Below are 72089 nucleotides of genomic sequence, written 5' to 3'. Positions count from 1 at the left end.
TCAATCTCAGGCTGCCCTCACAGGCATAAGTCAAGCAATAGGTCTCACTGAACCACTAAATTTTCTCTCTTTGGAACGCTGGTTTTCTCCTATGTTTTATCCAAGTCCCACATGTATGATTAATAACAACTAATAACATGCTCCCAATTCAGTTTATATGTCTAAAACATACCTACTCATGAATTTGAGCTAAACAATAACAACTTGTAATATTAACGATACATATCGATGAACAATATTATAGAAGTAGGATTCCGATGATAAACCCACCTCGTATGCTAAATCCAACGCGTGCGACGTCGAGAACGGCGAAACCACGCCCTCGCCCGGACTCCTCGCGATGCTACGACTGCAACCGTATCCTCGAACGGCTCCGCGGCGCGATGTCGACGTTGAATCCGAGCTCCACGGCTACTCCCCCAAGAGCTCCACCTCGTGTGGTTCTCTACTTCACACGAAAGAGAGAAAGCAAAAACTAACTTAATTAGAGCCACCCTCAACCAGATAAGCATGCATGGGGGAGTGCACGTGGCATCCATAGCCATGCACACTTAGTCTAGGTACTAATATATATACATATATATATATATAAAGAAAGGATACTACAATAATACTCTCATATAAATATATAAGTAGAAACATTATAAGTATGTTGAAGAGAATAAATAACGAAACCTTTGAAAGATTTTATACATTTGATAAATCTTTTTTTTTTCTTTTCTGACAATTCAGTGGCATCACGATGAACACAACTAAATGATTCACGAACTTGCTTCCTAATTTCAGTACATATATATTTCATTCGTACTTTATAAACATGATTAATAGAAAAAAAGAGCTGTACACAGATAACATAAAGGAAAAAAGGAAAATTTTCAATTTGAAACAAATTATTTATCCACAACATGCACTAAAAATAAGAATGGCAGATTAAACGCCTACTTACTTTTTCAAAGATAAGTTTTTTGTAACCCAACTTTTCAACAACAAATACACAAAGAGGAAAGGATGGTAGAGTGAGATTGCAAATACATAACAAATTTTATTTAGCGCTATATCTTGGATTGAAAAAACTACTGCAAAGTGGGACTGCAAATTTTACATAATAGATTTTATTTAGTACTACATCTAGAATTGAAAAAACAACTGCAAGTCAAAATAACTACCAACATATTAGAAGGAATTGGCCTTTTAATGATCTCTCATTGAACCAAAAGCCGACTCTTATTAATAAGCTTTACTGATAAAATATAAGAAAACCATCAAAAAGATGAGAAAGAATATTAGTTGATTATAAAATAAGAAAGAAGGAAATATGCAAAATCTTGCGTAAGTTTTCACAAACAAACCTGTTATTCACAACGATCGGCACTACTACAAAATGATTAAAAAGATCCACACGGCTTGTTTGTGAGATCCCTGGTGTCTGGCTGTGGGGGCTTGTCGACAGCTCTGGAGAGTGTCGGGACAAGTCCGAGTCGCGTTGGCGTCAAATAGACGCAAAACGGACTCCGTGCGACGCGAGGGCAGCATTCAGCGAAGGAATCTGCAAACAGCAGATTTTCCTGCTTGTTGTACCGGTACAAGAGCATGCTGTACCGGTACAACCAGCGCGGGGAATGCTTGCTGTACCGGTACAAGGGTTTTCTGTACCGGTACAAGCTACGCGCACCGATTTAGCTGCTCTCGGGTTGGCTCTTGTACCGGTACAGGAGCCCGTGTACCGGTACAAGGGAGTAGGTAGAGGGCTAAAACAGTAAAATCTCACCTCGTTTGTATCTCCCTCACCTCCCCTCTCCTTTTAGGTGTCCGAGCAGAGAGAGAGAGAGTATTTCTCTGCTCTGCTCCATCTTCTTCTCCTCTCTCTCTCTAGGTGTTGGTGGAAAATCCGGTTGGGGATTCCGTCGCCGACGTCGCGCCGCGAGCCGTTCGTGCGCGCTTATTGCCGGAGCTTTGCGAGGAGGCCGGGCGAGGGAGCGTCTTCACTGTTCTTGACGTCGCACCGAGGTTCGACGCTGTCGAGGTGGGTAATTCAGCACTTCCCTGGATTTTGAGCATGTATTTCTTTTTCTTCTCGGTAAATTGTTGTTTGCTGAAATCCACCGTCGACTGTTAGTATTTCAGCTCGTTCTCGACGTAGGAGCATCGGATTGCGACGAGACTTGGTTCGTTGGATTCGGGACTGCGAGAGGAATCCACGAAGCCCTTACTTGTGAATTTTGGTGAAGGTTAGCTCGGTCGAATCCCGTTNTCGGCGTGCCCGGGGAACGTGTAATCCGGGGCGTGACATTGTTAATACAAACATATAATAATAATCAATACATTAGTATAGTTACAGAAGGTAAAGAGAAATCTTTCATAAAAGTTTCTCACATCAGTCTAATTTGGCAAATATAAAAAACAAACTTAAAGAATCAAAATTATGGATCACAAATAATCTCCCTACAATTGTAGGCTTGTACTATTATGCTTATGCTACGTCTACATGGAATCATAGCAAATATTAAGATTGGGGCAACATGATTTTCTTTTTCACTTGGTAAGGGGGTGGCATATAAGAATCGCATTTTTGTACACTATGACACTCTTGTTTAGCATCTTATATTTTGCTGTAAATAACTTCATAGTGTTGGAGTCGATTGTCTTTCCTGCATCAAGAAGCAAATTGGCGTGTACATCAAATTAATATTCATTTGAGAAAAGTTCCTTCCAAAATTTGCCCAGCTATCAAAAAAAAAAAAAAAAAATCAAAGAGGATTTAGGATAAACTAAAAATTGAAATCCTAAGCCTGAATTCTAGAATCAAAATTGTAAAAGTTATGCATCCTCAATTATAGAAAAGGTCCCTATTACAGAAAGGGCCTAAAAACTTAGCAACATGCAAAATGAAAAATCCATTATTGAAACTTTTAGGAGCAAAGGAAAAAAGAAATTAGGAAAGTAGGGATCACAAACCATTTATCTCTCAATTGCTTTGTGGATCCATAGGAAAAAGAGTTGAAAAAGTTATTTCTGTTTCCAGAGTAGGAGTCCAACATGCAGAGAAAATAAGCTTAAAATATAAAATTAACTTATTTTCAACTGTTTTTGAGATTGCCATAAGTAATTGACCTTGTATTCAGATAATGACAAAAAAAAGATAAAAAAATTCATAATAACTTGAGAGCAAATTTTAACTGATAGAATCAGAAGAATGTATATATAAAGAGATTTTATTATATAACCGTATAGAATTATCTACCTATACTTAAGTATGATGTGCAAAGCTTTTCCAACCTCAGATTAGAAAATGTCTTATATATATGAAAATACACTTTCGTAGGGCTAAATACAAATATATTATGATGTGTGGTTTAGGCTTTGTTTGGCTTAGCGATGCATCCCACTTGTTGATCTGTGCGCGCTGCAAAAGCTGGGCACAACAAAAAATTTAACACATACTAACACATACAAAAAATTTAACACATACTAACAAAAAAATTTAACACAAAAAATTTAACACATACTAAAATTTACTTTCGATGATGAGCAGTAAAATACATCCACTATCACATAGATAGTGGAATCATCTCCTCTGAAGGAAACTTCTATAGATAATGCGTGCTCACAATTAATTGGGTCTTGTTGCTTGCATACTATGAGTAAAATATAAATGACTCAAAAAAAAAAAAAAAAAAGAATCACACAGAGGACATTCTCAAAATTTCTCTACATTCACAAACTTTTATTAGGACATTCAACTATAGTTCAAAGACATTATAATAATAAATCTTTATAAAATATTGTTAGTGTAATCATTAGTGACAAAAATGCTTAGCTTAAAATCATATGATAGTAAATTACCAAACACTTCATGGCCTTTCAGTATAACCCAACAATACAAAATCAAATGACCTGTGATTTTAAGGAAAATGCTATATGCACAACTTTTTTAGGACGATGTAAATCTTACACCCTCGGAATCCAAACATTTGCGTTTGGAGAGGCCTCGATAGGAAAATTTAGGACTCTGGCAAGGGAGGATGCCGATGTGGGCTCACATCGCACGAGCATCCGTCTATGGTGAGCCCTCTACAAAGGCGAATCTGTGTCTATGCAAACCTCTCTCAAACATCTCCACAACCCCCTAAAATCAAATTTAGTAAATCCACACATAAGAAAAAAAAAGTAAAAGAAACAAAAACTCCACAACCACGACCAGAACAACCACATGAAATCAAATTAACCTCAAAATTAATCCAAATAATGCAAATAGATCAAATCCTAGATGGATACGTAACAATAATTCAGGATTAAAAAAATAAAAGAAAAATTAGGGTTAGTGTTCCCAATCTTACCCCCTCCATCCGCACACAAATCCGAAGAGATTGACACAAAGAAAAACCTTAGATGCGAAGAGCGGAAAGGGAATGACCTATCAATCGAAACGGCGATACCACAGAGAGGGAAGAGAAAACACTGCAATGAAGGGGGAAGAAGGAACGGCGCGGAGGAGAGGGGAGCGGAAACGGTCCGTCGTGCAATAACTGAAAGGGAGAGAGAAAGAGAGGCGGTCGGTGTGATTCGGCGGTTCATAGATAGGGAGCGGTTCGGTTCATATGTTAGGAGGACGGCTTAGAAAGATGGTTCGGTTCAGAGAACAGTTTGGTTCGAATCAAAGGAGAGGAACGGTTTAAAAGAGAGGCTAGTGAGGGTGAAGGAACAATTGCCACGTGGCAAAAATATTAAGGATTCATATATGTTTATAGATATCTAATAGATTGCATTAATTAACCCATTGTAGATTATCAAGCAACTAATTAAAGCATAATAAAGTAAGAAAAAAATTTTAAAAACGAAGTGGAGATCATCCTATTAGTGATTTTTTTCACCCAAACAAATTAATTCTAATACAAGCATAATAAAGTAAGAAAAAAATTTTAAAAACAAAGTGGAGATCATCCTATTAGTGATTTTTGTCACCCAAACAAATTAATTCTAATACTTATTTTCATCTGCATATGTATGAACCCCAGAATTTTCCTTTTTCTTTTTTTCCCTATTTCTAGTTTCAAATTGAATAGGGGAGATCCCTAGATCAAGGACCAAAATCCAAACCCTAAAACTATGGGCATAAGATAATGAAGCAACGAATCATGCATACAATTAAACAATGCAAACTACACAAATTAAAATGAATCAGAGACAAATTAAAAAAAAAAAAAAATCGAAGAAGAGGGCAACTAACCTAATGAGGATAAGAAGAGGAAAGATTGCATAGGCGTGTGTTAGTTAATTCGCGAATTATTCGCGAATTTTTGAGAAAACAAATTAAACGGCCGAATTCATATTTTTCCGAAAAATTCGGAAAAAAACGCATTTTTTTGGGAAAAAATACTTATTCGCAAATAATTCGCGATTCGCGAATTATTCGCCCAAAAAAACGGCCCGCGCCCGGGCCTGCGCTCGCGCCTGCGACCGGCCCGCGCTTGAGCCTACGCCCTGGCCTGCACCCGCGCNGAAAAAAATGCCTTTTTTTGGGAAAAAATACTTATTCGCAAATAATTCGCTGGCCCCCGCTCGCGACCTGGCCCGCGCTCGCGCTCGCGCTGCTTCCGCGCCCCTTGCGGCTCACCCAAAACCTTTTCAAAATCCAAAATCCAAAATCCTTTCCAAAATCCAAAGTTCGCACCGAAAAAAAAATAAATAAATAAAATCATTTCGAAACGTTCGCTCTCCTCCCCCTCCCCAAAAAAAATCACTCGATCAAAAAAATTTAATCTCTTATGTATTATTTTAATCTCTTATTTACTTAATTTATTATTTATTTTGAGATATAATATAGTTTGCTATTTGTTTTACTTACTTAGCTTAATTTTATAGTTCTTTTTTTTTATATTTTTAAGAAATATGAGTATTTATGCTAATAGCATAAATTTTGAGAAAAGAAAAACTTAATTTAATAGCCGAATTTTTCATCCCGAATTTTTAATTGATGAACGTATAATATCCGTATAAATCACGTATCCGAATAATTGGCAAACCCGTTTTTTAGTCGTATTTTTCAACAAATTTAAAAACTTGAAGACGAATTTTATCTGAATTATACCCGTACCGAATTTTTGCCGAATCCGAATTAACTAACTATGGCATAGGCAGCAAGCTTAATTATTTTTATTCTTAGAGAAAGAAATAAAAGCATGCTTAAGTAAAGATATCATAAACTATCACATTCAAATTTCAATGACCAAAAAATTTTATTTTCAAGCTCATGAGGAGCACAACTGATTAGGGTTCTTCAAGTGAGAGCGCCTTCGTTCCTCATCACTCTTCTCCATCATTCAAGTCTCCTTCTTCTTCCATTCAAAGAGAATGATGGGGGATTGGAAAATAGGATGGAAAATCCTAGAGAGAATAGTAGAGATTAGAGAGCATGGAGCAGCAAGATTCGTGGATGCTAGTAGGGATCCTCCAGTATTGCGAGATTGGTGAGATTTGATGGGAGCGGCGCAGGATCTATAGCGGATTTCATGGGATTTGAAGGACAGGCAGTAGCGCGGATCGTGACGGATCGATGGAGAAGCCCACGGGATCCCCGAATTTTTGGGATCCTATCGCGCATGCGAGAAAGAGGGGGAGCGGCGGAAGGGGTGATTTCCCTGAAGATAGAGGGAAGAGAGAGAAAGAGCTGTGTATAGGGGGTGAGGAAAATAGTAGAGAAAAAACTAGTTGATGCGGGGCCCACATGTGAAATCAAGGAGAATAATGTAAAACTAGTGTAGTTACCCGCATGATGCGGCGGGCAGGTATTATTGAAATATTAGATTTTTAATCCAATCCAACCCACCTTAAACATAAACTATCAAATAATCCCAAAAAATACTGTAAAATAGATTAAAAATAGATAACAAATAGAAAATAAGAGAGAGAGAAAATAAAAGATAGAGGAACTCTCACTTAGTATTGGTCTCTAAGAGGGTGAGACTTGCTATTGCTTTCGCCGCCACCTCGATCTCCACTGTCATTGCCCATGCTTTCTTTCCCAGCCGCAGCCGCAGTCGCCGCTTTGGTCTCTACTGCCATCACATTCACCGCCTCCACCACCACTATGACCTGAAGCATCTAAAGAACTCTACAAAAAAAAAAAAGAGGAGGTAGGGTTGTAGGAGTTAGGAAAAACAGATGGTAGAGAAGGAGAAAGAACGCGTGGGCTGGGGTGGAGAAGAAAAAAAAGGGGGTTGGGAGAAGGTGACGCAGCGAACGTTGAGAAGATGAGAAGATACTAAAGTTAGGAGTTGAAAAAAAAAAGAAAAAAATGGATCCCACGCCTCATGCTAAATGAGAATAAGAGAAGACACCAAAATTAGGAGTTAACAAAAAAAATAGAAAAAAAGTAAATGGATGCCACACCTTTTGCCAAATGAAGGAGGCCATAATTTATTATAGAAAAATAGTAGGTTTTTATTTTCATGACATGCATAGGAGAGAAGGGGGCTTTTGTGTGAGTTTGTATAGTTTACTATTATATTAGGGTTAGGGTGGGTGGATGCATTAATTAAACGTTATATGTGAAGGGAAGACGAAGGGTTAGGCTTTTTGTGTGGGTTTATAAGTTTACAGTTTAGATAGGGTTAAGTTGGGTGGACGCTTTAATTAGACGTTATGTACGTAGGGAAGGTGAAGGGTTGGTTTCATAAGGTGAAAACCAACACTGAAGGAAATACAGCCACGTGGCATTTTTTTGGGGGATTAATGTATAGGTATAGAAGATATAGATGGTTAAGGGTTCGCCCATTGATGTTACTGTACAAATTTGGGCATCTATTTAGCAGTGCTTGGTTACTTTCTACTTTCTATATCATATTGGTCTAATTGAGATAAATGAATCTCTTACTAGATTTGGATATGTTGAGATTACTTGCACATAATCCCTAAGGGTGCGTTTGGTTCGCATTATGAAAGATTACTAGGAATAAAAGATATCCGAGAATCTTATTCCTATTCATCCTATTACTAAGAATGTGGAATTCCTGTGTTTGGTTCGCACGGTAATATTAATTAGCCATGTTATTTAATATTACAAAAAATATACAATTAATTAATTTATTTATTTAATTAATTTTAGATAATGTTACCAAAAGTTTCAACNATCTTTTTAGAAAAAAGGGAGAGAGAGTATAAGTTAGAGAGAGAGAGCATAATTAAAAAAATAGAAAGAAAAATATAGTCGAAATTAGAGGGAGTGAGAGAGTTGAAATTTTAGAAAGAGAGAGAGAGAGAAAGCTTAGTTTAGAGAGAGAAAAAAAAGTTGAATTTTAGAGAGAAAAATAAGTTTAGAGAGAGATATAAGGTTAGAGTGTAAAGAAAAATAATATCAATTAACCGGCGGGTAAGAAGAAAGAACGAGATTAGACATATTATGATTACCCTAATCCATTAATATAAGAATACCCACCCTCCCTCAAGGGAATGAGATTAGTATTTTGGGATGAATCTTATTCCCAAGTGAATCCGATATTACCAACTAGATTACTTAGTGCGTTTAACCAAACACCGTCATATTTTTTTTATTCCCATTGGATTACTAGGAATCTTTAAAAAATAGCGCGAACCAAATGCACCCTAAATGATATGTTGCGATGTAGTATTAGAGTGGAGAACTCTTATGTGACCATAGGTCAAGTGCTTGGGATTGGTGGCCTTTGAGTAGCGCATGAGATTAAAGCTTACAAGAGCCAAATTGAGCTAAACTAGTACATTTTGCTTGTGAGGGACGCTCCCTACAAGCCAAGACACTTCGAAAATTAGCCATTGTGGGGAGACTCGCCTTTACTTTTTGAGCGCCGAGGCACAGGTAGCCTTTATGGGGTGTTGAACAGGTCCATAAGGCATGGCGCAAGTTAGGAATGTACTCTATGTAGGTCCTCAAGAGATTAGGTAAATAGTTATATTTGGTAACTAAATTGATACATAGTTGCAAATTGAGACAAACTAAATTGATAAATAGTTGAAAGTTAAGGCATGATTCCTTCTACTTCATGTAGCATAGAGGAATGGTAATATTACACCATTCTTATGATGCATACTTTTTTTAGTGGTAAGAAGATTTTTTTAATAGCCAAAAAGAAATTGACAGAGGGTCATCCCTAAGTCGTAAAACAACAGTTATAGTTATTTCATGCTTCCGTTATTACAGCTATTATCTCCAGTATTCTTACTACTGATGGCTCAGTTGGCCTAGTGGTATAGCGTGCCTTTTTTGGCGGTGGTACCTACAGGGAACTATATTTTATAGTTCTTATGCCCATGATTTGGTGTTTTTCTTTTAGAGCCTTCAGGTATGTGAAGGCGCTAAATCGTGCAAAGGGAGTCTCGTAACAGCTAAAGCCCTTTCACCCATTTGGACCTAGTAGAGATTGACCCTTATATTTTGAAGAGCTATGATGATTTGACAATATACTAATTATGGTTTTAACTATGTATTAACTTGAGAGTTGAGGAGAAAAATTATATATCCCTTTCTGGAAGTGATGTATGGCTGTAATTTATTTCTAGTTTAGTAGTAGTTGATGTTCATACTCTAGATACCTATCAATATGGATATCATCTTTGGTATAAAAGTTGTTGAAATTGGATGGTTACACTTCATATGCATAAGGGTGTCCTTGTGCACACGGCGGTCCTAAGCACATGCCCGGTTAAGGCTTCCATTGTGGACCGGGCCATGACAAAACGCATGTGGAAATAGAGTTCATTTCAAGTGGTTGTTACTTTTAGAGGATTTTGACACTTATAGTGAGTTGACAAGGGGTGTTGCAACGCTAGCTTACGTCTATCGAGCATTAAGGAATGCTTGCATAAGGAAAAAGTTGGAGTGCTGTTTTGGAACATTACTTCTGGTACAATCTTTTATTACTAATTTCATTCACAATTTTTCTTATAGTTTCTAAGTAGCTTATTATGTAGATCTAGGCACAAGTCCAACTGCACATTGGTTGACCTGAGATAGTCGGACCACAGCCTAAGCTTGTTGATGTGTCACTAGGCTGCAAGCAGGTTTTTTTTCCTTGTTAAGCTTTCGATGTTTAATTTTATCAATACTGATATATTATAAATGAGCCAGCTAGAATGCTAGATTGGTTTTTTGAGACAATGTAAGGGTTGTTGATATTGAGTTTTATCGTGATCAGTTTGATCAGCAACTAGAGTCCCAGGTGAATAAAAATAATTCGGTCTTTTCAAAACTATCCTTACATTTGTAATCGAGTGGATAAGCATAGGTATTTTACACAATAAATTATATGGAGGCCTTACACATATGCATTACTAGAGGCACTTCTAGTTTTTTGTGTAGTGGGATCCTAAGTTTTATGAGCTAGGACCACCTTAGTGGTAGTTTGCTTCCACGTTATTGGGCTTCATCTTCCAAATTAGGAGCTTCGGCAATTTGACTTTTTACAACATATATCAAGCGAAGTAAAAGTTGTACCTTGAGGGGTGAGAATTGGGTGGCGTATCATACTCCATATATTCAACGTTGGAATGATCAATATATTCAGCATTGGAATGATCGACTTACGAGTATGTAGAGGTCGGCCCCTATGTAAATTTCGATTCTATATGAGCTACTATTGTCAACATGCAGTGACATCGGAGGATCACAAGAAGGTGGACATCTAGGCTAGTGCGGCGTCCACCCTTCGATATCAGCCAAAATGGAAATGTCGAGAGAGCACTAGTATGATTTTCATTTATATGATATATTATATTTATTTTCATATACAATAAAGCATTTGTAATTGTCATAATCCTGCTTTTATTTCAGGTTAATGTCATGCAGAGATCGTACTATACGATTAGACGTGTCTTACTCGATATTTCACATAGTGGAGTTTTGGAAGCCCTTACACAAGTTGCCGATCAAATGAAGGCAGTTTTGGAGACTCTTCCTACTTTTCCATATGTTGTACCTTCACGGCCATCAAATTATGTTGGACCATCAACTTCGGGCCATATACCACTACCTAGTTTGTCGGGGCCATCTCCACCGACATCAACACCATTAGCAGACTTAAAGGATGCACTTTTTTCTCTACAGCCAGAGACTCTACCTACTAATCAAGACATTGTACCTTCACGGCCATCAGATCATGCTGGACCATCGACCTCGGTCTATATACCGTTACATGGTCTATCGAGGCCATCTCCACCGACATCGACACCATTAGCAGAGGATGCCCTTCTTCTCTACGGCCAAAGACTCTACCAACTCATCAAGACATTATACCTTCACGGCCATCAGATCATGTTGGATCGTCTACCTCGGGCCATGTATGATCGCATTGTCCATCAGAGCCATCTTCATCGACATCGACACGATTAACGAATGATGCACCTTCTTCCATGCAGCCAGAGCCACCTCCAACTCGACAACCACATGTTGCTTATAGTAGGCACCGACAGCTGCAGTCCCAGCACGCAGATCAACCCCTATCTTCAACTCCTTCATAGCCAGACATAGTACCAACACCTGCCGTGATTGAGCTGAAGCTCAGAATGGTGATCGAGATGCACGACACAACCAATTATTTAGGGCACTACTATCAAACATCTTGATCAACCGGAATTCATAGAGCCTTTCGATGAGTATGATGGTGTTGATCGTCGTTGGGGACGATTTCCCATTAAGCTTTCAATGTTTGATTTTATCAATACTAATATATTATAAATAAGCCAGGTGGAAAACTAGGTTGGCTTTTCGAGACAATGTAAGAGCTGTTGACATTGAGTTTTATCATGATCAACTTGATCAACAACTAGAGTCCCAGATGAATGAAAATAATTTGATCTTCTCGTAACTGTCCCTAGCATTGTTAATCGAGTGAATGACCATAGGTATTTTTCACAATAGATTACGTAGAAGCCTTACACAGATGCATTACTAGAAGCACTTCTAGCTATTTGTGTAGCGGGATCCCAAGTCTGGTGAGCTAGGATCTCCTTAGTTTGCTTCTACGTCCTCGAGCTCATCTTTTAGATTAGGTGCTTCAATAATTTGACCTTCTACAGCATATACCAAGCACAGTAGAAGCTCTACCTCATATTACTTCACGAGGTAAAGCGGATGAGAATTGAGCAGCATATCATGCTCAACATATTCAGGATTGCAATGATCGACTTATGAGTATGTAGAAGTGGACCCTCATGTAGATTCCGACCCTATACGAGCTACTACTATCTATATGAAGTGATATTGGAGGATCACAAGGAGATAGATATCTAGGCCAGCATCCACCCCTCGCATATTAGCCACGTAGAAATGTCGAGAGAACACTAGTATGATTTTCATATACATGATTGATTATATTTATTTTCATATACAATGGAGTATTACTATAATTGTCATAACGCTGTTTTTATTTCGAGTCAATGTCATGCAGAGATTGCACTATACAATTAGACGTGTCCTACCTGATATTTCACATAGTGGAGTTTTGGGTGCCCTTACAGGAGTTGCTGATCAAATGGAGACAGTTTTAGAGATTCTACCTAGTTTTTCATATATTGTACCTTCACGGCCATCAAATTATGTTGGATCATCAACCTCGGGCTATATACTGCTACATAGTCCATTAGCGCCATCTCTACCGACATCGACACCATTAGCAAAGGATGCACCTTTTTATCTGCGGCCAGATACTCTACCTACTCATTAAGGCATTGTATCTTCACGGCCATCAGACCATGTTGGACCATCGACCTCGGGCCATGTACAACCGCATTGTCCATCGGAGCCATCTTCATCGATATCAACACTATTAACAGAGGATGCATCTTCTCCTGTGCGGCCAGAGCCACCTCCAACTCAAAGACCAGATATTGCTCATCGTAGGCGCCGATAGTTGCATTCCCTGCACACAGATCATCCCTCATCTTCAACTCCTCCACAATCGCATATAGTATCAACACCTGCTGCAGTTGAGCACAAGCTCAGAATGGTGATCAAGATGTAGGATGCTCAACTAGTTGCTAAGGGCACTACTATCAAACATTTTGATCAGATGGAAGTCATAGTGCCCTTCGATGAGTATGATGGTATTGATCATGGTGGGGGATGTAAGATGAACTACCTCCAACAACCCTCCCCCAGCAAGCGCGCGCGCGCGCACAGCCTTAGCGCAAAAGATCAATCACTAAGCCTTTTCACTTGGTTCAACTCCAACATGACAAGGTATAAAGAAATCAAGCATCCCTAGCGCAAGTGGCAAAGGACTTGGTGGTTCATACCTGAGGTCCCAAATTCGAAGCCTAGTTGATTCACATTTTCAGCTAAGTTTATTTCTAAATGAAATAAACGAAACGGATATCATGCTACCTATCTCTCTCTCAAAAAAAAAAAAGAAAAAAAAGACAAGGTATAAAGGAGTTAAAGTGTCCCAATTAAACATGACAAGCTATAAAGGAGTTAAAGTGTCACAATTAACATGGTGATCAAGTCACTGTATTTAAACACCATCTTCAACTTAAATTGCTCGCCTGACCCTCTTCCATCCAGCGTGGCGCTCGCGTGGCAGGAAGAGAATCATTTTTGCTAATATAAATTTTGAGATGCTATTTATTAAAAAAATAATTTTGATGGAACTTATTGCAAACAAAAGCCCTCTGATCTCCGATCTGATTAAAACTCATGCCATAGGACACTTTATTCCATCTTTACAAGTTACAGTTTACTTCATTTTGTCATTAGAAATTACAGTTTATTAGTCCATTACAAGGTCTCGACAATCACAATTTCCTAATATAATGTATATGAATTGATTTATTTTATTTCAAGAAAATAAAATAAAGGCCATGTATAATATTACATTGTAGACACCTAGTCATACATCTCATCTACCAAATATTAGACCACACAGTTAGATAAGATAGGTGCTAAACAAGATATTCATGCTTGTTGGCCTTGTTGGATGACAGAAGAAGTTATTTAGTAATGACTTTTTGTGCTTCGAAAATTTTCTATTTTTATTACAAGCTACAAGTTCTGACTCATAGCGGGATCTCTACGGCCGTGATTTGTTAGTGTAATGCATTTCACCTATAAAATAAAATTATTTTACCAAATATAGTTGTACCTTTCTAAACATTTGATCACATACTATATCCACTACTACAAGCTTTTTGAGTGAGTTCTAGAGATGTACCGAACAAAATATTCATGCATAAAACCAGGCCCTATAAGATAGAATAAAACAACACCTTCGGACACTCAAGTGCGCACAATTTCACTGAACCCGTGATGGATAAAGACCACTAATTGGAAAATGCCACAATATAACGATATACATCATGATTCGGGCTTTTTTATAAAATGATCCCGTAGAAATTTGAAATTGGCAAAATGACCCTGCCAAAATTTTATTTGTAAAACTAATCCTCCTTTCGCCACGTGGGCGCCACATCAGCTATTTCTCACAAAGACGCTGAATCGTTCACCGTCTTTGTAATATCTGTTCTGAAGGCGGTGAATGGTTCACCGCCTTCAGAGACCTCTGAAGGCGGTGAACCATTCACCGCCTTCAGTGCAAACAGCAGCAGCTCCTTTTTTTCAGTTCAATTTTAAAAATAATTTGAACAAGTTTGAGGCAAGAATTTTCACGAGAACAAATATTCCAACAAGAAACACAACAAGATAAGTGGAATAACAAGATACAATCAACCAAATAAAAATATCAACAAAAACACAGACAAATATACAAATATGAACTAAATACAGTTATATATAATATTATACAAAGTTTGCGATCTAAAGCAACAAAATACAATCAGTCTCTCGATCTTCCTCTCTCTTGACGTCCTTGTGTACGGCCACGTCCACATCTACGGCCACGATCCACATCGAGCTAAGCAATAGGTACGTCATCAAGTGGCTCGATACTGGCCATCTGATCGAGATCCGCAATGATGATGCCCTCGGAATGCTTCGGAATCGCCTGAGTCTCCTCTGACTCAGGTCGATCACTCTCGATAGTGGCCGATATAGATGCTGGGCGGAGCTGTGATGATGACGCGCCATGACGTCGAGAATAAACTGATCTAAAGTACGCTAGAGTGACTGGCGGCGGAAGCGAGTCCAATGTCAAGAAAGGAAATCTCGAAGAAGCGGCGAGCATATCTGCAACATCAGTAGGAGATGGAGATCGTGACACTCGCAAGCTCGATGTCGAGTATGATCCAGTAGGAGTCGGTGACTGTCTCCTGTGATGACCCGATATCGAGGCATGACCAAAATCTCGACCTTCGATATCAGCGACAACAGGTATGGTAGGAACGTGCTCCAGTACTGACTCAATATCAGCATAGATGCCCGTCAATGTCTCTAGCATCGTATGGAACACAGGTAAATCATGAACTAGCTCTCCGATACTATACTGAGTCTGTCGTAATACGTCCACCTGCATTATAGAAAAAAAACTCATTTTTTTCAATCTATATTAAATATAACATTAAAAAAATAATTAACATATGCGTGATTGTACCAAAACTCTCTCAGTTTGGCCGCGAGGCTGGTAAGTCAATGGTGGACGCTATACTGGACGAGAAATTCATTTTCTCGTGATCTGCCAATACCACTGCATATAAATGGAGGTCGCCTGTATCGGGTCGTCACCAACAATCGGCAGCTGGTCAAAAATGGCCTGTAATCTCTGTCCCGATCTCTCGATGTGTGCAGCATGAAAGATTGCCCAATCCTTATCTGACCGCCCCTAAGAAGTGACACGACGGATGGTCTCCACGTTAATGGGTATATGCTGGAGGAGACCAAACTGTCGTAGGACTCGATCCGGTACATGAAGTTCACCAATATGAAAAGAAATCAGCGTCGTCCTCGATCGCCAGACCTCACTGCCTTGTACACAGAATGCCGATAGTGCAGCTATAATAGTATCTGTGTACGGCCGCCATATAATCTGTGAAAAAGCAAATAATAGTCAGTTGAATGCATTAATACGTTTATATATTGAAAAAGATGATTGCATTAATACGTACCTGGGACTCTCTCTGCTGATCTAACTGATCTCAATAGAACTCAATATCTGTTGTCCTAATATTTGCTCCAAAACGTAACCCGCCGGCGTTCAACCATCTAATATTTGAAAAGTATACGTGTTAGTTGCGAATGTATATATAGAAATGTAATATGTATCAAATTTATATGTCATACCGGCAACCCAAAGGGCAATAAGCTATATCGGCAATAGCTCCAACGTTAGTAGGTCGCCCGACATGAAGATGGTCCCACGTCCAAATCTATAAGTAAATTATAATAAATTAAACAGGTGAACTTAAATAGGAAAAGCTTTATATAACAATTATTATATATTACTTATTATACCTGTCGTGAAGCAACAGCATTCGACCTTTCCTTTTAATAAAGCTGATCCCAATGCTCGATAAAGGTAGGCCAATGCTGCTGCACCCCGGGCTAACTCGCCGTATGCATCATAATCCTCCAAAAATGGCAACCACTTAAGGTGAACTCTATATCCGGTGGGGTTTGGAAACAGGCTACAACCAATCTGATATAACATATATGCACGTGCTGTGGCTGCAACTAATCCAGCAAGGGGAATCCAAATGTATATAATGGAAGTGCTGGTATAACCAATCTAATCTAATCTGACCAGCTCTGATGTCATTCGGCACAGCCCCTAAAAGCATCTGACAAATCTCTGGCCACGGATGCACTGTAGTTCCAGTGACAGGCTCTCCATCGACACGAAAACCAAAAATAACCGCCACATCTTGAAGTGTAATCATCATCTCAACGTGACGGAAGTAAAAAGTCCGGGTCTCCCGTCTCCATCTCTCGACCAAAGCTCCTAATAAAGCCTGATCCAGCTACACACGTCTAAGTCGAGAAATATAATAGAATTCAGACTGTCGTAGCAGATCGAGCACCGCTGGATGATCAAGATCCCACTGGTTTAATTTGCGGCCATACTCTGTGAACTGAACCCCGCGATATCCCTACAGTGACAATTGGATACATCAGTATGTTGCTACTGATGTATCCAATTGTTATCTGTAGGGACTTGATTTTATTGACCATCCGGAACAATTTCCTACAGATAAACCAGTGGGATCTCGCGGGGTTCAGTTCACAGAGCATGGCCGCAAATTAAACCAGTAGGATCTTGATCATCAAGTGGTGCTCGATCTGCTACGACAGTCTGGATTCTATTATATTTCTCGACTTAGGCGTGTGGAGCTGGATCAGGCTTTATTAGAAGCTCTGGTCGAGAGACGGAGACGGGAAACCCAGACTTTTCACTTCCGTCACGATGAGATGACGATTACACTTCAAGATGTGGCGGTTATTTCTGATCTTCGTGTCGATGGAGAGCCTGTCACCGGGACTACAGTGTATCCGTAGCCAGAGATTTGTCAGACGCTTTTAGGGGCTATGCCGGATGACATCAGAGCTGGTCAGATTAGATTAGATTGGTTATACCAGCACTTCCACCATATACATTTGAATGCTCCTACTGGATTAGTTGCAGCCACAGCACGTGCATATATATTATATCAGATTGGCTGTAGCTTGTTTCCAAACCCCACCGAATATAGAGTTCACCTTAAGTGGCTGTCACTTTTAGAGGATTTTGATGCATGTGGCGGGTTAGCCTGGGATGCAGCAGCATTGGCCTACCTTTATCGAGCATTGGGATCAGCTCTTTTAAAAGGAAAGGCCGAATGTTGTTGCTTCGCGACATTATTACAGATACAATAAGTAATATATAATAATTGTTATATAAAGCTTTTTCTATTTAAGTTCACATGTTTAATTTATTGTAATTTATTTATAGATTTGGGCGTAGGACCATCTTCATGTCAGGCGACCTACTAGAGTTGGAGCTATTGCCGATATAGCTTATTGCCCTTTGGGTTGCCGGTATGACATATAAATTTGATACATATAACATATATATATATATATATATATANTGTGCACCTTCGGCCTCATATCATGTGGGTGATTAGGGAGTGTTGTGGGCTCCATTGTTGAGTACAAATTAAGCTGTCCAACTTAGTATGTATATATATGTATATGGTATTCTAATGCATATTCTCCTTGTAGTGTGCTCTCTCTCTCTCTCTCTCTCTCTCTCTCTCTCTCTCTCTCTATATATATATATATATATATATTTGCAACTATACTATATACTTTTCAAATATTAGATGGTCAAACGCCGGTGGGTTACGTTTTGGAGCAAATGTTAGGACAACGGATATTGAGTTCTATCGAGATAAGTTAGATCAGCAGAGAGAGTCCCAGGTACGTATTAATGCAATCATCTTTTTCAATATACAAACGTATTAATACATTCAGCTGACTATTATTAGTTTTTTCACAGATTATATGGCGGCCGTACACAGATGCTATTATAGCTGCGCTACCGGCATTCTGTGTATAGGGCAGTGAGGTCTGGCGATCGAGGACGACACTGATTTTTTTTCATATTGTTGAGCTTCATGCACCGGATTGAGTCCTACAACAGTTTGGTCTCCTCCAGCATATACCCATTAACGTGGAGATCATCCGTCATATCACTTCTCGGGAGCGGTCAGATGAGGATTGGGCAATCTTTCATGCTGCACACATCGAGAGATAGGGATAGAGATTACAGACCATTTTGGACCAGCTGCCGATTGTCGGTGATGACCCGACACAAGAGACCTCTATTTATATGCAGTGGTATTGGCAGATCACGAGAAGATGGATTTCTCGTCCAGTACAGCGTCCACTATTGACTTACCAACCTCGCGGCCAAACCGAGAGAGCTTTGGTACGACCACTCATATGTTAATTATTTTTTTTAATGTTATATTTAATATAGATTGAAAAAAATGAGTTTTTTTCTATAATACAGGTGGACGCATTACGACAAACTCAGTATAGCATCGAAGAGCTAGTTAATCATCCACGTGCGGTCCATACGATGATGGAGACATTGACGGGCATCTATGCCCATATTGAGTCAGTACTGGAGCACGTTCCTGCCATACCTGCTGTCGCTGATATCGGAGGTCGAAATTTTGGTCATGCCTCGATATCGGGTCATCAAAGTAGACAGTCACCGACTCCTACTGGATCATACTCGACATCGAGCTTGCGAGTGTCACGATCTCCATCTCCTACTAATGTTGCAGATATGCCCGCCGCCCCTTCGAGATTTCCTTTCTTGACATTAGACTCGCTTCCGCCGCCAGTCTCTCGAGCGTACTTTAGATCAGTCTATTCTCGACGTCATGGCGCGTCATCATCACAACCCCGCCTAGCATCTACACCAGCCACTATCGAGAGTGATCGACCTGAGCCAGAAAAGACTCAGGCGATTCCGAAGCATTTCGAGGGCATCATCATTGCGAATCTCGATCAAATGGCCAGTATCGAGCCACTTGATGACGTACCTATTGCTCAGCTCGATGTGGATCGTGGCCGTAGACGTGGACGTGGTCATGCACGAGGACGTGGCCGTGCACGAGGACGTGGCCGTGCACGTCGAAGGAGAGGAAGATCGAGAGACTGATTGTATCTTGTTGATTTAGATTGCATACTTTGTATAATATTATATATGACTGTATTTAGTTCATATTTGTAAATTTGTCTGTGTTTTTGTTGATATTTTTATCCGGTTGATTGTATCTTGTTATTCCACTTATCTTGTTGTGTTTCTTGTTGGAATATTTGTTCTCGTGAAAATTCTTGCCTCAAACTTGTTCAAATTGTTTTTAAGATCGAACTGAAAAAAAGGAGCTACTACTGTTTGCACTAAAGGCGGTGAATGGTTCACCGTCTTTAGTGCAAAATCCCCAAAAACCAGAAAAAATTGGCTGAGTCCTGAACTGAGGGTTGTTTACACTTAAGGCGGTGAACCATTCACCGCCTTTAGTGCAGCACTGATAATACGGTGAACCATTCACCGTCTTATCTGTGTTTTAACCCCGACTCCAGAACTTAGCCAAATTTTGCTGGGTGGGGATTTTACACTAAAGACGGTGAATGATTCACCATCTTAGTTAAGACGGTGAACCATTCATCGCCTTCTCAAGGGCACGGGAAAGGCGAATTGTAAACAGTTGGAAAAGCGGCCTTGTAAGGGGAAGCGGGGGAGTTTTGCACTAAAGGCGGTGAACCATTCACCGCCTTCTCAAGGGCACAGGAAAGACGAATTGTAAGCAGTTGAAAAGGCGGTGCACGATTCACCGCCTTCACAACAGATATTACAAAGACGGTGCACGATTCACTGGCTTTGTGAGAAATAACTGATGTAACACCCACGTGGCGAAAGAAGGGTTAGTTTTACAAATAAAATTTTGGCAAGATCATTTTGCCAATTTCAAATTTCGACAGGATCAGTTTATAAAAAAGCCCTCCTGATTCCATATGATCTACCTCTTCATACAACAATCAGTCTAGTGACAATTTACAACAGAAGCCAACAGGAAGATTTTGGAGACACTAAACATCATTGCAGGTCAGGCGATTAAATAGCCTCTCGTGAATCTGCAAAAATACATAAGTTTTAGATAATCTTCACACGCATAATGTAAAGACTGTATGAAGTTACTTTATTAGGCACTGTTTTGGAGATACTTTTCATTATACTTGGCATTGAAGACTTTATAGAAAGCAATTCACTACATATAAATGCCAACTCATGAACTCTCTTGTGACTATAACACATTGCTGGATTTTGGATGCTGATCAGAAAGGATTTACTATCTCCTTTGACACAAAATGCATCTTCTTGTCAATGATATTATCACTATTGTATTAAAGTATCCTTAGGTACAGCCTAGCAGAAGATCTTTCTGGGGCATCACTTTCAAGCGTAGTCTAATTCATCTTAAATTTGATACTGCATAATTATGTGCTCTCAATTGATAGTAGTGCTCAATAACTTACAGTGAGTTTTCATTAAAACATCTTTTTGTTAAACACCTTTAAGCTAATACATTAAGGCTCCGTCTGGCATCACTAGGAAGTTGCGTTACGTGTCATGAAAAAATACAATATGAAAATACCTTATTTGTTTTCAGATATAATATCGCGTTCCGCATATTGCAATGAGTCGGTTGCGATATATTTTCTGCAGCTTCACTGGCAAATGCAGAAGCATATCCCTGTAAACTTTAGCCCCAACTCTGTAATCTATTACCATTAAATGGACCTCAATACCAAACGGGCCCTAACAATGATTAAAATTGGTGGATCTCGAACATTCTCCTATCATTATGGCTAACTCTACTGAACTTGATTTTACAAAAATAAGCAGCATTGATGATTTTAAATCAAGTAAAACCATCTCGAATTTAATCGCAATTTTCATCAAATTACCGTCAGGGCACGTTTTGTTTGAGTTATGTAGCATTACGAATTATTTCGACATAACTAAGTATCAGAGATTTCTGAATAAGATTAATACTATTGCTGCATTACCGTGTTTGGGTTAATGCAAAATGTAATGCTGGATTATAGTGTATATTGAATTACTATGTTTGATTCAGTTTATGAAATTTAGTAACCCTGACAGTAAAGTATAATTTATTTCCAAATTGCCATTGTAGTCAAATTTAATATTTTTTTTACTAAGTTATAACTTAATATAATTTTCATTTGAATTAATTCTATTAATAAGCAAAATAAATAAAAGAACACGCATAAAAAAAAATTATGAAGCAAAAAAACTATTTTGAACCTATATAAAAATAAATAAGAAAAAAACCATATTACATAATCATACGATCATTTAGGAACAAATAAATTTCAATTTAGAAACTTATTTATAAGAATTCGTGCCAATTGGAATAGAGGGAGAGAGGGACAGAAAGAGAGATAAGAATGATGTATTGAAAGGGTGTAAAAAGGTTGGAGTAAAAATATAATTTTACGTAATATAGAGAGATAAAAATGACGTACTGAAAAGGTTGGGGAGAATTGGAGGGGCAAAATGGTAATTTTACGTAACATGCAAGATTACTTGCAATCAGTAATACGAAATACCCACCCTCCACTCGGCAATATTTTCGGAGTAATATTACACCATTTGTAATATTACATTATCGACCGGATTACAGACCGGATGAACCAAACGCAGTAATCCTAACAAGATTGCCTGTAATCCTGGCAGGATAATCCAAACCAAACGCGCTCTTACAAGCAAGGATTTAAATGCCGTGGCACGGGGTCGTGCCGGAAACTTGCCGGCACAGTACGGAACGGTGCGTGCTGAGCCGTGTCGATGCGTGCCAGTCAAAAAAATTCTTGTGTGCCGACACATAATAGCATGAAATATTTATTTTCTTTAGCAACAAAATATTCTAACTATTTATTATGTCTTTTTATCACATCTTTTGAACTTTATTGAGGAAATTACTTACTAATTTAAAAAATAGAGAGTTTTGAGCTGTACCATCGGCACAGGGCCTGTATCGTATCGGTATCTTGTTGGCACGGTACGGCACGATAAATACAGCCCGTGCCGACGGGCACTTAAAACCTTGCTTACAAGTACCTAAATGAATCTTACATTAAGTATATTTAAGTGATAAATATATTATTTATCAATATTCCACAAATTCTATTTAAAAATTTTGAGACACTGAATTTTCAGGGTAATAATTTAGGAAAAGCCATCTATTGAGTACAGAGTGCTTAGAACTGCTTAGATCTAAAAAAAATCCATTCAAACTATAACCAATAAAACTTCGAAATTAAAAACTCGTCCGCAGTGGTTAGTCAAGATACTTTCAGTTTAGTATAGTAGAGACAAAGGGGATACGGTCAGATGACCACAAGGAGGATATTGTGACCACCCTATTGCAACCAATTTGTCAAAATCATTTGATCTAGCCAGTTGAATTGGTGGAATGATGAACAGATGCCTAGGGCCATCTAAGTTAACCCATTAAACTGTTATGTTCGAAAGACAATTTGAGCGAGCAATCCATTTGTTGAACCATTCTAATTACGATCAAACCAGCCAGATTTTTGATCTTCAATCAGAAATTCAAATAACTTCTACGAATGATAGAATAAGATTCAAACTTAATAATTGGTTTCAAAGTCAATAGTTACTGTTTCATCGAATATTTTGTTCTCTAGCATCTCGTTATTGTATGACCAAATAATATTCTATTATCCAAAATCCAATTGTATAATTAATTACGTCATTCTGACATCAATGCTAAAACCACTAGTCGAAAACTGTGAACCTTAAAACAGTAACTTTTGCGAATTATCGCAATATGGTTGCTTGTATTTTGTAGAGAAAAAAAACTGACTTGGATAGTCTTTTGTACCTAAGCATCCCCCAAGTTAGGAAGCCTTTTGATTAGTGATCTACTTAAATAACTGGTCGATCAACTCAAAAATATTATACAAGGATACAAAGTCATCGCATTATATTCAACTACTAGTTGGACCCCCTCTTTTTCTTTTTCTTTTTTCCTTCCTTCCATTTCCATCCAAACAGCATTTCACGAAGTAGTCACATAAAAAGTTTTTTAAAAAAAGACAAATTAAGAGATAAAATGCAACTTCAGACTATTTTGAAATAGACCTAACTTTATTCTTTTTGTCGTTGACAAACCCTCAACTTTCGACATTTTTTTTAATTTGAATGGTTCCAATCAAATAAAGGATTATGTTAAATTTAACAGTTTTCCATTAAAATTTACTAGCTTTTACTCGTTTTCAGCGAATGAAGCTGAAGGTTCCATTAACAACTAATGGCTAATAGCTAACAGTGTAACAAAATTTAACTAAATTCTAAATTTAACTAAATTCTAAATTTAACTGACAAGTATCATCCAAACCCAAAAAAAATGAAAAATTTATGTCAGTGGTAAAAATTATAAAAATAATAATGATAATAATGATGATGATGATGATGATGATGATGATAATGATGAAGTTCAGGGTACTCTTTATAATAATGAAGTTTAGGGGCCTATTTTAAAGTAACCCATAATAGGGGAGGGAATGGGGCGGGCAGTTGTGGTTTTACCAAAACAAAATTACAAGAGTCTATCAGGGACTGATATAGCGGTTCTAGAAGGACAAGAGTTTTTCTTCTTCTTCTTTTTCAAATAACAAGAAAGGACAAGATTTTGAGAAAAAAATTCCAGCATAAAACAGCAAGTCTATGATAACCATCACTCTTTATTTTCCATCAAATTGATCTAAGGGTTTATGGAAAAAATTTCCCATAATAACTTAGTCTATGATTGCCATTAGTCTTGTACTCATCAAATTAACGGAGAATAGAAGAGGAGAATAAAATAGACAGGTCAACCTCTTATGACACATTGACACAAAGTTCAGTTTCACAACTCTCTACGTACTATGCAAAACAGAAAGGAAAAACCATCTGGTTAACCCAAAACGTGGCGAGGGCCCAGCATAACCAGGTTAAATAGGTTGGCAGGTTTTGCCTAGTTTGTTTGGTCTTTTTAACCACGCCAAACTATAGGACTTATGGACCATTTGACAGTCTCACTTGTCTGACTAAACTGGTTTAATCAACTTTTATAATATCATATTAAGGTTACGGTAGAAAAGCTAGAATACCAAGTAATGTTGCATTTGGAGAAGTAGAACATGTTCAATAACTACTAGCCCAATGGCATAGACTCTCCGCTCAGACATAGTTTTGAACTTATTTCCCTAGAATGAAATAAGGATAGAAAAATAGCAATAATGAGATTTTACTAAGAATGTTCAAAATAGACACTAATTAAAAAATAAAAGAAGCTCATAATTCTGATGAAAGATAGTCACCTCGAAGATCAATCCTCTTTTCAGAAAGCAAACCTGGAGTAAGACCTTGCTTGATTCCACAATAGTTTATATTGTACTGGATCCAAGGCACAAAGGGAAAGAACAGCATAAACCTCCTCACTGCTGGCCTTTAAAACATTTACTGAAAATAAAAACAATAAGATGTGACAAAAAGAAAAAAGAACTTTTTAGTACACTAGAAATTAGATAATTAGTCAACAAGCTACAACAGCTTGAAGGCCGAAGCAACAGGTAACAAAGGCAAAGAACAAATATTCATTGAATAATATGCCAGCACATATACCTTTAAATACAACTGTCACAAAAAGTCATTAGTTATAAACAGAGGCAACATACTCACAAGTAATTATTGAGATGCTGGTTATTTACTTTCTATTTCTTTAGATAATACAATCCATCCTTCATTTCTAGCTTCTCATCAGATATGAGACCAGACAGGAAGGCCTGAAGCTGCTGGAGTGACTTGTCGTATGATGGCTCAGCTACACAAAACATCTGAGATAAAAAAATTGTTCAATCTAGAAAAATTAGATTCCGCAGAAAAAGTTTGCCATAAAGTTTAATAATTAAGCCATTTAAGTACTTACTTTCAAAGTATTGTGTATTCTATCAAGTGGCATACTGCCGAAATTGGTGAGCATCCCCAAAATGAACTTCTGCAATCAAAGAAAGTAAAACAAAAAAAGAAACGATGGTCAGAAGCATGCAATAAATTAGTCAATCAACTTGCACCACTATTGGCTACAATTAACGGCTACACAGACCAGTCACTTTCAATTTAAATAAAAAATATTCAAATGACTTGGGCGGCATCTTTTGTTATTATTAAATATAAAAATATAAAAACATTATTATCTATCGGCTTATACTTTTGGAGAATAATGGTTGTTTCATATTCTTTAACATGATATAAGAGCAGGAAGTCATAAGTTTATGTCACACCAGAGTCATAGCATAATTAGTTTCCTCCCATTAAATTCAAGTCCACGTCATTGGCCTATCAAAAAAGTCTCAAGCCCAGATGTGAGGAGGAATGTTAAATATAAAAATATAAAAACATCGTTCTCTATTAGCTTAAGCTTTTTGAGAATAACAGTTGTTTCATATAATTTAACAATTCTGTCTACTGCTTGAAGTGAATAAATACATTCTTGCGCCACAAGGATGAGCAAGTTGCAACAAGCAAAGGAGAGGATCACAAGGTAATCAGTGTTTGAAAAGGCGCAAGGCGCAAAAATACAGAAAGGCCTTACGGAGCCTAGGCGCGAGGCGCACCACGAGGCGCGCGCCTCAAGAAGGTGAGGCGCATATCTAATAAAAAGAAACACTCTTAACAAGCCTATTTTAAATGACTGTTTTATATTAAAAAATTCTAAAATAGCTATACAAAAATAAAATAACCATAAAAAAGTAGAGAAATCACATGCATAAATGTTCTCAGCTTAAAAATAAAAAAAAAAATTATGCTTCAACTTTCAACTTAAAAGTGTTTACTGCTGTTTCTTTCTTCTTGCCGTTGCTATTTATTGCCATTGGGGGGTGGAAGAGAGAACGACAAAGAGAAAAGGAAAAGCAAGCGTTCAATTAGAAATTTTTCAAAAAAAAATTCTTAACAATGAAGAAACTCAAAACCCAAAAACTCAAACCGTAGACACATTAAACGTAAATATCACGAGGCGCGTCTGAAGCGCGCGCCTCACCCTCACTCCTTGAGGCGCTGATACTTGGGCCTTGCGCCTGGGCGTTGAGGCGCACGCATGAGGCGCGCCTTTTCAAACACTCTTGGTAAGTGCCGGATGGAAAGAAGTAATAAAATATACATATAGATTTAGGCTAGAGTGCTATTAACACTACCAAGGCGTTGTTGCTATACAGCTTTCAATTCCCCACTTGACTATCAAGTATCAACACCGTTGAACATGATCTAGAGTATTTGAAATTCTAAAAAACCCAAGTTTCATGCATTTTTTATACAATTTACCTAGTGATCCAGCTACCTCAAATTTGACTATTTTGATGAACTATATGAGGTGTTTTCTTAAAAGAAAACAGAAGAAGAATCCAAATTAGTTAAATTTTTTGATAGAAAATTCTTATAACTATCTAGATGAAGATATCCAACCCTGATGTGTCATGGAAAATGATTCTATAGCACAAAGACGTTGGTGCTACTAATAGCACCCTAGCTCAACTCTGCACGTAAATTAGTTTACAATCTTTGGGTTATAGATTTATGCAAATTAACATTTACGCGACTCAGGAACTTATGCATTTTCATCACATGACACAACATTCTTCAGTATCAAAACTTTGGGACACCTAAAAATTCATTGCCAGGAACTAACATGGAAAGTTTCTAAAAAATGTACAAATATGCTCAAAGCTTTGATGACTACATATTGCAAATTTCCTAATAACTGTTTCCAAAAAAACATGGCTTTGGCTTATAAGACTACATGAAAAAGAGAAAAAAAAAGTGAGAGAGAGAGTGTAGCCTCTCTTTTTTTGGAACTGCTAAATATACTACACTACAAACAGGAAATATAAAAAGAGCCTGACTTTTGCCCAATAAGAAATTCATTGTAAGTTTAATGAAGTTCAAACCTCATATACAGTCATTTCTTTCCGTAGCTGTTCCTCGACAGAAGCTACCGAACTCTCAGCTTCCTCCTCTGTCATTAAAAATCCTTCCGAATTCTCATTGGTTGAGCTGTTTTTATTAGTATCACTGACGTTATCAACAATGGAAAAGATATGATCATCAACTTCAGCTCCTCCTGATTCAGTTACAATTCCCTAAGAAAACCATGTGAAAGAAGTATAGCATACGTTATACCAAAATGCTTTATCAAGAAAGTTGTTCGGGCCATAATGCCAAGATATGAGCATATAACATTCTTTTTTCTAACAAATATAAGGCATGGACGAATAATGCGAAGTAATTATAAAAGCAAATAAAAAATGTATTTTCAATTATATTAAGGTTATAACATGTTTTTGTTTAATCTGATTATGCCTACTGACAGTGGTCAGAAGATACTGTAGACAAAGTGACAAACGCAATACGGTACTAGGATAAAATTGCTTACAAGCGCTTATTCTAACACAACTCCTAAGAACTCAAATAGTCAAATATGAGAAGATTCTCAGAGGAACAGTAACATCTACACCCAGACTAATTAATTATTAGCTTACTAAATGTTGATTAAATTTGCAAAGTACAAAGCCCTGCATAAAGCCATATGATGGCTGCTGACGTGCAATGAAGCATGTCCATTTTAAAGAGTCCCATCATGTCAAGAAGCAAAGCAATTTAGAAAATCAAAAGAGGGAGGTAAAAAAAGAAAAACAAGAACAAAGCAGGTATCAGATAAAGAACAGAAAACAAGAGAGATCATAGAAGAGAGAGTCATGAGAAAAAAAGATAGAGGAAGTATGCATCATAATTGGATAACAAAAATGTTATAGATATGGTAAAAAGAGTAGATAAAGCAGTAAGTGACGATAGAGACCAGAAAGCAGCTATTAACTGCTCAAGTGGCATGAAGAGGATGTAGATGAAGCAGATAGCAGAGGGAGAGTCAGGCTTTTCCCAAAACATCCGTCGAGCAATAAAATTCTTGTACAATATATCGAAGTGAGGTGACCGCTGAAATTGTACTTATAAGACACTGAATAGTTACGAAGGAGAAAATTTCAAAATAGCGTAGTTGTTGTGTTTGCAAAAAACAATAATCAACATTATGATAGTGTTTTCAGGTCATCTTGCTTAAATTTAATAAGAGATGGTTCAACCTTTCAGGTGTTATAAGTTCATAAAGAGATGGACGGCCAAGAATCTGTACCATTTTTTACAAGCATATTATTTCAGTGCAGTACCTTGCTTATCCAGAAACTTATTCTTCTGTTAAGAGTTTCCACAGGTATCCCAATTGCAGCTGCAAGATTCTTCGAAGTCCAGCTGAAGAAGGTAACAATTGTTTTTGTCAGAACCTAAGTTTACAACAATTTATACAAGACAACTTAAATGCTTACCATGTTTGCTCTTGAAATTGCATTATAATTGCTGCATGCACTGGAGCTACAGTGAACTGCATGTTCCGATCTTCAAATTGTAGTTCCAACTAGTACAGAAAGATATTATAAGTAGCAAATAGAATAACTGCAACCATCAAGTAAAATACTCTCTGACTAAAGCTTTAAGGTTAGGCGGGACATCTTGATCCAGTCGCATAAAGTTAAACCAAATTATCACTCATTACTTCCATGTTTAGTCGCGCACCTTCACTATTCCAAGGTTTTTCTTCCACAACAGCTTACGAGGAGTTTTTATCTCATGAAACCTCTTTGCATAATCAGACAGTAATTGGTCAATTGATCCAGGGATAACAAGAGATTCTTCCTGCATTTTCCTCCAAAGAATAAGTGCTCAGAAAAAAGATAGGACGCGGCCCCACAAAGAAAATCATGTAATTCAACCATGGAACAAAATAAATAACGCATACGCCCTAGACCTTAATTTATATTAACCATTTACGATGCAGCCACAGCAATTTATTCAGTCTATATAATGAGTATCTCATGATAAAAGTTTGTCTTCAGTAAAGTTGATTCGTAACTTTATGATTCCCATGCAGAAAACAAAGGGGACAAATTTAAACACTATGCTTCAACCTGAAAATTATCCATCTTCTTCTTATATCTAACCTTTTTCATTTTTCCTTACAGGCTAACAAAATAAAGATCAAAATGCATGGATTAAAAATTTGAATGATTCAAGTTTTTACGAAATTCACTTCAAACTTTTTCTTTCAATGCTAAAACATTGAGAAATGACTAATGAGAGATTCAAACAAACTTAACCTCATTATGTTAAATTTCTAAATTAATACTTTATAATAACTTTGAATTTTGCAGTCAGTATGACAAACGTAGGATTTCTTTGCACCTAGTTGAGTTAAAACATTTATGTTCTAAAAGCTCTGGTTAGCAATAGTCAAGATTAGCTTCTAGAACATTCAAAGCACAAATACCATTGCTCATGGCAGTTCAAAGTGATTCTTCCATAACCTCTTTAACTTGTATGGAAAACAAATTGCCAAATAAACAAATTGCCAAATAAAACAAATTGTAGTAAAGGCTTAAAGCTCAAAAGACAGTGAGGATACTTGGTAATATGAACTTGTACTGCCTTGGCCCAAAAATATAGTAACATAGGCTAATTCATAACTTTTAACTACGTACCTGGATTGGTGGCCAAAAATTTGCAGATATTATTGTAGTATCAAGTAGACCAAGTGACACATCTGCTACTTCCTGTTCAGAACCTAAAAAAAGAGACCAAAAAGCATCAATATACTTGGAATTCATGCAGAAAGAGTGGCTAGGACTTATAAACAACAGTTCTCTGTGGAAGTTCCACAATACCAGCAAGAGATGGCTTGGCCAGAGATGCTTTGATATTAGCATTTGTTCTCTTCGAATCAATCAAGTCATTGAGCATAATTTCACATTTCTGCATGCTACTCTCTCCAAAGTGTATCTGAATATGCAGCAAAATTAAAATCTGCCTCGCAAGTAGTTGTTTTGAATGTAAATATTAAAGACACTGTTCTCTGATAGCTCAAGTTTTTGAACAAAAACAGTTGTTTCATATAATTTAACATGACATCAAAGCTGAAGGTCTTGAGTTCGAGTCCTATCAGGCTTCTAGTCTCATTTATTTTTTTCTCATTTAAATTAAGCTCACATCTTGGGCCCATCCAAAAGTCTCGAGCCCAGACGTGAGAGGGAGTTGAATATAAATATGAAAGACACTGTTCTTTACTAGCTAAACTTTTGAAGAAAAATAATTGTTTCATATAAATTAACAAGTTGAAATCCAGGAATATTATGAACTAGCATTGACAAACCAAGGTACAATTAGGTTGCAGTGTCCAGCATGCTACATTACATGAAGACTAAAAATACATTGAAGATAACCCACCTTAAGTAGCTCTAATGTGCGAATCTCTGAATCTATATCATAATCAGATTTATTGAGAAGCTTTTCTGCAAGCATCACACGATATTCATTGACTAGCTGGTCCTTCGAACCAATTATGCTGACCATCAGCCCAAGTATGTCAATTTTCCTTCTATTCCTGCTACCCTTTAATGGGTCTGCCTCTACAGGATCAGGTTCCCAACTATATATAATAACAATAACAGGACAAGTAAAAAGTCAGACAGCACCTTGCTAAAAAATCACAAGTGAACATGCTTACATAGTAACATGTATACACCTTCAAAGTTATCTATTTACAGCTCTATCCTAGCAAAATCTAAATATTTATATATGCACTTCAAAAACTTAGTTTCGTAAACCAGTGTGCTTGCGCTTAAAAAAATGGTCTCTCAATGAACTCCCAATGAAATAGATGACTCTTGTACGTGTGAACTCCTAGTGAGATATAGATATAGATATAGATATAGATATAGATGTGTAAAAAAGCTGCAAATTATTCCTATCTAAGATAAGCCCAGACATGTTAAACGAGTCACATCTTTTCACACCAGACATAGGAAAGAAATATTGAACAAAAGTAAAACATACCGTTCAGCATTTAACCATGCTTGCTTCTCATCAGTACTTACATCATCTTCATAGTCCATACTCCCCTGATTTTCTGCGTCTCTATTTAACTCTTCCAAAAGACTATCATCAGTGTTTCCCGAGCCACCAGCATTTCCCCCACTCCCATCAGTAAGCATGGTCACTATGCATTTTATTGTGTCTTTCCTTCCTCTCAGGTAATCCCTAATTGGTTCTCCTACTGCCTCCAAAAATACACCGGTTGGGTCTATCGTCCGGAGTGCCTTGATGGTGGATACATATTGGTGCAATATGTCATTGGTTGATGCACCAGCAGTAAGCAACCGATATCTTAAGGAAGAAATGAATGAGTCAACAAGCTTTGAGTGTTGACCAGTATACTCCAAGCATTGCTTTAGATCTTCAATTGCAGGAGAGCTTCATAAAGTTTCGCAAATGATAATCAGGTGACGAGAATATTTGCAGGAATAGAAGAACTCAAAAAACACAAGCACCAAAGCATAACAAGAACAAAGCATGAGTGAATACAGGAGTACCTCCAAACCATGTTTGTACAAATTATAAATTAGCAAAAAAAATAATTGGCCTAAAAGTTTGGATAAAATATTGTGGGCAAGGAAAACTAGCCATGAAGATCGTGATTCATATCAGCGGGCTTCAAAGGAAACCTAATACATAGATACATTGACAATAACGAAAAGGTCAAGCAGCAAACAAACATACTCATGAATCATGATACTCCCTACTATTCTGATGCAGCAAATAAATCTCGTTTTATTTTCAAATGCAATTTTCTTTTATTTTGTAGGTTCATGTTTGATTGGACTTAAATCATTTGGTTTTAGTTGATTTGGCTAATCCAAACCCTTTTCTCCCATAAACAAAAAAAAATCCCAAAAAGACCTTTGGAATTCCCCAAAAAAAATAAAAGAAAGACCTTTGAAATTCCCAAAGTTGCTTCGTTTTCTATGCACAACTCTTGGGTGACCGTGTTGTGTTGAAAATGAAAAGACAATAATTTATTATCAGGGGCTTTCAACACTATAAATACATGATTCTTGAAGCCTTAAGGGATATATTTGGATGAATAGAAAATTCTACTCTCACTCTTTATCCTTGGTGTTCTACTTCCCGGTGAGATCATCGACGCTTCTTCCTCGCGCCGAGATCGTCTTCTTCCTCAACTTGATCGTTGTCACTTCTTCCTCGTGACAAGATCGGCTTCTACTTCTACCCCTCCTCTTTTTCCGAGTCACTGCCTCCTCTTCTTTTTTCCCGTTGCCAAAGTTCTACCAGTGGTGTACCGCCCTCCTCGTCGATCGTGGATCCCGCGCAATCGTGTGAACAGTGCACTTTTTGTATCTCTTATCTCTTGATATCCTATTATTCCCTTTTAATCTAGCCTTCCACCATTACCAACCATATTTGCCAAACAACCAAATCTAAAGCTTTAAGTCCGATAAAGCCGAATTTACCTTTTGGAACTATTATATGTATTTTCAGTTGGTTGTTATTATCTCATATATTGAAGGTTTATCATCATCTTAGTATTACTTTAATTCGATTTTAATTTTTTTCTTGCTGAAATTTTTGCTTCCTTGCTTAAAGTTCATCGGAATTGATAAATTGAACCTAGTTTTTATAAGGAAGTGAATTCTCGAAATCCGAGGATTAGACTTCGTTTAGAATCGACTGATTGTCGAGGGTATAGGCTTCGGAAAGTCCGAAGATGATTATAATGCATAAAGTGCATTAAGAAAGAGTCCGCGAGAGCATCAGTGCAAAAATCTGCACTTTTGGAGTTTTTGCTCTCGGGGACCGGTCCCTGGTAGGGAGAGACCGGTCCACGAGGCTATGGTTGCGGGGAATTCCTGATGCAACCGGTCCCTGGCAGGGAGGGACCGGTCCCCCGCGTGCGAAAAGTGATCAGAGGTCGAAAATCGGCTAAGTCCCGAAAATGTTGCTCTCGGGAACCGGTCTCTCAGGCGGGGACCGGTCTCTCGAGAAGGGACCGGTTCCCGAACGCGAAATCCACTCTGCCCGAATGAGAGGCTCTCGGGGACCAGTCTCCCCGACCTGGGACAGGTCCCTCACTGCGGGAAATGCCCAGGCAGGGCTGTTACAGAAAATAGAAAGTTGAGGGGCTTATGTGCAAATAGGCCTTTATGAGGGCTTGGGGGACCCTCCACACACACACACACACACTCTCATTCCCTTCTCTCTCTCACACATTCTCTCTCTCTCTCTCTTGAACGAAATAGAGGAAGGAGAAGGAGAAGAAGAGAAAGGAGAAGGAGAAGAAGAGAAAGAAGAAGGAGAAGACCAAGAAGAGGAAGAGGATCATCTTCTTCCTTCTCTCCCGCAAGCTAGAGCAAGCTTGGAGCTTGGTATTGAGGTAAGCCTCAACCCTTCAATGGTGAGTTTCGTGAGTTAGGGTTTTATTGCTTAGGAATGGTTCGAATGGAACCTATTGAGGTTAAGGAGGTGGTTCGAGCTCGAATTTGAAGCTTGCACCACGGATTTCTCCATCGTTGCTAACCTAGGGCACGGATTTGGGGTTTTTGGAAATGTAGGGTTTGATCTTGTTTAATGGGTCGTAAACCTAATTGCTAGGTCTCTGGACGCGTCGGCTAAGACGGTTCGTCGATACGACGAGCGAATGCGAAGATATCGCCGAAACGAGTACTTGAGGGTTCGTTTTACCCCGAGAAGTTGAAGCGACGTACGAGGACCGCGACGTCGAGTTTTCTAGCTACGCGGCACTACCAAAAGGTGGGGGGTGCCATCCCGAAGCAGTTGAACTGCTCCATATGTCTGAGTTATCATGTTGATCAAATTGCATATCGCACATGTTGCATATAGGGAATTATGTTATTAGTATCTATATTCGCATGCTAGTGTTAATGTGGCTTAGTTGATATAGCACTAGAACCTAGTGTGCTCGAGGTAGTATGATACAGTTTAACCCTATATGTGTTGGTTGTACTTGTAGCAATGAAAACCTAGTACAGTGTAGACTAGGGTATTGAGAACTTGTCAAGAGAACGGGTGGCATCTAGTTAACAATGAACACAAACGAGTGGCATCTAGTTGACATTGAACATGAGAACCCTAGTGTAGTCAAAACACTATGAGCTTGGGTATTGGAATACTTGATTCTACGATGGGACCAACCTTAGTTGGTAGGACCAGTTCGTGAGTTCGGATTAAGCTCACATAGCTTGTCTGCGCTTGTAGGGGTCGCTCCCCACAAGCTGTGCACTCCGGAGTATTTGTCACTTGAGGGGCAGTTCAAAGAATTGCTCGGACAGTCTGCGAGCTGTCCGCAGGCGGTCTCGGAGGATAGTTCTGTGAGGCTACTCCCCTATGAGATTTATATACGTGAGATTGAGAACGAGATACCAGATTGATCGAATGATCGGGTAAAGTGATGAACCACCATTATTCTTGAACATAGTAGCTTGGTACTTAGCTAGCCTTATCACTGGTTTCATGCATCCATTACTGCAGATTGAGGCATAGTTAGATGTTCATGTTATAGTTGCTTATTACCGTTAATGCTTTCAATTTCATATATCTACCTATCTGCATATCTATCTGTGCCTGCTTAGACCTAGTGGGGAGATCGGCGGAGTCAGCGGCCGAACCCACTGGGAACTATGGAAGATAGTTCTCACCCCACTCTCTACAGGTCCAAGTTCGAGTGTCCCCGGCGAGCACGAGGATCGTGGCAAGGGCATAGCGCCCTAGGGGTATCCATAGCTAGCTTTACTTCCTTTTGCATTAGCTCTACCCTGTACTTATGTTTGAGAGTAGATATTGTATAGGGTGAGGTTTTGAGAGTGATTGTACATATGTTCTGGAAGAATGTAAAAGATGAAATAATTGTATAAAGTTGAATGAGTTCAATAGTAAATATCTCTCTTTTGATCACTTGTATATTTTACTCGTGTTGCTTGCTCTTGATTAGTTAGCACTGGTTCTGCTTCGTTGTCGTTGCTTGATCATGTATGTAATCAAGTGTATTTCCTGGGAACTTATGTACATGATCTCGTCACATGAGCCTTGGGCGAGCAGGGGAGTTGCTGTCCGTTCGGCCGTCCGTTCGCCGCGCCCAAACCAGACCAAATTGGTAGCGGTCTCGGGGCGGGGGCGTGACAGTTTTACCTTTAAACAAAAGCAAACTTGAAAATTCAATTTTGGCAACCTCTCGGTTTGCATCATATTCTTAGAACCTAGATACAGAGTAGTTAAACAGCAATTTGAGATAAGCAACCTAAGCATCCAAATCTACTAACCTTGATTCTAATTCTACTTTCTGAAAAGAGTATCACTAGGGGCACCTCTGAATGAACCCCAGAGTGGAATAGCAAACTAAACTTTGTAATATGGCAGTTAAATAGTGGCTCAGTTTTTTAGACTTGCTATGAAACTCAGATTTTAACCTAACTCATCATCTGTACATTGGGAATCTATTCAGTACAAAAAGTATTATTCTTCCAAAAATTACAAGAGGAGATGATATACAGAAATCTCTAAAGAATTGTGTTTTTTGAGTTCACACGAATCTTCATTAAAGCCATCCATGAAAGGGCAAAAACAAAGTAAAGAATAACCTGTCAGGGTAGTCTACAATGATCTCAAAAAGTTTGCTTATTCTCAGGTCTTGCAAGGTCTCGTAAGCCAAATATTCAAGGCGCAACTGCCATCTGACAAGGGCCTCAGGAGGGATGCCAATGCCAGGAAAGAAAGAAGGTTGTGAAGCCAAAGGTGACTTAAGACCAGATGAGCCACCATCATAATCAAGTGAATCTCCCAAATATGATAGAAGAGCATGTAAAAATTGAAGAGGAACAGCCTAATAAAAGTCCAACATGATGTTAGCAAAGATTTAAGAAATTTGCACTGCAGTTGTACATTCAGATAAAGAAAACACTATCAAGTGAAAAGCAAGCTACTAACAAAAGTTGCCAAACACTTCTCAAGTATATAGATGATTCACTGAATTTGCTGTGGTTCTTTTGCTTGATTCAGAAGCAGCACTATAACTAGAGAAATCCTATTAAGGAACATAATAGGTTAAAAATCATCCTTTGTTAGAAGCAAGCATTCTCATCATAACTAATGAATTCTCCCATATACTGCCATGCGCTGAGCTCTTAAATCAAGCATTTCTAATATCGTAATACTGTCACACTGCAGTTCATAAATTAGCTACTAAAAGGTATCTGCCAGGCCTTGGCTCCACTGCTGGATAAGATCCTAAGTTCCTAACAAATCCCTAGCTTCCATAGTGACACTCAGGAGTTGTTCAATGACACAATTGCTGATAAACAACCACACGTTTGTGCAATTAAAGTATGGAATTTAACGACCACCATCAAACTAATGGGATTGGAGAAGAGAGTTTTAAGAGTAAAATGAGCATAGATTACATTATTGAACAAGAATATTGAAAGTTTAGAAGAATTAGATACAAAATTTAGCCAACTAAATAACTAAATATCCAAACTTGGATATTTAAGTAATTAAGTACAAAATCAAAATGTACCTGAATCCACTTCTTGACAGACTCAAGGACAGGATTCCTGTAATCATCACCAGCCAAATCATGGACCTTCCTCTGTTGTTGCGACAAAGAAAAAATAAGGACGTCAAAAGTGGTGAATAATTACATTGAACATTCTCAAAAGATCAGATACATGAAAACACAAAAGGCCGGCTAACCTTTAAAAGCGAAAAGATGGCAGAAGCATAAGCATCTTCAGTCATGGATGTAAAACCAAGACTCCTAAGCTCACTAACAGCCTTGCCAATGTTCTTGACCAAATTATTGCTTCCAGAAAAAGTTCTTTCATGATAAGACTCGTCGATATCCATACTGCAACTTCTAATAAAGTCCCCAGACATCATGCTATTTAATTCTTCCAATTTCTTCTTAAAGTATACGCGGAGTACCTCTGAAAATTAAGGAAAACATAGAGCTGCCAAAAGTGATACTTGAAAATCTCATGAGAGAGAGAGAGAGAGAGAGAGAGAGAAGGAGGAGGAGGAGGAGGAGGAGGGGAGAGGTAGCAAGGCAAATGAACTTTCAGCCAACAAGAAAAAAATGGTACAACTTTATTCATAACAGAGACAACTAAGTTGAGAATCCACATAACTGATAGTGATCCATACCAACTAAGGCATCTAAATAGTAGAATTCATGTACGGGATTTTTGATAATTTTATTTGGTTTCCAAACACCATATCACTATAGCTAATTAGACCATCTACTTGAAAGAAAGACCTTTAGCAACCAGGATATACATGATATACAACCAAAAATCCACTACTTTTTAGTTTCAAACAACTCTTGTGTCAGTTTGCTCAACTCTTTTTTTTTAGTTTCAAACATTTCTTGTGTCAGTTTGCTCAACTCTCCCATACCAAACTAAAATAGCCCAATAATGCCAAGACTGATGCTCCTCAGTTTGGTTTTGAATAAAACCTCAACTAATAAAACTCTTAAAAGTTGATAAATCAAGACTTTCGCCAAGTTAAATGAGATCCCACTCGCTTGTCATGCTTCTGCCTGAGATTGGAGAAGGACCATACCAAATCCTAACACTCAAAAGAGAAAAAAAATCTCCTATTTGCATTTAATTCAAAACCCTGAAAACAAATCATGCTGTAGGATTTAATGATATGTCTTCATTAACTAGGGAACTATTGATATATATGGAAAACAATATCATCCAAATCAACTTTTGTAATGTTTAAGATAACTCAAATAACCACTTGGTAAATTTTAAGTTTCGATAACTAAAATAAGGGTGTTGTAAATGGATAGAATAATTGCAGTTGTCAATCAGATCAGGTCAAAAGGAAGGCTAACAAGTTGGATTAGTCAATACTCTTGACTTGGATACAATAGCCTTGACTTGGATAGCTACACGCAAGCGGGTGTGGTCAACCTCCCAGTAAGTTCAGCTAAATGGAGTTTAGGATGAATTATTTAAACCAATAAACAGTAAGCAATGTTCACATTAGGTTATAACAAATTGGATTATTAAATAATATTGTAAGAATTATAGATCTGAAGAGATTGGTGCACAAATGTTCAGAATCATCCACCTAGATTAGTTATTAGAAGATAGAAAGTTATCATCTTAAAGCTTTTATATGATGAAGCCTTTTAAACCAGTTAGAGAGTAATATAGCAAACTAGCTGCCAACAGATTGTGCAGATATAACTTGACATGTTTTTGTCCTAAGAAATATGAATTAAGGAAGGCACAGCAACTAAGAATTCAACAAAGAAAATCGACAGAAAAGAAACTGGACATATACAAATAATATTTATGTCACCAAGAAAAATAAGGCTTCTTAAATTTGCACATAAGTTTTAGAAAAGATATTTGATAAAAGAAAATTCACAGTAATGCTACTGAGTTAGAAACGAAAGTAGTATATTAAAATGAAGAAACAGTTCCCACATGAAAGAATCATGCAAAAATAAACAACATGGAACATGCAAGAAAATTCATATGATATATGCAAAGAGAATAATTTCAACACAGATATTATCGATAGAAGAGTCTTTACCAGGAAAACTCCAAGGTAGTGTTGTAAGAAAAAGTGAAGATACCATTAACTGGTATCTAGAAATCAAATTGGAACTATAACATTTTGCTTTTGTCCTTCCTTCTGATATGCTATCTTCATACGACTCCAAAGCATGAGCAAGAATTAGAAGGCATTTTTCTTGATAGCCCCTCTCTAAGCATGTCTCTTCCAGTGATTTACTCAATACTTCCTCAGGCCAGTTTTCCTGATCCTGGAATAGCAATTTTGTCAGTGATACCATTTCTAGGTTCCTAGAAATTGCAATACAGAATATTAAAATAAGTTATAATTAAATTGAATCATCAAAGGCCTATAGCATGACAACTCACTCAACAATTTTTTATCCTTCATGTGTGGTAAAAATATCAAAAAGAAGAAGAGCAATAAAAAATCGACTAAATATTCGCGTTAGCCAATTCCATTGAAATTGGTGATGCCATTATGCTTTATACAAATAAAATATGTTGATACTTGATATTTCCTTAAAAAGCTCTGAAAAAGTTAGCATAGTTTTAACATCAAGAGTCCCAAGTTCATATTCAATAATAGCCTGCACAGTAAAGATTCAAAGTCCTAATTGAATGTCATTTGACTAACTGACTCTTTTTTGGTTTCCTCCTAGTCTGATATAATTCTATGTGAGGTTACTATATGTCCTCTTTGTTGTCATTAATAGTTTTTCAAAACTTGAGCATTGCACACCATTACACTTCTTTATTCTTCTAGAGAAAACATATTGAAAGACGGATTGTTTGACTATTACAACCTCAAATTCATATAGCTCCTAGTATTTAAGTTCACAAGCATGACATAATAACTACCACTCAAATGGCAGAATGTTAGCAATTCTCAATGGTAAATAGCCATAAAAGAGATGACAACACAATTATTGTTACAGATCAAACAAAAGGTCCTTGCAATGAAAAACAGGAACAAAATATTAGGGGATGCATGCAACCCTTTCAAGCAAAAATATGAACTTTAAAAAGAGAACTCGCAAGTATAAGCATAACAGTTTCATTTTTATTAGCTATTAATAGCAGAAACTTCCAACAAAGGATAAAGAGAGCTACTGTCTCAATTCTTCATTCTTTTAAAAATAAAAATCGAAAAAAAAAAAAGAACCTGCTAACTTACATGAAATTCAACCTTTTGTAGCTCTGAGGCATTACAATAACCATCAAAATGCTGCCAAAACTTTTCAACAGCATTCTGTTTAAAAGTTTCCTGCACCACAGATAAAATGATCGGATTAAGAGGAGAAACAAGTTTATTTTTCGCTTTCACTGTCAAGATGGCAGCAATAATCTTAAATATCAAGGGGGCCGAATATTTACATAACTCAAGAGACTAATTAGTCGTTAAAGAAGCGCGTGGCTCATAATGATAAGGACTTCCTTGGCAACACACGATGATATATCAGACAAAAGAAGGGTTAAAAAAATAAATAAATAATGCATATCAGCAAATTCATTTGCTCTCGGGCTTCTCATTTATGGAGCCTATTAGTTTTTTTTAGTTTTATGAACATTTACTGACAAGTATACAAGTATGTTCAAGGAATGTGCTAAGTACCTTTAAGATAATAAATAGCGATATACCAAGTGTATTCAGAAAATGTTGTCACTAACATCCATTAAAGAAACATGTTAAAAAACACAAAAAAGAACATGGTAATCCAATCACCGTGTATAAAATGCACAGTGATTGAATCACCGTATTCAACTTAAAAATGAAAACGCACGCATGGCCCTTCCCTGACCAGCAGGGAGCTTGCGCAGCAGGAAGAGGACAATTTTCGCAAATATAAATTTGTCGGGCCATTTGTTTTTTTATTTAAAAAAAAAAAAAAAACCGTTCAGTTTCCTATGCCTGTCAATTACCTGTTCCGATGCCGAGAAGTGAAAGACCCTATTTTGCAAATCTTTTTTTTCTTTCCAGAGCAACAACCAACACACTAAGCAAGAATAAAACACTTAAAAAAGAATCAACCTGTCCTCTCACTTGAGCATTCCTACGAACACATACCGAACGACACTTTCGACCTCAAACTCGCCAAAACCTAGTAGTAGTTTACCGCATTTCCACCTTGCCACTCCATGGTTCTTACGGAACGCAGCGGCATTTTACTATCCGTTTAATAAAGAGGGAAAAACGGCGACGTGCCTCGAGGGAGCGGAGGAAGTGGTCGCGGACGAGGGAGGCGAGGCCGCGGGCGCAGAGGGCGGAGACGACGGGCACGAGCTCCGGCCCAGCGTGGAGGTCGCCGCGCCCGCAGAGGAGCGCGTCCGTGAGCGCGCAGAAGCCGCCCCAGCTCTCCGCGAGGCCCGCGATCGCCTCGTCCCCCAGGGCGTCGAGCGCGTCCGGGTCGTACAGCATCACTCTGTCAGTGGTGAGCGAAAAGGCGAGATGAGAAGTCGAAGAGAGCGAAAGGGCGCCAGTGGGGGAAGGGAAGAGCGGCGAAGAGTATCGGGTCGGGCTACGTAAGAGGCATACGAATTCGGGTTAATTTCTACCCGTTTTGGGATGAAACCCTATAAAATTTTCTAATTGGATAAATAGCAAACTCTTTTATAAGATAACCCTCTAAAATTTTCTAATTAACGAAAAAATCTTCTTTTCGCCACGTAGGAGTCACGTAGCATTTTTTTTTCCAAAATGCGGTAAATCATTCACTGCGTTCTGAAAGTCTTCCGGATCTTCTAAAGGAGGTGAATTATTCACCGCATTTATTAAAACGGCGGTTAACTTTTACCCCTTTTGGGATCTTCGATCAAACTTTTTTTTCCAAATAATCTTAAAAATATTATAATTCGCTAAATAATCCAATCAAAAAAATATTTGGCTAAATAATTCTCCTTTTGTTATATGGGAGCTACGGTGGAATTTTCTCTTAAATGCGGTGAATCGTCTACCATTTTTATAATCTCCATAAAAGCAGTAAATCATTCACTGCCTTCTTGAAGATTGTTTGTTATCATTTTTTGGATTGTTAAGATTGTCTGTGATTTATTAAAATTTTTATATGATTATTAGGATTATATATAGAAAATAAAAGAAAGGCGAGATTGTTAACAGTGTAATTTCATCTTTTTTTTCCTCCTCCTATTATTTTTGGTCTTTTCTGTAGAAAAAAAAATATTTTTTTTATTTTTATTTTTTATTATTCTTATTTTCTTTCTCTCTATTTTTTTTTTGTCACGACTTCTCCCTTGCCCTCTATCGCATCCATCGCCCACGCCGGAGTGTAATTATTTTTCTCCCCTTTTCTTGCCGGCATGCTTCTAGGCCCCGAGAAGCACGTCCTCTTTGTCGCCGGCGCAGGCGGTGGGGACGGTGGGTGGAGGAGGGCTGGAGAGTAAAAAAAAAAAGTCGTGATGCAGCCTCGGCGTGATCGGAGGCGAGAAGGGCGAGGCATGCGCGGGCAAAGGCGAGGGCGTGAAAGGCAGAGGCAGGGGGATGTTTCCATCTCTGGCTCCGAGGACTTCTTCGGCGAGAAAAAAAAAGAACGCGAGAAAAAAAAGAAGAGAGAAGAAAGTATAATGGTATTTTGGTCAGTTTGTTAAACATTCGGACCGAATCTGTAAAATCGAAAAAAGCGGCCCAATTTTGTAAAAGCTCAAAACTTGTGGATTTTTTATGCAAATTGGCCTTGTTATTGAGAGAAAAAAAATAAAAAAAGAAAAGATGTAGGGTGTGTGAGAGAGAGAGTGGGAGAGAAGGAAAAAAAGAAAGTGTGTGAGAGAGTGAGAGAGTGTAAAAAAAAAACAGGGGACTCACCGAAGCGAGGAATTCTACACTATCACACTTGCACCACGTCATCAATAACAAGCCAATCACATTCCTTCTTTTCAAATAAAAGTACAATAAAAATATTTTTTGACAATCATGATAGGACATATACCCCTAAAAGAAGACATTTTATTAGTTTGTTACGCCCCGTCACCAATATACCCGTTGCATTCTAGAATTTTTCCACTGAAGCCCCCCGCCGAACGCGGGGAGGCTTCTATTGGGTGTTATATATATATATATATATATATATATATATATATATAAGATAACATACATAAATTAAAGGATAAGGAATTCTCCACTTGAAAACCAGTGACAAGCTGAGCCTCCTTTTTTTCCTTGCCCATAAATTGTTTGCTATTTACTGCTTCCCTTTTTAATCACTATTTTTCTCGCTATTTTTTTGGGTTTTTTTTCCTCTTTTGTGGTACTTATTTGAGAAAAGAAAATCCTTTTGTGCATTATAAGCAATATCAAATTTTAGGATTGTGCATTATAAACAACATCAAATTTTGCCAATATATATATGTGGGTGGAAATTGTATGTGTTTCATGTATTAATTTATGCTTATTGAAAAGAATATAGGAGTTACAAAATAGCATTTAACAGATAAAAAAGTTGGATTTTTAGTTAAAGTGTGGAACAAGTTGATGGCTTTGTCGCGACTTTTGCTTCTTTTTGTTTTCCATTTAGAAAAATTGGTTGTACGCAATAAATTTTGCTTCTAAACTAACTAAAAGTTGTAAGATTGTTCAATTATTTTTATTAAAGTTTGGGCTGTGCAGATATTGGGTATTAAGAAGATGGCATGAAAGTTAATTTTATGAATTCAAGAGGTATTCTTCTTTAGAGTGAACTAATTATTTTTTTGTTACCCCAGTTATTTTATCGTTGGGCAAAATATATGGATCTATCAAGACTTAATTATGGTTATGTAGTTGTTAAAATAATAGAGACTGATTTTATTTTAAAAAAATTATTTGTTGTGGGTTAGCAAAAGAATGTCAAATATAGAAATAAAGAGATGGGGTGCAAACTGGCTCTGTATCTAATTCACGTTGGACTAAAATTCTTTATAATTTTTTCTGCTATGAGTAGCTAGCTAGTTACCTTTTTGCAATTATGATGGTTTAGGCAGTCATTTATAATTGAGCCTTTTTTTAGGAGTATATGGAGACAACAAAAATACTCAGACTAGCAAGTTTTATAGTTTAAAGTTGTTGAGACTATCAATATAATAATTTAATATTGATCAGAGTTGCAGTCCTGGCAGTCGTAGTTGTGCAAATTTGTTTCCGAGATTTCCTGCGCATTGTCTGCCAACGATTCTCTGTGTCGATGCCTGTGTACAGAATTCCGGTTGAAAATGAGGGGTTGCTCAGTGTCTACGTTGAATTTAAGGTCCCTAAAGGAGAGACTATTACGGAGGCAATCCGTTGCTCGGGCATGCCTTGCTCTACTGTCGATGAGACAGTGGAGGATGCTGCCTGTCGCGCTGTTGCGAGATTACGTGATAAGTTTGGTTTTGAGGTGAAGGATAGTAACTTAGAAAAGAAGAAGTTTTTTGAGAACCTATATGAGCGCGTTTCTGCGGACTACAATTCACTTCGTGGCAAATATAAGCGCTTTAAATGTGACTACAACCTCTTAAAGGGTTACTACAGTTCCTTTCTTGCTGAGAAAGAGCAGCATCTTTCAGACCGGAGGGAATTCAAGGAGAATTTGGTGAAGTGTCTTTCTCTGGTGAAGCGTCCAAAGACTGCTGTGGTCCGCCCATGTAGCAGCGAGGTTGTTTCTGAGGAGGACCCTACAGCGCCTCCGAGTTTTTATGGGAGTGGGAATTGACAAAATGTCATCCTGTTTGTTTTGGGTTTTTTGCTAGGGGCCCTACTTGTATAACATATGGCTCTACTATATAATAAATAATGTTTCGCTCGCTATGGATTAGGAAAAGTTTTTATCTACTAGATAGGAGAATCAGTCCAACTAACGTGTGTTTGGAATAACTTATTTAAAAAAGTAGCAGCTAAACTATTTGGTAAAAAAAATTCTCAATCTTTTGCCTATGGAAAGAGGCCAAAATGTGCTGCATGCTTTAATAGAACATCTAATTTGAAGCTTTTGCTTCTGTTAGGTTTGTTTCTGCTTTAGCGAAAAGCTCCAACCAAACAACTCTTCTACAAAAACTCGCTCGAGTTAAATATGCTTAAACATGCCTTCTGCAATGGCCTATATAGTGCAAGCCAACTTCACCTATTGTGTTCTTCGGCCCTCTGTGCTCTCTCTCCCTGATTTTCCCTCTCTCACTGTGCTCTGCTCGCTTTTCCTCTCTCTGAAGCTTTTGTCTTTCTTGGTTATTATAAATACTAAAAGGATTGGTGTTTTTTTTGTGTGCACATTTCTAATTCCCCATGTTTTTGAACCCTCTGTTTTGAACGCTTTTGCTCTATTGTTCTTGCCCTATGGTGCTTTTGAGCATTGCAGCTGATTGATAGGTAAAAACAAACATTCAGATGCTTCGTGATTTCCCTCCCTCCTCCCTCTTTTTTTTTCTCTTATACCTACTCTTATATTTTTTTTTCCTACATGCTGGTGTGTTTGATTTTGTGCGGGTTTGCACGTCTGTGGCTCCTAAGGTATTCAATCAATTTTTTTTCCTATTTATTCGGTCTGGTATTTGATTTTGTGAGTGTTTAATTTTTTCCCTTTTTTTGCTTGTTTTGCTTTTTCGCGATGCAGTCATGGCAGTCGTAGTTGTGCAAATTTGTTTTCGAGATTTCCTGCGCATTGTCTGCCAGCGATTCTGTGTCGGCGCCTGTGTGCCAAATTCCGGTTGAAAATGAGGGGCTGCTTAGCGTCTATGTTGAAGTTGAGGTCCCTAAAGGAGAGACTGTTGCGGAGGCAATCCATTGCTGGGGCATGCCTTGCTCCACTGTCAATGAGACAGAGGAGGATGCTGCATGTCGCACTGTTGTGAGATTACGTGATGAGTTTGGTTTTGAGGTGAAGGATAGTAACTTAGAACCTAAATAAGCCCTCCCCGCATTTGGTGGGGCTCCTGCGACTTTTCGCTCCTCTCTACCTTCCCGTATGGCGTCGTGCCCCTTTCCTCCCCCGCTCTCCTTTCTTCCTCTTCGTCTTCGCCGGGGTGGTCGAGTTTGACTTTCGCTGCGGTGGTCGCCGTCCTCCCTCGGGAACACAGCCATCTTTTTCGTATGGCGCGGCGTTCCCCCCTTGCTCTCCCTTCGTCCTCTCCGTCTGCGCTGCGCAGCGACAACACCATATGGTATGGCGCCTCCTCTCCTTCTCTCGCCTTCGTGTGCTGTCCCGTTCAGCTTTACGTACAAGCGGGAGTGCGGCGTTGTGCCGTCAGCGGTGTGGGCCAGGTCTTTTCCTCCGTCGCACGTGCTTAGCTGTACGGTTCGACGTGGCTTCTCCCTGTGATTTGTGGTCATCAGGCATTAATGAGCATTAATGCAGGGTATATACAACGACATATTTTTTCCCATCGTGTAGTCCTCCGTGATCACAGCCCACCTTCCGTAGGGCATGGCGCTCGTGCTCTCTCTCTCTTTTTCTCTCTCTCTCTTTCTCATGTGTATGGTTTCCTGTGGGGCTTTCATGCGCCTGCACATTTCGGCCCTCTATACTCTCTCTTCCTGATTTTTCCTCTCTCACTGTGCTCTGCTTGCTCTTCCTCTCTTTGGAGTTTTTGCCTTTCCTGGTTATTATAAATACTAAAGGGATTGGTTTTTTTTTTTGTGCATATTTCTAATTCCCCCTTTTTTTTTTTGAGTAAACAGGGATATACCCTATTTGGGTAACAACAAAGCGAACGAAACAAAAACAATCGCCCCTAGGGCGAAACCAGAACCCCTACAAATTGACCTGGGGTTGACAGATCTGTGCCTTAAAAAACCAACACACTTGAAACAGGGAACACACATGAAAAGGAAAAATAGAAAAGGAAAGCAAAGGAGAAAGACACAGAGTGTGGGAGTTGTCATCCGCCCCTGAGCACCGAAGTCCAGAGTTGCACCGTGCTGAGGATCCCTTCTCCCAGTTCGTCGCTTCGCTTCGCCCCAGCAGTGAAAATTCTCATGTTTCGTTGCTTCCATAGTTCCCAGCAAGTTGCCGCGAAATAGAGATCGAAGAAAATTGTTTGCTGCCCCCTGAATAAGCGTCTAGATCGATTCCACCGAGTAGCCAAATCACCTGAAAGGTTGGTCATCATCAATCGCTGAGAGTTTGAGGCACTTCGAAGGATCCGATTCCAAACATTCTTTGTATAGATGCAGGAAAATAGGATATGATCCACCGTCTCATTGTTGTTTGAACAAAAGGCACAAATCGACGGGCCGTACCAGCCCTTCTTCGCAAGATTATCCGCTTTTAAAATTCTATTCCTAGCAGCTAGCCACATGAACACCTTAACTCTCAGGGGGATCTTTAACTTCCACAGGTGAGTGATTCTACAATCAAATGACCCCCCCGAAAATAATAAAATCATAAGCGCGCTGAACTGAGAACATACCGTTAGAGCTCCAACGCCAAAAGGTCGAGTCGTCATATGCGGACAGCGTGGTGCTCTGGATCAGAGCCAGAAGATGCGGTAATTCTGCCTGCTCTTCCTGCTGGCAGAGAGAAGGATCAAAGCCTGGGTTGGCACATTCCGCGAATCGGCGGAGCCAGCTGTCGACGGAGAGATGTCTGCAGGTTGAAATGGCATACAAGTTGGGAAAGCGGGTCCGCAGGGCGAAATCTCCGTTCCATCTAGCATTCCAAAATGACGTCGCCTTACCATTACCAATTGAAAATGAAACTGAAGCGAGGAAGGGTGCAGCAGTGCTGAGAAAGCCTTTCCAAATCGGGCTGCAACCCTTGTAAGGAATATGAATGCCGTGTGAAGGAGGCCTCAGCTTATAATGCTTTTGCAATAGTAGATTGACCCAGGGCCGGTCCTGAAAATTGTAGAAATTCCACAAATTCTTCATAAGTAAGGCCGAATTCATGGATCTAAGATTACGAATGCCCAAACCACCATACTGTTTAGGACGACAAACGTGCTCCCACCTAATCAGGCAGTGGAAGCCGTTGTTGAGTTTTTTACCCCTCCAAAAAAAAGCGCATCGAATTTTGTCAATAGAATTAGTGACCCAAGCAGGTAATAGAAAGAAAGAGCAAAAATAAGATGGAATACTAGTAAGAACCGAATTCAGTAGAACGAGACGACCACCCCTTGAGAGCATGAGACCCTTCCAGCCGGCAAGGTGATTGTCGATCTTTTCAATAAGAGGCATGTAGTCGGCTTTACATAGCTTCTTAGGAGATAGAGGTAAACCCAGGTAATTTAGTGGAAAATCTTTCAAGGAGCAGCCGAAATAGTTTGCCACAATTGCCGCTTGATCACTTGGCAAATTGATCAGGATTAGGTAACTTTTGCCAAAATTTATCTTTAGTCCCGAGTTAGAAGAGAAGGAGTCGACAATAATCTTGATAGCCGCCGCAGACCTGGTAGAACCATCAAATAACAGCATTATGTCGTCAGCGAATTGAAGCGTATGTAGCTGAACATTGCTGATACCTACGGCCGATATCGAATGAGAGATAACAGCCAAGTCGAGCATCCTGAAAAGCACATCAACACAAAGAATAAAGAGGAGAGGAGAAAGAGGATCCCCCTGACGGAGCCCGCGTTTGCAGGGGAAAGCCTTCCCCGGGACGCCGTTGAGAAGGACTGCCGAATTCGACGATTGCAGCAATGCTTGGATCTGACCGATCCATCGGTTACCAAAGCCCCTCGCTTTGAGGAGTGCGAAGAGGAATTGCCAGTTGATGTGGTCGAAAGCCCGCTCAAAATCAATCTTCAACACTGCCGCCCGTTCCTTAGAGGAATGTAGATGATGGATCAGAATATGAGCGCTGTTGAAGTTGTCCAGGATGAGGCGACTCTTGATAAAAGCTGCCTGGAAAGGGTTGATGAGTCAATCCATAAAAGCTTGGAGTCGGGTCGCTAGTACCTTCGAAATGAGTTTGGACAAGCTATGCACAAGACTGATTGGACGATAATCGGTAGCCGAGGAGGCCTCATTTCTCTTCGGTAGAAGGCAAACCCAGCTGGTGTTGATATCCTACAAATTGGCTGCACCATTGTGAAAGCAGTTGAAAACCTCCAAAATATCCACTTTGATAAGGTTCCAAAAACGTTGGTAGAAGATCATAGGTAGGCCGTCCGGCCCAGGAGCCTTTTCCGGAGCGCATGAGAAAACCGTCCTCTCCACCTCGTCCAAGGTAAAAAGCGAGTGAAGGCTAGAGTGGTCGAAGCGATCATCGTTGTAGATCATAAGAAGATTGATTGAATCAGTAAAGGCCCGTTCAACACCCAACTGATTGGAGAAGAATGAGAACAAATGGTTAGCAATAGGTTCGGGGGAGGAAAGGGTGGAAATGCCATCCGACAGGCGAGCAATATAATTTCTATTCCTGCGGCCGCTAGCTTTCATATGGAAAAACTTGGTGTTTGCATCCCCAGCTCTTAACCATTGCATTCTGGATCTTTGCTTCCACTTAATCTCATCTTGTAGGCATAACTCTTCATACCTCGCCTTGAGCTTCGGCCTAAGGTTGCGTTCCAAAGCAGATAAAACCCTGACCTCTTCCGCTCGGTCCAACCACTCGATCCACCAAAGACAAAGATTGGCTTGGTCTCTAATTGCAGAGGAGAGACCGGCACTCCAGGACTGAAGAGCCGACTGGATTCCCTTAATTTTGGAAGAGAAACGAGTAACGGGATCTGTCTCAGCCACAGGAGAGCTCCAAGAATTGGAGACCACATCAACAATAGTCGGGTAGCGCAACCAGAAGGTCTCGAATCTGAAAAGGTTGGGAGAAGGAATGAAAGTGTAAGCAGAGAGGAGCAGGGGCGAATGGTCAGACCGCGGTCGAGGGAGAGCTCTGAGGGTGGAGCGGGGGAAGAAGAGAAACCAGTCACTTGAAACGAAGACGCGATCCAGACGCTCAAGTGTAGGGATCCCCCTGCCATTAGTCCAGGTGAAAGCTTTGTTCAAAATGGGGAGGTCGATCCACCCGATCTCGTTCACGACTTCCCTGAAAATTAGAATTTCACCAGCACTCGAGGGCGATCCATTTTTGTCAACCACAGAGAGGAGGACATTGAAGTCTCCCAGAGCTGTCCACACACCTACAGAAAGCTCATGGATAGTCCGAAGCTCCTGGAAAAACCCAGCTTTAAGAGTGGTGTCGGTCGGACCATAAATATTAGAGACCATGAACAACTTCCTATCTACTTTTCTACGTAGCACCACATTTAGCGAATAGAGCCCAGCCCAGTCATTAACGCAATCAAAGAGAGCTGGATTCCAGGCAGATAAAAGACCTCCTCTAGTCCCCACTGCATCCAGGGTTCTAAAGTCGAGGATGTGAAAACCACAGACGGAGCGAAACTTGTCAAGGGAGATTGACGAAAGCTTCGTTTCTTGGACACAGACCACACTACACTTACAGTTCCGAATAACAGACTTGACAATGGTGCATTTGGTTGGGTCATTAAGGCCCCTGACATTCCGAGACAGAAAACGAAAAATTCTATTCCGAGCCATAAAAAAAGAAAAAAGACACCCCCGAGATTCCACCAAAAGAGCTACACAGAAGTTGCATTCGCTCCCCTAGCTCGAGCTCCCTCCCTCGGACAGGAAGATCCCACGCCTTGGTCCACAATCCCACAGGAGGCCTTAACCCTTTGTATCTCCTCAGGTGTAAGGGGGAACGCGTGATCCCTGGTTCTCGCGGAGTCCTCGTCGCACCCAGCTGCAGCAACCGAAGCAGGGGGAAGCAAACTAGCAGAGACCTGCCGCACGTCGCACCCAGCTGCAACATCCGAAGTAGAAGGATGCAACCTAGCAGACGCTTGTCTAGCAGGAGGCTTGTCGCACCCAGCTCTAACATCCGAAGCAGAAGGAAGCCACCTAGCAGAGACCTGTCGAGAAGGAGGCTGGTAGAGATGGTCCGCCGAGAAGGAGGCTACCGAGGAGGAGGAACTGGATAGACGGGCGGGCTTGGAAGCAAATTTAGCCAACTTGAATTTTTTGCACAAGATTTCCTGTGCCCTCAGCACCGCTGTTTTCCTCTTGCCTTTGTTCTTTGTTGCGAGGTGCAAGCTTCGACGGTAGCACAGCAACTTCCCTGCAGCGAGGCGAGGCAGACCGATTGGGTTGGACTGAAGACATGGGCGCGGGTCCAAAGCCGTAGGAATAGGCTCCGCGGGCCCTTGGCTCGCTGAATGATCCAGCACAGGGAAAGTGGGTTCCCTGGGCCCTAGGCCCGCTGGGCCAGAGAAATCGAGAACTGCCCCTCTGTGTGCCGAGCTTGGAGAAGGCTCGACCACAACTGCATCCCCCACCCTGAGTTGTGGCTGAGTCTGCTGAATCGGAATAATCGGGTGGTTCAGGTCAAGTTGACTCCCAGCCTCCAGCGTGTCAACCGGCGCAAAAACCAGTGGACAAACAGGAGAGTCGCGTACCAACGGACAAACAGGAGAGTCGTGTACCTCATAGACAGGGACAAGGCTCGAGGCAGCAGCTTGCGTGTACGGGTGGAGAACCCGTTTGCCCTATTTTTGAACATTTTTGCTCTGTTGTTCTTGCCCTATAAATCTGCATCCTGTGTTACTATTTGCTTTTCCTCACATGTTCCCAATAATAAAATGTAAATACTAGAACCATCATAGATAAATTTTCTTAATGAATAAAAGATCATAAATGGCAACTTCAAGAGAGAAGACTATGAATCACTTCAAAACATAGAATGAAAAGTATAATAAAGAAAAAGAAAAAAGAGAATCACCTGAAATAGCTTAAAATGCTTAGCAGCTTTTAGCACATTTAGTGAAGTAGCTAAATTTTTTAAGATCGATGTAAGGGGCTCCAATGTTCAGCATCCACCCCCTCATCATATGTGCCCCCTCCTAGCTGAGATCTAGTGTAGAATGTATCCTATACTGAAGACTTAGAAAAAGATTCAAATTGCAAATGAAGAGACAATGAAGCAATATATATGCTTTTAGTAATTTGCAAATAAAGAGTTAGATCTAGCCAGTTTTTTCCATAGTGCGCGAGCTCGCATCCGCGCTGGCTCGCGCCCGCGTGGGCGTGCGGGGCAAAGGATGGAGAAGAGGGAGCCGGAGATGGCCCTGGGGGCCAAATTATAAGTTTACAAAAAAAAAAAAAAAAACCCGGGCTGCGTGAACTCGCGCCCGCGCCCGCGCTCGTGCCGCCCGCTCACGCCGCCCGTTCGGACGTTGTGGGCCCCACCGAAGCCCCGATCACGGAGAGGGCTGCCCCGATCAAAGGTAGCCAACAAATAGGGCTAGGAGGGAGGGGCTGGGAGAAGGAGAAGAATGGAGGAGTTGCGGTTATGTGAGGGTGAGAGAGTGAGGGAGGCATGCGGAAAAAAAAATTTGAGGGTACTGGAAGCATGGGAGAGGGGTATAGAGGGGAGTACGGGGTAGCAGCATGGGAGGGGGGTATGGAGGGGGTTACGGGGAAGGGAGAGGTAGGTGACCTACCATGTAGGGGAGGGGTATGGGAGGAGAAGTGCCCCAAACCACAAGGAGAACCCACGCCGGACCATGCATCTAAGCATGTGCGATGGAGGAAAAGACCTGGCCCACACCGCCGACGGCACAACGCCGCCCTCCCGCTTGTACAGAAAGCCGGACGGGACAGCATACGTGGGCGAGAGCAGAAGAGAGGGCGCCATACCGTACGGAACCGCGGCTGCGCAGCGAAGACGTAGAGGACGAAGGGAGAGCAAAGGGGGGGGACGTCGCGTCGTACGGAAAGATGGCTGCGTTCTCAACGGAGGATGGCGTTCCTGAGAGAGAAGGCGCTGCGTTCCCGAGAGGGAAGGGAGACCATCGCAGCGAAGGCGAAGAGGAGCGAAAAGTCGCAAGACCCCCATCGAATACGGGGAGGGCTTTGTTAGGGTTTCGGATTCATAAGCTCATATTGATAGATGATTGATTGATGATATTGATATTGATAATGATTGATCGATATAAATTAAACCTTATTTTGTAATTATTTAATTATAGTATTTCATGTTGATTTTTGAGAATTTGTGTTATTATTATATTTTTTGCATTTTCTTTTTTACACTTGTATTTTTTTTTTTCTAAATTTTAAGTGCTATTTGTTAAAAAGAAAATATTTTGTACTAATTCTTTCGAATTTATTGTGCGGTTATATTTTGCTTACTTATTAAATTAAAATTTATCATTAAGTGTCAATTTAACAAAAGAGAACTTTAAACACTTTTTTTTAAGAATTAAACTTTCATGAAATCAAACAATGAAAGTGTTTAAATTTAATTTTGAAAGCACTTGCATCATTCCAAACAAAAAATAAAAGTGAAATTTAAGTAAAGATGGGCCTACAAAGAACATAAGTTAGCTCCGTATTACAACTTCACCAATCGAAATAGGAATGTCAGCGAATCGAAATCGGGTCGGATTTTTAAAACTTGAACTCGACTATCAAACCTAAAACCCCAACCCAAATCCAAATCCTACGAATTTTAAAAATCCATATCCAAATCCGACCGAACCCAAAATCCAGAACCCAAACCTGAAATAATTATTTCTTTTTACAATATTTCAAAATATATTACATTAAATCTATATTTTTAAAATTCAGGTAGTGTAGTACGATCAAAATCCATACCTGAATATAAATCCGCCGCATTTTCGTTTTTGACTGCTATATCCGAAAATATATCCATTTAGTATCAGAAAAATCCAGTACATTCGAATTCGGGCTTGAATAAAATTTGGAATATCCATACCAATTGACATCCCTAAATCCAAACACCCCAAACTCTACAAAGCCCACACAGTATGGGGCGGTTATGTGAAAATGTGCATTTATACCTCTCGAGTTAAAAAAAAAAACTCAACAGAGCTAACTCTGGATTTAAACTAGAGAACACCTCTGCCACAATTAAACAAATTCAAAGATGAGCAAACTATTTCTGTTCGTAATGACCTCGCGCACTAATTATACATTGACCTTTCCATAAAAATCTTACAAAATCTTTACAGAATACAAAAGTAACGACGCAAAACAAAAGTTATACTAAACATTTCACCATGTAGGGTCCTTCGAGTTCATAACCAAGTTTGCGGTAGTAGTGACGAGTTCCAACACCAGATATTACAGCCAGTTTCGTGGACCGATGCTCCCTACGAGCAATGCGCTCTGCTTCTTCCATCAATAGTGTTCCGTAACCCTGTATGTGACGGGAGAAAAAGTTTTTAAATAATGAAGTTCAGGATAAATGACCTTTAGATTTCTCTAAACTAAACCTATAATTTGCAAATACCAACAAAAACGGCGTCTAACAACAAACTTCAAATTGGACAATCTCTGAATAATAGCCATTTCAAACAAGAAAGAACCAAGAAAAGGACATGCTTGAATTACACCTAGGGCTCTTTTGAATTGTGTTGCATGCGGTTTCACAGTTGTGATTAGTAATCATGAAAGCTTAATTATCCTATTATTTTGAATAGCCGATTCCACCGGTAAGGTGATGCATCAGATCCTCGAAGAGTGGGATTTTTTTTATTTCTTTAACCCACTCGTCAACAACTTATCATGCTACTTTTGACTATCCCATGTGAAAACAATTAAAGCTACACAGGATACTGTATTAAGCCATTCCCCAATATGCGGCAACAAGGCATGAAGCCATACAATGTGAATGGAGGCAAGGAGGCTTTTGAGGTCCATATCATATGACTACGAGTTATAGCAGTCTTAGTGAATTTGTTTAGCGTCTCGGAGTAGTCATCTTGCGACTCATGATTGTAACAGCTTTTATAAGATACATACCACCTTGGGGTATTATTTACAGTGCATATTTCTTCAGCATCTATATCGATGCCAATTATGTAATACTTACACAAGTAGATTTATACCGTACAAGCTAGAAAGCTGAATGTCTCTTTCATATTTCACTATACTAAGCAAATGTGGGAACAAGAGAAGTGTGGACAGCAGAAAATAAAAAAACAAATTACCTGGTGCTGCAGCTTGTCAGCCTCACGTCCGTGCACTGGTACAGCGGTTCCATAAACATGAAGTTCACGAACAATAGAGCACCTCCCAACAAGCTCAGGGCATGTTACATTGCGGCCACATTTACGTAAGCGTAACAGACCAACAAGAATATCCTGAAAAAGAAGAAAATGCACAGAAGAGAAATAAATTGCACTAAACCATTGAAACACGGACGAGCAGAGCCATGTATCAGATTATAATGACAAATCTACAGCAAAAGCTAATTGATCTGACAGAAACAAAAAAGTAACGCTCAACTTCAAAATCAAATAGGCAGAAGGAAAACAAAGGAAAATTTTACTGAAGTGTCACAAATCATAAGAAAAACAGTAAGTTGATTTGCACTGCCACCAAAAAGAATTTGATAGAGATTAGCTTTCATTAACTACCTGGCGAGTATCTTCATAAGAGAGAAAGGTCTCCCAACCCTCATTTGCAGCATACTCACGCCGCACGAGCTCAACTTCTTCAGGCTTAATTTTGTGGTGGATGTCCTGAAAACAAGTGTCAGGGAAAAAGATAAAAAATGATATAACCATTCCGTGAATAGACTAGTAATTAGGAAACATCGAAGGACCTGAATTCCAGCTTCGCGTGTTCTAACATCTCGGCACTTTAACCCCAAATCCTCCATGCGAGCCAAAGCAAGCTCTCGCAGATTGCCTTTCTCAACTCCAGAAGTGACGAGGGGCATAGGGATATCCCTCTGGACTCTGTACACACGCGTCCATGGTGGCACCAATGATAGAATTCTTGCGACAATATCTACCAGGAGTTCCGGTGGGTAATTTCTGTACCTGTAACACAGAAGTAACAGAACTGCTAGGAACATTAAGTCCAATAGTGACTCTAGGTCTATGAAATGTGGAATAAGCCTGACAACACAAGAAAGAACTTATCAATTCAAGTTGCTTGTTTACCGAAATCAATCATAATTAACAGTAATGGATAAAAATTGAATATTTCTCAATTATTTTTTCTGTCTTCTAGTTCAAAATTAATTGTTCACTTCTGGACAGAATGTACTCTTTCTCAATATGTAAGTCAAAGAAGCAACAGTTTCCACTGATGATCGCACAAATCCATTAGAATACACATAGCAACCTCCATACGAGGATTTACATGGTACATATACATATCCTTTAATAGACGCTGAATGCAACAGAAACCCATTACCTGCCAGTTTTCCATAGCTCATACAGACCAGTTCCACGAATTACAAGGGTCGGATAAATCTTAAGCCCATCGGCCCGAAAAGCTGGGCTCTCAAAAAATTCTCGAAAACTTTCCATATCTCTTTCAAATCCAACATTCGGCAGATCTGGCATCATGTGCGCAACAACCTGGAAAACAAGTAAGGTAAGTTAACAAACAGGAATTTCTAGATGTTGCTGTAAACAAAGATCATAAACTTGTACATAACAATGTATGATGAAAATTCTCCGGAGAAAAAAATAAGCGTTACTGAATATCATAGCAGTTGATGTATCCTTAGCAGGTTATACAGCATTACACATGAGGTAAAACGGAACAACGTTAACAAGTAAAAGAATTGAACTATGCATAATCCCCAGTAAATTAGTAGTTTTCACGGAAAATATGACATGAGTTTTAGGGATATAACATTCACAGAAATGAAAAGATTAAAAAATAATAATCATAGACATCAACACTAACAAGTAAAAGAACTGTAGTATGCATCACAGATGGCAAGCCCATCGGAATAGGACAATTGTTAAAATATTTACTTGTAACGACCCAACACACCAACACTAATAACTCGTTGGGCCCTAACCACTGCCCAAAATGCTTAGACCCGGTTATTTTTTCTAAGGATTCCCACCCTTATATACTTATGCTATATGAGTTTTTTATCCAATGTGAGATTAAATCTGGGGTGTCACAAACTCCCTACCTTTAAAGCCCTGATGTCCTGATCAGGCTCAATCACACAACCACACACAAGATCACCAAGCCATGTGAGACCTCGTCTCACACTTTCGGCTGCCTGACCTACTCTGATACCGAACTGTAACGACCTGACCAACTAGTCCAATAACTCTTTGGACCCAAACCATTGACCCAAAATGCTTAAGCCCGATTATAACTTATAGGAATATCCACCCTTATATACCCAGGCTGCATGGATTTTCTATCGAATGTGGGACTAAACCTATGGTGTCACATTACTCTTCGTAAAGTTAGGCCCTTGGTCAACAAAGAGTGCAAAGTTTGGCTAGAGCAGAAAGTTGAAGTGAGCTTCTGAGATCCAAAAGCGAAAGCTCCAACCAGAATTTTCTTCTTCTCAGCTTCAGCCAGAAGCTATTAGGATGATTCAAAAACTAGGATCACTTTCAGTAACATTTTATACTTACTCAAACTCGAATTCTGAGCAATTGAATAGGCCTTCAGATGGTGCCACGACGGAAGTTCTGCAAATTTGTAATCTAGAAACAAAAACTAAAACTAAACAAAACTAAGTAGCAGTTTTTTCACTACCTTTTTTTTTTTTTTTTTTTTGTAGAAAGAAGATGCTCGTCTGCATCCAGCCAAAGCACATTGCAAGCTAACCAACAATAACAAGGATAGAGAAGTCAACAGGTTGGCACATTTAATCNGGGGGGGGGGGGGGGGGGGTTGGGAGGAAGAGGGACCGAACAAGGCCCAAGTGTTCAGGACTTCTTGAACAGCAGCTCTACCCAAACAACTATAGTCAAATCCAACTAGACAGGCCCATAAATTTTTTTGTGCAGACAGAGAATAAAATAAAGGTTGTAAAACATTCATTTACTATATGATCCAGTAACCACAGAAGACACAAGTTCGATACATACCACAAAAACAATTGTGTGCATCATTATGCTTATATGTTTTTCCTTTATTTGGCATGATAGTTGTCAGGTTCAGAACAGTCAAGTGAAATCCATTTCATTTTGTCTTCCACCTCTCATTATACTTTCTTCTTTTAAGAGTTTGATATAAAGCTTCGTGCGATGCCCAAGTAACCAAATTATAGCCCTCCTACTTAGAAAGCCATGCGTGAACATGTCATTCAGCATGATTCTTTTGTTTACTTAAAAGGGACATCTAAAATTTTGTCGATTGCAAGTATAAAACAGGTCCGCATAGCATATGCAGCAGGTAAAAAAAAAAATCCTTTTTCAAATATGATAAATCACAACAAACATCCTCATCAAACAGATAACTTGTTTTTACATCCAAGCAGGTCAGGAGTGTAGTTTCCTACCAACTACATGCAAAAGCAGCTAATCAATTTTAACAACAAGACTTTGTTCAAAACACTAACTTGACTTCTGTAAGAAAGAGTGTTATGATCAGGTTTTAATTCGTATTAGATTAGGGTTTTCAATCCTAGCAGATTAGGGTTAACTTCTACAAGAGATAATCAGCACAATGCAAATTATGCACGGATATACAAGGACATAAGTATAATTAGTTTCTAGCAGTGAATGAAATATAGAACCACGGATATAAGTGCCCATCGACATGGGTCGTGCCCACCATGATGTATTGTGCTGACAAAGGTATTGGTAAAATACGACTTCCGTGCCGATGACACAACTCAAAAGCCTTTTTTGATAAAATTAGCAAGAAATTAAAGCAATAAAATAAAAAAAATATTCTAAATACAACTAGATTATACTACAGCCAAAGAAAAAAAAAAATCTTTATTCCAAAATGCGTCGGTGCACAGGTATTGTTTCAATGACGTAAATTGGCACAGCACCATAAGGCAAGTGCCCCATAAGGCAAGTGCCCGGCACGCCCTCATGCCTCAGCACTTGGATCCTCCAGAATATCAGAGTTTGGATACATATAAAACCCAAAATACATAATGATGAAGCAAACCAAAAAGGAAACAAATGTATTTCCAAAATAAACAGAAACTTATTGCATATATTGGAGAAAACGTCAGAAAGAGAGAGAGGGTCAGTACAAAGGACGATGGATTATATCGTGACGACTCAGCACACACGGCTGTCAGCCAATAGAATCTGCACATTCTCTAAATATGCAGTTCCGAAATTGAACAAGAAGAATGCCCTTCCCAGCAATAACTTTGAGATATTTCTACAGTAGAAAATATTAACTAAACAAGGAAAAGACAGCAATATAAAATTGCTCAAACTAAACCAAGCCACCCCAAGGACATATTTCCCGCTGAAAGGCTTGGTAACATTATACACTTGTTTGTTCTTTCTTTCCACAGCAAATTGGCATACCGACTTTCTTTTTTTAAAAAAAAAGTCGAATACGTCAACTTGCTGTTGGTACAACTGTAGATGAATGCACACATAGTCACTGTCACAATTTCTATGTTTAATGAAGATAGATTATAGACCACATCACCACAACAGTCCAACAAAGAGATCTGTCAAAATATTCATATTTTTTATTTCTATAGATCAAGACTAGTCTAATTCATTAAAACACAATGTCACTGAAGACTCATCACCATCCATCTACACATCCAAAACAGCTTTTGAACTAACTAGGATATCGTGATATTCAATACCTAATGACATCAATCCATGTTATATGCTTGTGCCGTATCTAAAACATTTAAAAGGCATAGAGCAGTAATGCGCACCTTAAAACCCGCATCTTTTGCTAAACAAAAGCAATCAGCAACAGCAGCTACTGTATGACCTCTATTTGTATCACGAGCAACATCTTCGTAAGTGCTTTGAACTCCTATTTCCAGTCGGGTACAACCGTAAGACAGCATTTGACGCAAATGTGGGCCCAGACAGTAATCAGGTCTTCTGTGCTCAATCAATAAAGCAATATCATCAGATGGTTCTCAATAACTTATGACTTAATAAACAATACCAATGGTGCAGCATGAATATCATTAAATAAAAAGATGAGAGTACGGTTGTTTATTTGGAGAATATGAAAGCAATAAAATAGTATATCATTTAAGCACATATGCAAGCACAGCAAATTACTGGTTTCTTACGTCTCAATTGTCATGCCAATACATTTGATGGCACTATGCTCTGAATAAGAAACAGCCTCCTCAACATTAGCAGAAGTATGCCCAGATAGAGCATCATGGAGATTTCTGATAAAATAATCACGATAGTCTGCAGGCAATGACATGAAAGTTCCTCCCATCAAAATGAACTCAACCTGCATATTGCAGACAATCAAACATAAGATACAAGCAAATACTTTCGCATGTTATGATGTAAATATGCAATTCAATTCAAAGAAAACCTTATCCACACTATGGCCTAGCCTTTTAAGCTGATCTATTCTGCTTCTAGCTTGGACATACGGATTGTACCTGCAGACATAAGACTATTTAAGATCAGTTCAATAATAGCCCAAAAATAGCTTGAGAAATTTGCAAATTTGCAATGGAAAAAGGGAATTCAACGCATGAATATCCTCACAAAATCAAATGGTATGTAAATAATCTAAGGAGTCATTCAATTAAATGGAGTTGTAAACTTGTAATATAGTTATAGGAGTCATTCAATTAAATGGAGTTGTAAACTTGTAATACAGTATAACTAAAGATACATGCATTTGACCTGGCAGTATATGCAATTACACCCATCTTGCTTGTTGCTTGTAATGTGTAGATAAGAATGATCCAACATATTGATGTTGTGTTTAGTTGCAGGTAGTTGAAAACCGCAGTTCCAAATTTTGTCATCCTATAACAGGAAAACTACCCCCAATATAGAGAAACATATGCGTGTTTTTCTTTTTTAAAAAAAGAAGTGGTTGGGTAGATAACATTACTTGTAGTGTAAAATTACTTTCGCCAATTCTCACAAGTGGAACCGCAGCAATCAAACAGCCCAAAGTCATAAGATTAAACTAGAATTTGTGTTAGAACAAAGGCGGAAAAGATCTAATTCGTCGGAAGCGAAAATACCAAAAGAGATCCGAGAAAAAGAGAAGAAAAATAAAGCACACAATATTTACGTGATTCGGCCACCGGCCTACATCCATGGGTGAAGACGGAGAGGAGAACTTCATTATAATCAAAGTAGTGTACAAAATATGCCTCTCGCAAAACCCTAATCCCAAAAATACACCAGTTCTCCCTTTCATCTGCCGCACCAAATTAATAGAATAAAGGGTATAATTATAATAGTGGCTAAATTCTAATACAACTAGGAATACAAACCTACTAAGATTAAGAATATCTCAGGCAAAACATGGTACTCTTTCTACGACTACATTAGTACTGAAATGTTTTCCAAATGAATAGTTGGTAAATTATTTGACAATAATATTAGGTATAATCTTAACTTAATGTGATAATCAAAATAGAATAGGGTTAGAAAATCTTGCGGTTCTAGAATTCGAGGCATATCTAACAATCTTCACCTCAGATTGAATTCTCTATCTTCTCCACCAAAATCCCAAAAACTCCTAAAGTGCTATTGCACATGCGAACAAGTTAACGGAATACTTGAACTTGATCACCTAAAAAACTTAAATGAGAAAATCCGCGGGATTCTTTGAAGTGTCAATCTTCTCATTCTCCAACTACGCCTGTTGCAACCTCTGCTGCATCAGAACAGCAACTTGCCGTAGAGCGAAACTGTTGGAGTGATCAAACTACTCGATCTCAAATTTGGTCGACGTCTTGAACACCCAAAAAAAAAACTCCTGAAGTGCTGTTGCACATGTGAATCAAGTTTACAAAGTACTTGAACTTGATCACCAAAAAACTTAATGAGCAAATCTGCAGGGTTCTCTGAAGTGCCAATCTTCTCATTCTCCAACTACGCCTTTTGCAACCTGTGTTGCATCAAAACGACAACTTGCCGTAAAGCAAAACTGCTGGAGCGATTAAATTTCTCGATCTCAAATTTCGTCAACATCTTAAATACCCAAACGAACAATCCGGCTCTATACCAGTTTGTTAAAATCGGAACGGTGAAAAGTAGATATAGAAAAATACTTAATGTAGGAAGAGAAAAGAAAAAGGAAAGAGCACACCAAGATTAACATGGTTCGACCACCGGCCTACGTCCATGGGCAAAGACGGAGCAAAGACTTTATTAATGTCGAAAGGCGGAGTACAAGAAGATCTCTCAAAGAGCCCCAAAATCAAAATAAATAATTCGATGCACACTACCGCATACGGGACCTTCATACCGTGCGCCCATACAATATGGCTCGGCTCTACCTCTTGAATTGGCTAGGTGCAATTACATGAGTCCCCTCAAGCAAACACCAACAGCAACCTTATTAATTAGAGCATGTCTTCTTTAATTTCAGTCCTCGGCTTCATTAGCTTGGCCGCAACATGTATATATAATACAAATCTGCAAATTAGAGTCTAATTCAACTCCTAAATACAAGTCTAATTCTTATTCAATTAGGATTAGCCTCTTACTTATAATCCATAAAACCCAAACTAATCTAAATTATCTTATCCCAATTAGATTAGGATTTAACTTCAATTTAGATAACTACAAATCTAAACCAAATATAACAATATGAAAATCTCATATTTCAAGATTAAGGTAAGAATCCTTTTTCTTCTTTCTTAGAAAGTAATGACATCAACTTACAATTTGCAATTAGAAATAGACATGATCAAAGAACTAAAATTACGTATATGTTCTTACACAGACTTCCATATATGTCTATAAATGAGGGAATAAAAATTCTGGGCCTATCAAGTTTTTTGCAGCATCTACCCCTCTATTCATACACTTCTTAGAATACTCTTTCTTAAATTGAATCTCACAATCACATTAGAATTGATGTCAATCATATGGAAACTTTTGTGCAAAATACATTTAGAGTGTTTGGATTGGGGATAAGGGGAGGGATAACCCCTTATCCCCCTTTTATACCCAAACGCAAATTTTTTATCCGAGAATAGTAATTCTTAGGTACCTAAAATAAGCTGGTATAATTATCCCCACCAACACCTCCATTTTCTATATATAACTACCCACTATTTTTCTTATTCCATATTATCTATCCAAACGCTATTTTTCTTATCCCCGGGAACAACCCAATTTTCATCCAAGCGCTATTTTGCTTATCCCCATACTTGTACCTATCCCTGCAATAGCTAGTTCTTGCTTATACCCGAACCAAACGCTACCTTAATGAACTATAAGTGCCCATTCTTTGATCCTGACAAGCCCACTAGTACCAAATATAAGATCCTCCATCGTTCATATCTCTCTCTCCCCCCTCTCTCTAGCGCCCACACACATATCAAAAGGAATCGCATAATGAAGTGTCATCTCCCTTATTCTTGCTCCAACTTCCTTCTCTTGATATTACAAATGAACCCTCCGACTCTTTATTGCTTACTTGAATGCTTGATATTACAAAGGAACTCTCTAACTCTTTTGTGCTTAATTGAATCTCTCTCTCTCTTATACGAGCGCACACAACACCAACACACAAAGATGTGTGAGGAATCACACAATAAAATCGATTATATAATCACCAGAAGTATCATCTCTCCTCCTCCACTCTTTATAGTTTGAGCTTCTGCTTCTCGATAGTGCCATCAAACTCCCCAATTAGTTGGTGATGCTTGATTGGATGTTGGTTAAGAAATATGAATGAAGAGTCTTTCTTTCAAGTGATAGGTCATAATTATTGGTCACTATAAATCAAACTATTATTGTTTTCTTTATTATAGCACTATAGCAGATTATTTGCGAATAAATAATGGAGGAGTGCAACAAAGGTTGGAGTTGTTATTATTGTCTGATTTGTTTCATTATTGTTCTTAGGGATTTTCAATCTTAGCATCAGAATAAGAGAGCAGGTCAAAGCCGCAAAGAAATGCTAGTTTGGTTAAGCGTGGTAGTGGCCCTAGCATGGTCTTATTCGAGAATGTAGATTGTAGAACTAGCCATTGAGCTTTCTTGCCTTGGCAACTTGGTCCTGGGCCCTTCGACCTTGGTTCAAAACTTACTCTCCTTAAGACTTTGGAAGGGATAGAAACAAGTCCCAAAGGATTCAATAGAAATATTTTTTTTGTTTTCTAAGACAAAATATCCCCCCAATAGCTAGAAAAGATAGGGTATTGGGATTCATTTTGGTCCATTTTTTATTTAAATTTTTATAAAATTATATAAAAAACAGAAAAAAAAAATACTCCGGTACGTCCAAACCAAGTGGCCACGCTACGCTGCTGATTTAGGAAAGCCGGCCCGACACAACAAGGCATAGTTTTAGTCCTGTGCAATGCCAAATCGGTCTCAGATCTATTTCAGCATGGTTGACTGCGAATCATGTTGGCACGGCACAGGTAAATGTGGGTCATAGCAGCATGGCACAGCCCAGTGCCCACATTACACCCTTAGCCTTATTTAAACATTAAGGAGCAACAACTACTTTGCAAATAACATAATAGATTTATATCAGATAAATAGTCTCACTCCTAAGTTATATTCACAAGATTGACTTTCTGACTAAACCATATACAGGATTAAACCAGTACAGTGGTAACATTTCATATTAGTAAAAGAAAGAAACAAAAGAATCATAGATTCAAATCATTATTACCGTACTTGTAGTTAGGAGGTTTATTTAACATCACAAAAAACCATCCACCAACATTCAATTTTATAAGGTTGGAGCTCAAAAAACAAAAAATCGGTAAGTTGCATTGGTTGTCTCTACAATGTTAAACATGCCTTTAGAAAAAAATGATTTATCAAGTTAGAAGGCACAACTTCTATAATTGCAGCATTTAACTTCACTGCATAAGAAACTATTGCCTACACCCAACACACCACGTCAGTTATACACTACAGCACTACACTGATAAAAATTAAGCACATCAGCCGCTACAAGAGCAAAAGAAACACAGACAGATGTTGACCCAACATAACCTTTAACCATGATGGGAATCCCATTCAAAATTCAAATGCCCTTACGAGTAGGGTAGATGGTTCATAATTGCAATCCGCAAGTATAAGGAGTCGAGAGATCAATCATGGGAAGTACGAAGAAATTTGTCGGCACCGCATACTATGCAGCAGGGAGTAGTTGGAGCAAATCTATGGTTGTTAGTTCTGTCACGTATTCCTTCTATTGTCTATACTACCTGCCTTCCTTTTGTTTTCTATCTCCAATCAAAAGAAAGTAAGCTAGCAAGAGCCACAAATGTATTTTTAACACCATCTTTCTTTAAATACCTGCCGGTGCTCTATGTTTTTCATTTGAATAAGCCAAAAATGCCTTCTTACGGAAAGAGTTGGCTATGTTATAGGAAACAGGAAAAAAAAAATTGTTAGTGTGGTTATTTGGCACCAATTATGGTTTCAAATATACCAAGAAATCTTTGATTAACTGTACTCCCAGTACGAAATCAGGGCTTCGCCACATGGCGTTATTCGATCAATGATGAAAGAGGGCAATTCATAGGGCGAGGCCGTACTTTGAGATAGGATGCGAGTGTATATCATTGTAAGTGCGAACAATCTTATGATTACTAACAGCAGTTTCATCTTGCTTGCTGTGGTTGTGGTAATCTTGAATATGACCTAATATTGCTGGTATTGTGTATGTACAGCATGCAAATTATTTCGATCCAGAATTCGGTATTCTACATATAACAGAAAAAAGAAGCCTTTTCGCATGCATATAAGAGAATTCAAAATTGAGGGGTTAGGGATGGAGAGAGAGAGAGAGACCTGGCTCGGATGGCTCGCATGCTGGTGGGCTCATAGCCGGTGTAGGACTGGGTGCTGTACTCGAAGTCGGAGTCGGGGCCGCCGGGGCAGTAGACGCAGATGTTGCCGGTAGTGGCGATGTGGGGGCAGCGGTGGGGCTTCGACATGACGGCGACGACGGCGATGCCGGAGGCGGTGCGGACGGGCTTGGCGCGGAGGCGGGGGAGGAGGGCGGCGCGGTCGGCCTCGGGGACGGCGGCGATCATCTCCACCAGCTTGGGGGCGCGGGCGAGGCCGTACTTGCGGCACGCCGCGGACTTGAGCGCGTTCAGGTCGACGTCCTCGCCGCGCCGCGAGCGCTCCGCCATGGCGGAGACGATCTCCGCGATGGCGCGGACGCGCGCCTCCTCCTCGGAGAACCCCGGGGGGAGGGAGACTACGCCGCCGCGCCCGGGGGCAGGCTTCTTCCTCGGCTCCGCCGACGCCATCGGCGGCGGCGAGGGGGAGAGGCGGGGAGCGGAGACGGGCTAGCTTCTCTTTCTAGTTTCGACAGCAGCAGGAAGGAGAGCTTTTGGCGAACGAAGTCGGCTCCACGGCTTGTGTGCTTATTATTATGTACACTACTAGCGAGCCGCACTATGCCACAGATATATAAAATGGAATAGGCTTCCCATACAACATACAACTTGAGAATTAATGGTTGAGATTAAATTAAATATTTATTAAGAATTGGTATAGTCTCACCATCTTTTCCCATATTCAACGCATTCCCTCCGAAGCTTTCTATTTCATGCTCTGTGAGCTCTGAGCTCTCTGTCTTTTACTCTCGCCTCTGTCTCACGCTCTCGCCTCTCTCCATCGGGTAGAAGTTCGCCTCTCACGCTGTGATTGTTTCGTTCCACACATTTTCGTACTCTATAGAAAATTCTACTCCAACCGTCTCAGAGTTCTCCCTCTCTCTCATTCTCTACATTGGTAGGAGCTTGCTTCTCGTTGTTTGTATGACACTACAAACTGCTCCTCTATCTATCGCAGAATTTGTCACTCGTTCATTTGCTCGTGGGCGTCGAAATTGGGGGCGATTTTTAACCTCTCGGCCATAACCCAAAAAGGAAATTCTTTTAATTTATATAATCTTGTTCTTTTATTTTTTTTTATTTAATATAAAATTTCTATTTTTAGGGTTTAGGATTCAATATTTACATTCGCCTTTGCCGCACTACTGACTTCATCACCGAGTAGCAGATTCACTCAATTTTAGAAACTATTGGTATATATTATTTTTTATTGCATTTATATAAATTTAGAGTTTAGGGTTAAGGTTAAGGTTAGGGTTTAAAGTTTAGAAGTTGCTTCCACAGTCACACACTTATACATCACGCATTTTATTAAATTTTGTTCGGTTTAGGATAGAAAATATGTATTCATTACAAATATACATTATTAAGGTATAATAGAACAGTACTGTGATATTTTAAATTTTGCTTGTTTTAATGTGGAACATGTATTGGTTACAAATATACATTTTTAAGGATTGGTAGAATAGTGCTATATAAATTTACCTTTATTGTGAGTTTGTGCAATTAATACCTTTGTTGTAAAGGGTAGGTGGAGGGGTGGAAGTTAAGGCTTGAGAAAGAGAGGGGGGAAGACAGGGGACATGGAAGAAGATTCGAAAGAGAGAGAGAGGGATTAGGAGGGGAAGGTGGAGAGGTGGAAGTTAAGGCTTGAGAAAGAGAGGGGGGAAGACAGGGGACATGGAAGAAGATTCGAAAGAGAGAGAGAGGGATTAGGAGGGGAAGGTGGAGAGGTGGAAGTTAAGGCTTGAGAGAGAGGGAGAAAGACAGGGGGAAGAAGAATATTCGAGAGAGAAAGGGTAGGAGGGCCTGCCTAAGTGAGAAAAAAAAGACTCCTAAAGCAATGTGGTTGTGCCACATCAGCAAAATATTGAGAAATCATATTGTAGTCATTCATTACTAGTGAAATCACCCGCGCATTGCGGCGGAATGATACTATAAAAGATAAAATATAAATAGAATAAAAACTATAAATTTTTTGATTTGACATGAGACTTCAATAACATAAATATAATATATAAAATAGATATAGGTATAGATATAGCAAAATTTATAATTTCGATAAATAAATCACACATAACAATAATGAAAGAAGCAATAAAAAAAATTTTACCCATACACACCTTCATCGTACTATCGACATCGAAAAGGCAAATTCCAATATTTACATTGCCTTCGCCACTAGTGTCGATCTCCTCCTTAGCCATAACCATGTCAATCCCGTATATTTTTTCCACATCCACTGCTTCTTCCTCCTTACTGACTCTAAATTTATCATCGTTTTCCCTTGCCGTGCCCATCGCGATCCTCGAAACCCTAATTTCAATCCACACACAATTTTAAAAAAAATTTAAAAAAGTTACGAAACATGAGCCCTTTTTGTGCGCCAAGAAAAAAAGGAAAAAAAAAAAAACAATATGAAAAGAAAAGTATGAAGAAACTTTATTTTACTCATTTGTTCTTGTAAAAGCAATAGAAAGGTGGAAGTCAGGAAGATGAAGTATTGGATGGAGATAAAACCATGAAAACACATTAATTGAGAGGTGGGGGTTAGGAAGATGAAGCATTGGGTGGAAATGAGATCATATAAATACATTAATTGAAAGGTGGGGGTTAGGAAGATGAAGCATTGGGTGAAGATGGGACTATATAAATACATTAATTGAGAGGTGGGGGTTAGAAAGATGAAGCATTGGATGGAGATGGGAGTGAGAAGAGAGAAGCCAACGGTGCAGGAGGATTCGTCACATGGCAAAACTTTAGGAGAAATAATGTATAGGTATAGAGGTATAGATAACTATGTTTTGTCTAAAAGTATTAGATAGTCTTTAAAACCAAACGGGTGCTAAATGACAAAGGACTTTTAGAGTTAGATTGCATCGTCTATAAAGATGCAGAGCGTATTAGTTAGAATATAACACATACTCGAGGCTTGTACTAATCTCATTCGATTGCAATAATCTCTCCTTGAGATATTTTTTTGGGGTAAAAGATAACTTAGCTTTTCATAAGCAACAACTTTAACAATAAATATACTTTATATAGATAAGTCTAAAATTATATGTTAGATCATTGTAAGAGATTTAAATAATTTAAACTATAAGAGATATTTATAAAAATAAAAGAAACCTAATTAGTAGTTCGAGTTGTTGCCATTATATTATGATTCTTAGTATCCAAATTCTTGAGCTCACTAAAATAAAAAAATAAATTAAAGGGTGCAAAATATTTTAAAGTGCAGAGATTCCTTAAATTACGATAATACAGCTAAGATACATTGTGATAAATTTATTTTAAATTTAAAAAAATTAAAAGTAATGAAAATTTTAAATATTAAAATTGAGAAAATTGTTTTCTTTTAAACTTTTTCAAAACATGTCTTTTCTCTTTACTGTAAAGTAATTGCTGCGTTAATTTAAAATTGATTACATAATCCATATAAAATAAATTTATCTTAAAATAAATTATTAAATCTAAGTTTGTAAAATAATTTGAAATATAAAAAAATAATTAACTGCCATCCAAGTACACCAAAATAAAAAACTCAAATAAAACGTAACCTGTAAAACATAAAAAGATAAATACAAATTTATTTTACAATAATAAATACTCCAATGCCAAATTTTTTTTCATTTAAAAAAAAAAATCGCATGTTGTAACATCTATCTCTAATTTTCTCTTTTGTCTTTTTTTTACTTTTATCTTTTATTTTAATCTTTTTACTTATATCCTTTTATTTAAAAATTTATAAATAAATAAATAAAAATTCATGACTAATCCGAATTCAAGTCCAGATACGCTGAACCGATTACACTAGAATTCAAATATTATTTTATTAGATGTTTTGATTATGAGTAGGATTAATATAATATGATATCATTATCTTATAATATAATACGATATCATCTATATCTATATCCTATATTAATCCCCGTAATTTTATCCACATGGCAAGTTTTGCTTAATTTGTGCATGTGGGACCTACCTGTCAGTTGTTGTATGTTTGGCTTAATTTAGGGCATGTGGACCCACCTGTTGTTTAGGGTTTAGAGAAAATATTTTAGCATGTGGGACCTACCTGTCATTTTTTCATTTCTCTTTAAATATTATATATGACATGTGGGGACCACCTATTGGTTTTAGGGTTTAGAGTGCAAACACTCTTTTGAACCCAATCTTGAAAAAATGGGTCCAGCGGTTCGCCGGTTCGCTTTTTCCATTGATGTCGCTTCGAGCCAGTTCGCTTCGTCGCTTTGGGCCGGTTCGCTGCCGGTTCGCTTCGTCGCTTTGGGCCGGTTCGCTGCTAGTTCGCTTTGTCGCTTCGGAAGCCATCGTTGTCGGTTTGCCTTTTCCATTGTCGTCGCTTCGGGCCGGTTCGCTTCGTCGCTTCGGAAGCCATCGTTCTTCCCTCCCTGCCGTTTCCATTGGCGCCGCTTCATTCCCATCGAATGATTCCCCTCTCAACTCTAAAATGGTCTCGATTCATTATCGCTTCGTCTTCCAACGCCGCATCAGATCGGTTTGCCGGTTCGTTCCTTTCTTTGTCGTCGCTTCGAAAACCGTCTATTCTCTTCTATGGACGAAAAAAAAAATTTATAATTAGTACCGCTTCATTCCTGGCAAATGATTCGCCTCTAGATGGAAAAATGGTCCCACTGTTGCTACAGGTTTCGGACAAATGGTCCCAGAAAAATGGTTCCCTCAAGAATGGTGATATACTGCTACAGGTTTTGTTCTTTTCATTCTTTCTGTGTTTAATTTTTTTAAAAATGCTTTTAGCTCTCCTGCTGCTATTTCACTGAATTTGCTGTTGGTGTTGGCAATGATGACCAAACGAAAAAAATCTAATAATTACGTATCGATAAAGTTTTTGTATGGTATGGCAACTTGGATGCCATTTAGGCAACTGTTGCAACCACAGATCACCCTTACAATTTGTTTTGATGACATTTCACATGTGGAAATCAAATTTGTTGATTACTGATATAACTTATTGATTATTTGAGCCTATCATCTATGTTGTTTTACTCCTTTTTTTGTTGGTTTTGCTTCTCTACTTCTTTTTCCTGCCTTTGCAAATATAGCGAAATAATGGTTATGATTTACTTTAGGTTTGGTTTCTTTTCATTCTTTTTGAATTTATTTTTTAAAAAAATATTGTTGGCTCTACTGCTGCTGTTTCACTGATTTTCCTTTTGGTGTTGGCGATGATGACCGAATGAAAAAAATAATGATTGAATATCAACAACGATTTTGCATGGTATGGCAACTTGGATGGCATTTATGCAACTGTTGCAACCATTGATCAACCTTACAATTTGTTTCAATGATGTTTTACATGTGAAAATCCCCTCTGTTGATTTCTGATATAACTTATTGATTTTCTGAGCCTACACATCATGTTGTTTTTACTCTTTTTTTTGTTGGTTTTGCTTCTTCTCTTTTTCCCTCCTTTTCTTTAATCCTCACTTTTGTTTTTGCTGCATTTGCAATTTTTCAAATCTAATTTTAAGTCCACATGGCAAGTTTTGCTTAATTTGGGCCATGTGGGATCTACCTGACAGTTGTGGCATGTTTGGCTTAATTTGGGGCATGTGGGACCAACATGTCAGTTTTTTATTCCTCTTTAAATGTTAGGGCATGTGGGACCCACGTATTGTTTTAGGGTTTAGAAAAAAAATCTTTTTCTGAATCGGATCCTTATCTTCAAGCATGCGAGACCTGCCTCTCATTTTTTCGATTCTCTTTAAATATTATGGCATGTGGGACCCACCTATTGGTTATAGGGTTTAGAGAGAAAATACTCTTCTGAACTAGATCCTTATCTTGAAAAAACATGTGCTCTTCTGAACCGGATCGCCGGTTCATTTTTTCCTTTGTCATCAATTTGGAAGCCATCGTTTTTCTTCTATGAACAGAAAAAAGGGCCAAGTGCGACACCGATTTTGCTTCCCTCCCCACCATTTCCATTGGCTCCACTTCATTCCCGTCGAATGATCTACCTCTCGACTCTAAAATGCTCTCAATTCATTATCGCTACGTCTTCCAAAGCCGCATGGGATCGGTTCGTCGGTTTATTCCTTTCTTTGTCGCCGCTTCGAAAACCGTCGTTCCTCTTCTATGGACGAAAATTTGGGCCACAAACGACATCGATCCTGCTTCCCTTCACGCCGTTTCCATTAGGGCCGAAGGGTTGTCCGACTTCTCCCATATCTCTCAATGCTTATATAATGGTCATACGCTATCTTTTGCCATGCATCCTACGACATCTCCGCTTCTAAGAAGAACTTCCATATCCTTTTCTCTGAGCCAAGAGATTACGGAAGGTCGCAGCTTTGAACCGGTTTTTGAGATCTCTAAAAATCTGGATCCTTTTCTCA

General features: G+C 38.9%; 2 protein-coding genes and 1 long non-coding RNA gene across 11 annotated transcripts in view; all 3 read right to left on the bottom strand.

Moving 5' to 3' along the window:
- The window catches only part of LOC109726374, a 20414-nt gene extending 13231 nt beyond the window's left edge, over window positions 1-7183 (bottom strand). Inside the window, exons 1-2 of the long non-coding RNA XR_002220500.1 lie at window positions 6937-7183; window positions 271-445 (exon numbers count right to left, since the gene is read on the bottom strand). This is a non-coding gene — a long non-coding RNA (uncharacterized LOC109726374). The remainder of the gene's footprint in view (window positions 1-270; window positions 446-6936) is intronic.
- Window positions 12426-41518, bottom strand: LOC109726372 (anaphase-promoting complex subunit 2). Of its 9 annotated transcripts, XR_002220496.1 has the most exons (20): window positions 41217-41518; window positions 40188-40277; window positions 39030-39261; window positions 37170-37402; window positions 36994-37065; window positions 36059-36300; window positions 31443-31859; window positions 30834-31035; window positions 30275-30389; window positions 30092-30174; window positions 29130-29249; window positions 28883-28971; window positions 28727-28808; window positions 27452-27643; window positions 25435-25503; window positions 25188-25342; window positions 24827-24968; window positions 16027-16123; window positions 15516-15947; window positions 14176-15431 (listed from the first exon to the last, which is right to left on the bottom strand). XR_002220496.1 is itself a non-coding variant. In XM_020255913.1 (17 exons), exons 1-16 carry the CDS (start codon window positions 41427-41429, stop codon window positions 25220-25222), a joined length of 2574 nt encoding a protein of 857 aa, XP_020111502.1. In that variant the 5' UTR covers window positions 41430-41518; the 3' UTR covers window positions 24609-24968; window positions 25188-25219. The 9 variants fall into 9 exon arrangements, 3 of the variants coding, with proteins under 3 accessions (XP_020111502.1, XP_020111503.1, XP_020111504.1); XR_002220495.1 differs by having other exon boundaries at window positions 14103-15947; XR_002220499.1 differs by lacking the exons at window positions 14176-15431; window positions 15516-15947; window positions 16027-16123 and adding an exon at window positions 12426-12948.
- Window positions 53661-66259, bottom strand: LOC109726665 (elongator complex protein 3). The gene is made up of 9 exons (XM_020256415.1): window positions 65654-66259; window positions 60228-60297; window positions 59968-60140; window positions 59596-59770; window positions 56160-56326; window positions 55561-55780; window positions 55373-55477; window positions 54944-55096; window positions 53661-54150 (listed from the first exon to the last, which is right to left on the bottom strand). The coding sequence occupies exons 1-9, from the start codon at window positions 66118-66120 to the stop codon at window positions 53992-53994; spliced, it is 1689 nt and encodes a 562-aa protein (XP_020112004.1). The 5' UTR covers window positions 66121-66259; the 3' UTR covers window positions 53661-53991.

This window comes from Ananas comosus, linkage group 21 (genome assembly GCF_001540865.1).
Source record: "Ananas comosus cultivar F153 linkage group 21, ASM154086v1, whole genome shotgun sequence".
NCBI classification, from domain to species: Eukaryota; Viridiplantae; Streptophyta; class Magnoliopsida; order Poales; family Bromeliaceae; genus Ananas; species Ananas comosus.
Note: the sequence above shows the minus strand (reverse complement) of the source record. Positions and strands in the feature narration are given on the sequence as shown.

What these genes read in the sequence shown, in the direction of transcription:
- LOC109726665 (XM_020256415.1), bottom strand. Translation starts at nt 66,120, where the DNA reads ATGGCGTCGGCGGAGCCGAGGAAGAAGCCTGCCCCCGGGCGCGGCGGC. An exon ending in GAGCTATGGAAAACTGGCAG is followed by an intron (nt 55,781 to 56,159) that starts GTAATGGGTTTC and finishes TCTGTGTTACAG; the next exon opens with GTACAGAAATTACCCACCGG. An exon ending in CTGACAAGCTGCAGCACCAG is followed by an intron (nt 54,151 to 54,943) that starts GTAATTTGTTTT and finishes CGTCACATACAG; the next exon opens with GGTTACGGAACACTATTGAT.
- LOC109726372 (XM_020255913.1), bottom strand. Translation starts at nt 41,429, where the DNA reads ATGCTGTACGACCCGGACGCGCTCGACGCCCTGGGGGACGAGGCGATC. An exon ending in ACTTCCTCCGCTCCCTCGAG is followed by an intron (nt 40,278 to 41,216) that starts GCACGTCGCCGT and finishes TCTGTGGTGCAG; the next exon opens with GAAACTTTTAAACAGAATGC. An exon ending in AAAACCTTGGAATAGTGAAG is followed by an intron (nt 28,972 to 29,129) that starts GTGCGCGACTAA and finishes TTTCTGTACTAG; the next exon opens with TTGGAACTACAATTTGAAGA.